The sequence below is a fragment of the Hyperoodon ampullatus genome (assembly GCF_949752795.1).
Source record: "Hyperoodon ampullatus genome assembly, chromosome: 1".
NCBI lineage: Eukaryota > Metazoa > Chordata > Mammalia > Artiodactyla > Ziphiidae > Hyperoodon > Hyperoodon ampullatus.
Window position 1 is genome coordinate 216,765,334 of NC_136914.1, and position 72,089 is coordinate 216,837,422.

The 72,089-nt window shown below is 39.3% G+C and overlaps 1 protein-coding gene across 2 annotated transcripts; it reads right to left on the reverse strand.

The window, feature by feature from the left end:
* Positions 1–19,341: 19,341 nt before the first annotated feature.
* Positions 19,342–51,289, reverse strand: FAM204A (family with sequence similarity 204 member A). Of its 2 annotated transcripts, none has more exons than XM_079698788.1 (8): positions 51,270–51,289; positions 44,977–45,167; positions 44,296–44,383; positions 44,137–44,164; positions 43,848–43,947; positions 33,800–33,889; positions 19,847–19,953; positions 19,342–19,543 (listed from the first exon to the last, which is right to left on the reverse strand). In XM_079698788.1, exons 2-8 carry the CDS (start codon positions 45,157–45,159, stop codon positions 19,492–19,494), a joined length of 648 nt encoding a protein of 215 aa, XP_079554914.1. In that variant the 5' UTR covers positions 45,160–45,167; positions 51,270–51,289; the 3' UTR covers positions 19,342–19,491. The 2 variants fall into 2 exon arrangements, with proteins under 2 accessions (XP_079554914.1, XP_079554913.1); XM_079698787.1 differs by having other exon boundaries at positions 44,926–45,167; positions 51,270–51,288.
* Between the last annotated feature and the right edge of the window lie 20,800 nt (positions 51,290–72,089).

Here is a 72,089-nt window from a genome sequence, read left to right on the forward strand (position 1 = left end):
ATGAAAGCAAAAACAAAACAAGAGATTCTAGAATGAGAGGTGGATTTTTTTCTGTAAGAAAGGGAAAAATATCAATAAAATATTTTAAGAAAGTTTCCCATAATTGACAAACATTAGTTGGTAAAATTGAAAGGGCCCAGGACAATGAATAAAAACGACCTTGCAAAGACATATCAACATGAGCTTCCAGAACACAGGAGAAAGAGAGAAGAGATTACAAGCTTCCAGAGAGAATGAAAAAAGAAGAAAAATAAAAGCAGTTCACCCACAAGGAATCAAGAATCATGATGCCTTCAGATTTCTCAACAGCAATACCAGAAGACAGAAAGTAATGGAATAAGGCCTTCAAAATTCAGAAGGAAAATTAATACCAATTTATAATTTCAAACTCAGTCTATTATTCAACTACAGGGTAGAATAAGGCAATTTCAATCAGGCAAGTTCTCAGAAAAATTTTTCTTCTCTGCACCCTTCCTTAGAAATGTCTCGAAGATGAGTGCCACCAAAACAAGAGATTAAGAAAGAGGAAGATGTGGAGTGCAGGTAATAAGAGCTCAACATGGGAGGGAGATAAGGGAAATTCCTAGGATGACGATGTGGGGAGATTTCAGAATGATACCTCTGGTCTGCAATTCATAGTTGTTTTTCCTATTAGGAGCTTACAGCCCAAATGGTATCTCTTGTTTATTAAAAGATTTTTTAAAAGCCCAAAACCAAAATCCTAACCTCTGAGGCATTTTTTGTGCAAAAAAAAATTACCCAGGAGCTTATTAGAAATGCAGATTCTGTTGCTTCCATTCCACTGGGGCACCAGGAAAATGCAGTTTGACCAGTTAACTTCAGTAAAGTACAGATGGTTCATGACCCAGAACATTTGTCTAAACAATAACACTAACAGCTGAGTAAATGTAAACATGGTTATGGCCTGCCAGTGTATCTACTCTTTTCTAAATTGAGATATAATTCACATAAATGAATTTCACTATTTTAAAGTTTAGATAGAGTTCTGTGGTTTTTAGTGTATCCACAGAGTTGTACAACCATCACCACTGTCTAAATCCAGAACATTGTCATCACCTCCAAAAGAAACCCTGTGTCCCTTAGCAATTACTCCCCATACCCCCTTCCCTCCTTGGCAATTACTAATCTACTCTCTGTCTCCATGGATTTTCCTCTTGTGGATATTTCATATGAATGGAATCATATGTGGCCTTTTGTATCTTGCTCCTTTGACTTAGCATAATGCTTTCAAGGTTCTTCTACGTTGTGGCATGTGTAAGTACTTAGTTGCTTTTTATGGCTGAATAATATTCCATTGTGTGGATCTATGGCCTTTTGCTTATCCATTCATCAGTTGAGGGACATTTGGGTTGTTTCCATCTTTTGGCTATTGTGAATAATGCTGCAATGAACATTAAATATTGATCTTTAGTGCCAAATTCTCAGGCTGCAAGATGTATTTATTGCCATTCTATTGTTTGGGTTATTATCCCCCTAAAATTACCCTGGTCAAAAATGCTTTATCCTTTCCTAACAAAATATTATTTAATGAGATTATTATGACAATGTATCAAAGTTCTAAAAAACCAAAAAATGACAGGGATTCGTGTTTAAATGTTTTTCATATCAATGACTTTTTGATTAGAAGTTGAAACCAGAGGAAAATCTCAGCTCTAATGAAATGGCTTGATAGATACCCATGATCTGGGTGGTTTACTGTAGTGACCAAATTAATAATTTTTATATTTGCTGACAAGTGTAATATTATTCTAAAATAACTTTGCTAATGGATCATTAACTGAACCATGCTTATAAAATACTGGGTTGGTCATAAAGTGCCTTCAGTTTTTTATTTTTTTAAAGTTTACTTATTTATTTATTTATTTATTTATTTATTTATTTTTGGCTGCGTTGGGTCTTCGTTGATGCGTGGAGTCTTCGTTGCTTCTTTGCCTCTCTAGTTGTTGCGAGCAGGGGCTACTCTTCATTGTGATGCGCGGGCTTCTCATTGCGGTGGCTTCGCTTGTTGAAGAGCATGGGCTCTAGGCACGCAGGCTTCAGTAATTGTGGCTCACAGGCTCTAGAGCACAGGCTCAGTAGTTGTGGCACACGGGCTTAGTTGCTCTGCAGCATGTGGGATCTTCCCAGACCAGGGATTGAACCCACGTCCCCTGCACTGGCAGGCGGATTCTGAACCACTGTGCCACCAGGGAAGTCCCAATGCCTTTGGTTTTTTAAATAAAAATAAAAGACACATTTTTCATTTTCACCAAGAACTTTATTGAATAACGTATTCACCATTTTGTTCCACTATCTTCTGCCATTTTTCAGGCAACTTCTTAATTCCATCTTCCTGAAACTTTTTTATCTTTTTGAGCAAAGAACCGTTCCAGGTGCCTTTTACAGTCTTTCAGGGAATTGAAATTTTCTCAATTAAGAGAATTTTGTAAAGACCGAAATAAATGGAAATCTGAAGATGCAATGTCTGGTGAATATGGCAGATGAATCAGAACTTCCCAGGCAAGCTGTAACAGTTTTCGCCTGGTCATCAAAGAAACATGCGATCTTGCGTTATCCTGATGGAAGATATGTGCGTTTTCTGTTGACTAATTCTGGATGCTTTTTGTAGAGTGCTGCCTCCAGTTGGTCTAATTGGGAGCAGTACCTTTTGGAAGTAATTGTTTGGTTTAACGGAAGGAGCTCATAATAGAGGACTCCCTTCCAATCCCACCATATACACAACATCACCTCCTTTCACTGAAGACCGGCCTTTGGTGTGGTTAGTGATGGTTCATTTCGCTTGTCCCACGATCTCTTCTGTTCCACATTATTGTACAGTATCCACTTTTCATTGCTTGTCACCATTTGTTTTAAAAACAGAAAGTTTTCATTATGTTTCAGTAGAGAATCGCATGTAGAAATACGGTCAAGAAGGTTTTTTCCACTTAACTATGTGGAACCCAAACATCAAAGTGATTCACATAACCAAGGTGGTGCAAATGATTTTCAACGCTTGATTTGGATATTTTGAGTATGTCGGCTATCTCCCGCGTGGTATAACATTGATTGTTCTCAATTATTGTTTTGATTTGATCGCTATCAACTTCAACTGTTCTACCCGACCGTGGAGCATCCATCACCCAGCAAGCAATCTCCAGCGCAAAACTTCACAAACCACTTTTGACACGTTCGATCAGTCACAGCACCTTCTCCATACACTGCACAAATCTCTTTTTGCGTTTCGGTTGTGTTTTTACCTTTCTGGAAATAATAAAGTATAATACGCTGAAAATGTTGGTTTTTTTCTTCCGTCTTCAATATTAAAATGGCTACACAAAAATTCACCAATTTTGATTAAGTCTTTTTTTAAACGCACGCTGATATGACAGCTGTCACATACAATCTAACAAAACTGTCTTGAATGAAGTTAGAGACAACTAAGTGCTACTGGAGCCATCTTACAGAAGAAACCGAACGAACCTTTTGGCCCACCCAGTAATCACTCAGGAGGTACCTAGAGTACATCCTTTTAAATAACTGATGATCATAAAAACATGTACGTGATGACAGTGCGGGTTATTTTGTAGCATGGTGTTTCCCGGTGCTCTGTTGATGTTCTCCTAAAGTGTTGTGTGTCTGCATGGCACCAAAGGACAAAGAACAATCATCCTCCCAAAGAGCCCAGGAGGAGGGTGGCGAGGCTGTGAGGAGTCCAGTCGTCCTGAGGTGGGAAGGGCCAGCTCCTCCGGACGGCCGGGGGTCCAGCTGCTGCATTCCTAAGCATGGTTTTCCCACACACTATAGCCTCTTCCAGAACCATTATCCCCTTTGGGACAATGGGGGATCACAGCAGGTGTAAAAGCACCAAGTAAAACTTCTTCAACCATAGAGGGAAAGGCTATGACTAAGTGAAGCTCCTAAGAGTGGATGATGGATGTGCAGAAAGGCAGAGGGCCACCAGCAATGGTCCCAGAGGCTGAGACCATGGTGGAGGGGGCTGCCGTGGGGAGCAGGGGCAGGCTGGGTCCAGGGGTGGCCCCTGCAGCTGGCAGCCCCTGAGATCCCTGGGCCTCCATAGCAAGTGGGCTCGACCAATGTCAGTGATCGCAGGAGTGCTTGGGTCTTCAACACGCTGTGTGGTTGGCCTGGGCTTATTCTACTCCTGACCTGAAGCTTCGCCCCTGACCTCCCCACTCCTGGATTTCTCTTATCCACCCCCAATCCTCTTAAGCCTCTAAGAGTGTCACCTCCCCCTCACCAGAGGACCTTGGGCTGTTTCCCGGTGTGGAGCATGCTTCCACGCTCTCACCTTTTCAGAGCTGAGCTCCACTCTCCTGTCCTCAGGGAAGTCTCCCTGGTCCTCCTGCATCTTGACCCAGTCACGTCCACTTATCGTGGCCTCTCCTGGAATTGAGAACTCCTTTACACCGTTTACCCCAGTTACTTTTATCTATTTGGGTGACTCCGATGACATCTTTCTCCTACATTGGACTTTAAGAGGAAAGTGACTGCAAGAGGGAAACCTACATTCTTTTCTTTTTTTAACGTAAAGACAAATTTTTTAGAGCAGTTTTAGGTTTACAACAAAATTGAGAAGGCACAGAGCTACCTCATATACCCTGTTCCCACACAGGCATAGTCTCCTCCCTTATCAATATCACTCACAGAGTGGTACGTTTGTTACCAAGGATGAACCCATATTGTCACATCATAATCACACAAAGTCCACTGTTTACCTTAGGGTTCACTCTCGGTGTTGTACATTCAAATGTATAATGGCATATATCCGTCATTGTAACATCATACAGAGTATGTTCACTGCCCCCCAAATCCTCTGTGCTCCACCTTTTTGTCTCTCCTCTTCCCCCCAGCCCCAGCCCTGGTAACCCTTAATCTTTTTTACTGTCTCCAAAGTTTGACCTTTTCCAGAAGGTCATATAGTTGGAATTATATGGTGTATATACTCTTTTAGTCCAGATGGAGTTGCATTTAGAACACTAAATGCAGCCTGGAGGAGTAACAGACATCTGAAAGGGGCAGCGTGAAGCCATGTTTCTCTACTGTAGAGGAACAGTGTTGGTAGTGAGGTGGTGTTAGTAGCAACAAAAAGTAATAATGATAATAATGGTGGCTGCCATTTACCATCCATTATATTGTTTAATTCTCATAACAGCCCTGATGAAGTAGATATTATTGCCCTCACTTACAAACAAAGAACACAGGAAAGTTGCCCAAGGTCACACAACTTGTGAGCAAGAGAACCAGGCTTGGAACCTAGTTATTTGCATATTTGACTCTCCCAGGCCCTACACCCATTCTCATCTCCTTATCTTGAGTGTGTATGGAAGTGAGAGAACTAACTTTATATGTGCGGCTTTAAGTGTTTGAGCCCCAGTCCATGGAACCAGCCCATCTTCTTTCCCTGAATCCCTTCCCAGGCAGGTCCCCTGAGCCAGACAGGGAACCCACTGGAATTTAAAAAAAAGACCCTATGTGCGTAGTGCATGGCAGGCTACCAGTAACTCCCCTGATCCTGACTTTATACCCTTTTGCTGGGTACCGCCTCATCCTCTTGTAAAAGTCACAAATGTATCTCTAAAACTTGAAGGCACATGGGTTTCTGAACAAAGACTCATACTGTCTCCTTTCAGGTACTTTTCATTTTTATGTTCCAGAAATTGTTCCTTACATAAACAGGAGGTATTTCCCTGTCTCTGCTCAGATACTGTGAATAATATGCTTTCAGCTGTCTGCAAAGCTGATGAGAGCCAGAACTCCATTTCACCACCTCTAACAACCATTCTTTTCCGGTAGAGAAACTTGCCATAGGACAAGCTCTAGCTTGGGGTAGGTCATAGCAGAGCATTGAGAGGGTTATTCAAACTGGATCAATGTAAAAATGTCTGACCTTAAGTTTTACAACGTTCAGAGATTATTGTTATGTCTCCAGTGTTATTTTTGGCATCGGGAAACATGAGGTCAAGTGACGAAATATTTGGGGGAAGAGGTTTCAGTCAACGGTCACTATTTTTAACATCCCACCCAAGAGTGATCTAACCTTTGCAAAAACCTTTACCTCAAATGCATTTTTATTGTTAGGTCACACTGATAATTCTCTGTTGCATTACCTTTCCTGTTTAAAAAAATAAATTAAAACAATCTAAGAAGGGAGATAATGTTTAATGGAAAAGGGCAGCGATGAGCTAATGGTTGCCTAGCAACTACTAGACATTGTTTTGCTGCTTCACTCTAGAGAAGCCAAAATAGCGGCTATAATCCTTCTCTAGCCCCCTGGACAGTGTAGGTATGAGTGACAGTTCCCTCTGGGCCCAAATCATTTTCTTCTTTGTCTTGGGCAGCAGATCATTCTTTTTTTTAGCTTCCAAAAGGAGAAAACTCGCTGCCTAATTCTTGAGTACGCTAAAGCCTATACTTTCATCTTTGCAGAAAATCTATGCCTGAACTTTTCAGGTTCTTCCTCTGGGCAGTTTTACTTAAGTATTTTCATCCATTCCCCATTTCTCCCTTTGAGTTTCCCTGTCAATCAATTACCAACCCTGGTGAAGTATTTTTTGAGGTCAAACAAGGCACTTGACATGATTTAGTTTTAGAAAGTCTTCTCCTGTCCAGTCCTCCTTTCTGCTTCCAGGAGGGTGTTGACTGCCCAGTTTTCTAGGGCCCAGAGAAGGTGGGTAAATCTTTGACCACTGGGTATCCTCACAACTAGAGAATGGAGGGAGAGCAGAAACATAGTTATAGAAAGTATGTTAAGACTTTTCAGGATGATAAGCATGATCAGTAAGACTGAATGAAACTATTTTTACAATAACATTTCCCTGAGCTTATTCAGAACCCACAAATCTATTTTAAGGAACCCAAAATATCTGAAGTGCTTTAAGGTTTGCTCTTCTAAAACACAAGTAATTGGAAGTAGGTCTTATGTGGCCTTGACTAAAGGGATGAAATAGCCTCTGTGTTATAGGTTGTCCCTACTAGCTTGCTGATTTGGGACAGACAGAGGGGATGGGATTTCTTGGCCTTCTTATCTTAGTGGGCTGGGTACTCTAGAACAGGAGTTTTAAGTACGGTCCTCTAGATAGGAAGTGTTTAGGAGATCCAAGAACCACTGGAATCATATCAGAATACAGTGTATATGTTCACATGTGTGTCTTTTCAGAGAGAGGGTCTGTCTGTGGCCTCCAGAAGTTTAAAAGCCAGTGGCAGAGAGGAAGCTGAGGATCTTTGTCAAAAATCTTTTGGTTTCAGAAAAATATACTGAGGACATTTTAAAGCAAAAATGTCTCCAAGGAAGGGAAAATAAGAATTTATTAATTAGCAGGTACTTCGGTTCATTCAGTCAGTCAAAATTTTTTATTGAACACCTACTATGTGCTAGTCATTGTGAAAAGTCCTAGGGATGCAGTCATGAAAAAGGAATGGTCCATTAAACCATGCTGTTGCAGCCAAGGGGACTGAATAACATTGGTTGAATATATATTATGTGCTAGAGTTTTACGTACAGTAATAAAATCTTTGCAAACAACCATATAAACTTCAAATTATTATCATATTATATATGAACTCAAATTATATATGAACTGAGAGCTTTCTGACTAAAGTCAGTCCTTTATCCACCCCACCTATAGGAGCTTAATTTGGAGAATTTTTGGGGCAGAATCCAGGAATACACTGAGTTGGGGTTTGGGTAGTTGAAAAGCAGCTTCTGCCTGGAGTACAGTATGGTATTGGGTCTGACTCCCCGAAAGATCAAGGGAGAGGATAGAAAATGCTCTGACCATATTTTACACACAAAATTAATACAGTAATATGAGCCAATGGTAATTGAGTGCTCACTGAATGCCAGGTCTCGGGTTAAACTTTCTACGTGCATTATCTTAATGTCCACAGCAAGCTCACAAGGTAAGCGTTATTACTAATGCCACTTGACAAATAAGATATTGAGGCTTAGAGAGTTCCCATAGAGAGTGAGAGTCCAGAGCCTAGATTCAAACCCATTTTACTGTCTTTCTTGTCATCTTTATACGGATATTTAACCTCTTTGGGTCATTAGGAAGCTCTCTGAAGGCTGGAGTCACCAGTTGTATTTTTGCTTCTTCCAGAAATTTGGCACATGTGGGGAGTAATAACAGTAATACTAACACACACCCAAACATTCATACAAGTATCATCAAGAACTATGAAGGGGCTGAGATCTCGCCCTACTTAAAGTCAGCAAGTCAGCCTGCCACTGTTTCATGGATGCTGGTAGGGGATACTAGACTCCTGGATCAGAGACAAAGGACAATTTATTACTCACAAGCAGTAGCCATTGTCTCAGCACATTTTGCACTGATTCCAATAGTGCGATACTAAGAGGGCCAGATGACACCTGCTCCAGATCTTTATAATGGGAACGGGCATGGCTGCCTTAGCTCCAAAGGAAGACGTTCTTTATCATACTGGACAGTAAGCATGGCCTTTGATCCAGAGGGAGACACTATCTCAATCTTCCAAGGCTGTTTATACACAAACATCCTCGCAAAGATAGTTTGCAACAAGAGGGTAGTTCTGCCTTGCTTGCAAGATGTGAGTAATGCAAGAAACCCCAGAGAGGGCTTCCCTGGTGGCGCAGTGGTTGAGAGTCCACCTGCCGATGCAGGGGACACGGGTTCGTGCCCCGGTCCGGGAAGATCCCACATGCCGCGGAGCAGCTGGGTCCGTGAGCCATGGCCGCTGAGCCTGTGCGTCCGGAACCTGTGCTCCGCAGCGGGGGAGGCCACGACAGTGAGAGGCCCGCGTACAGCAAAAAAAAAAAAAAAAAAAGAAACCCCAGAGAACTGTCTCCCCATGAGGATATTATTTGCTATGTATCAGGATCTGAGCACTTTCATATTCATCAATTCCTTTCATCCTCACAGCCCTGTCGCATAGGTACTATTAGTAGCTCCATTGTTCAGTAGGAGAACCAAGGTACAGAGAGGTTAAGCGACCTGCTTGAGGTGACACAGTTCATAGTGGTAGTGCTGGCATTTGAATCTGGGCTGCTCCAGAGTCCAGGGTGTAACTGCTTCACTATTTTAACATCTGCTGGTATCAGCAACACCCGCTCTGGACACTGTCTTTTTCTCCATGGCTTCTCCCCACACAAGAGCACAGTGGTTCTCAAACTGTGTGTACATGAGAGTCACCTGCAGGGTTTGTTATACCAATTCTGATTCGGGTCTGGCCTAGAACTTGAAAACATGCATTTCTCCATCTCCCAGGTGCTGCTGGTCCAGGATCTCACCTTGGGAACCACGGTGATGTTGTCTAGTTTATTTATGATCTGTCTTTCCCACTAAAATATGGGCTCCATGAAGCCCAGGATTTTTCTGTTTTGCTCACTGCCGTATCCTCAGTGCTTACAACTGTACCTGGAGCATAACAAGCCCTCAACACATATTTACTGAAAAGACTCAGGAAAGAAAATGCAGGGAAGGCCATTTCTTCCGGATTCTGTCATTTGACCGTAACTGTGGAAAACACTCTAGTGCCATCCTGGAGCAGTCAGTGCTTCCCACCACGAGACTCGAGGGAAAGGAGCCAGGACAGGAATCCTGAAGAGGGCGGCGTGCTCCTGATGCAGCGAGGCCATTTACAAAGCTTTTGACCTCGAGAATTGTTGGAGCCACTTCTAGTAATATGTGAATTTCATAAAAATGTCTTCCAAGCTGCAGAGAAACATCTGAGAACTTTAATTAAGCCTTCCGCCATGGGGAATGGAACTTTTATGCACACAGACTTTGGATTTTCTCCTTTTCTTTTCTTTTTGAGCACTGCTGGTATGGAAGCGAGTCCCAAGTGAGGATTCCAATCGAGTTCTTTGACACGGAACTTTTCTTTTTCTGTTCCTTTTTTTTTTTGTTAATGAACATGGTTTATGAGTAGAGCCAGGCTTTTTGGGAATATGAGCATTTATATTAATGGAATTAGACTCAGTATGTATACTGAGGTATCCCTCCCTCCCTATGGTTTGTGATAAGACGTGCAAGTTTCACTGGCTTGTTTTTGTCTTTCCCATCCCAGCTTACCTGTGTAGGAAGGAGGTGCTACTCCAAGACAACAATCCTTCAGAATTAATGTGCATTAATCACAGAGGAGCTTATTAAAATGCAGAATCCCAGGCCCCACCCCCAGAGAGGGACCCTGGAGTTCACATTTTTACCAAGTGATTCTTCTGCTTGCTGGTAGTGCATGGATCACACCTTAAGAATCACTGGAAGAGGGGTAAAGAGCAAAGGCCTGGCCTGGGCCCTAACCCCAGCTCTTGTAGGCTAGAGAGAGGGACAGGCTTGGAGTTCTCTCTTAACCTCCGGCATCTCAGTTTCCTCATCTATAAAAACGTATAATATGTACTGGCTTCCTTAGAGGGATGCTTCCAAGAGTATGGAATGTGTAAGGAAGACATTTTCGCTTCTCAACCGGCAAGACTTTTATATGATGTATGTAGAATTAAGGTGTTTTTTTGAGGCAGGAGCATATACAATACTGATTCTCAGCATGTTTAAAAGTTTTTTTCAGTAGAACAATACCATAGTTCCAAGGCTTATATTCTCAATGAGTCATGAATATTTAATACGGACATCAAGATAAGACTTCACATGGTTCAACTGGAAGGACCAGGTATGTATATATTCACCCATCCACCCATCCATCCATCCACCATCCTTCCATTCACATAAAATGTTGGCCTGTAATCCTGTGCCAGTCTAGCTGCATTAGAATCACTGGAGACCTTGAAAATCAAACAAAACAGTTCCAAACCACATGCTCAGAGATCCAGTAGGTCTGGGTTGAACTCAGAAATCTATATAAGCGTTCAGAGGATGTGATTTCCACACCCTGGGGGGAGATACCAAGGAAAACTTGAGAGAATGAGGATATAAGATGAGCCTCAAATAAAGGATGGATTTGGCTAGACAGGGGGAAGGGAGGGGAGGGGCTCCGCACAAACGCAGAGGGGGAAAGCACAGAGGCCCTTCCCAGACAGGGTTCCCAGAAGCAAAAGCAGTGTTAGATAGTCTAAAATGTCACCATTCTAGATGTTGTACAGTTCGGTTTGTGTTTCCCAGAGCGTTTAAATACGTGGATTCATTCACGTGGATTGTTAATAAGTGGTAGGTGAAAAAGAAAAAAGATCACGTTGTTAAACAAACTTGAGAAGCATTGTGATCAACAACAGCAGGAGGTTACTGACTTCTCAGAGGCCTTAATGTGCTGATGATATGCACTGTCAAGGTCACAGTGGTGTTAACATGCAGTGTTTCCCAAATGTATTTAACCACAGAAACCTGTTTTTCTTAATGGGCCAAGATGCCACGGAACTTACTATGGGAGCTCCTCCTCTATAGCTATATGTATCAATATATGTACATACATGTATCTATATACTGATATTTAAGCACATATCTTATAGTAGTAGATGGTTTCAATTTCTACCGTGTACTCACGGTTGCAGGAGCTCACGAGTTTTTTAAATCTTTAAGCAGCTCAGTTTTCATACTATCTCAGGGAGGGTTATTAAGGGGTTTCAGTTATTATTGGAATCAATAATCACAACACCTATGATTTCAAATCCAGCAGGCTTGTTTCTACCCAGCACTATCAGGCATCTCTATTTCTCATGTAATCAAGACATCAGGCAAGGTGGGGATTACTTAAACCCTTCTGACCTCAAGTTTACCACCGCCCCCGCCCCCCGTTTTTCCAAATAATCTCCCCCGATAGAGCTGGGCCCAACTGCCACGATGAGGACTGTGTGTCCTGTCCCGCACACACATCCACACTCCCCGCATCTCCCTTTACTGGGTGGGCCTAGCCATCCCCCAGCTGCTGCTTCAGCTGCTAACAGTGGCCGGCTGTCCCTCTTTGAGAGAATTGCCCTCCACTGAGGGAGGCCACTTTGCCCAGGGAAGTGACGCCCCAGGGAAGGCCCACAGCCACTGGCCGACTGGGATAAGGGCAGGAGAGGCTGTCTCCTTTGCCATAAGGGGCCAAGGCTTAACCAGCTCTTTCCCTTCCTCATCGGCTTCACTCTCTCCCTTACAGGTTTTTCCAGACATGCACACCTTTATACGTCACTTTCAGAAGACATCTGAGACACTGCTTCTCAGAAACCTGATCTGAGGTGCCACTTATTGTGATCCAGATTTAAATCTTTGATTTGGCCAAGATGACCAGGGCCTTCTGAAGCCGCTGTCATCTTACTCGACAGCTCAGCAGTGTTTGCTGCTGTTGACACTCCACCTTTTAAATAAGCCTCCTTCCTTTTAAATAAGTCTTTCCTGTCTTCCGCAACAACCTTCTCTTCTGACCTTCCAGAAGGAAATTCCACATGAACCTTGCCACAGTGAGTCTAAGTATCACCAGCATTGCTAAATGTCTGATTTTACACAACGAAATACGACTAAATTACTAAATACGACCTACATTTCCTGCTCTCTGCTACCTGCCTCCCTCATCCCACATCACCGTCCATAGGCACCCAACCCTCCCGCACCCCTGTGCAAACAGTCAGCAAGTCTCGTCAAGGATCCCCCCGAACACCCCCGACATTCATGCTCTCCCCTCCATTCCCACAGCCTTGGTTTAGGTTCTCATCAGTTCTTCCCTGGGCTATTGAAATACCCTAACTGACCTACGTTCAGGTTTGCCTCCCAACCCATTTCTCATTATGCGAACATGCATTTCTTGCTTGCTTAATATGAGTTGATGTGTCCTCACTCCCTAGAGACACAAGTCCAAACTCCCCCACGCGTCTCACTGTCTGCGCGCAAGGGGGCTCCGGCCACCCTCTCCAGCACCATCGTTCTCCGGCTGGGCCTCCAAACTCCCACACGACCCCACTGCTAAACTCCTGGCTGTGCCTCCAACATGTCAGGCTGCTCCTCCTGCCTGGGATGATCTTGCTTCAACTGGTCTCCTGTATGAAGTTCCAGTTCTAACCTTTTCGACTTAAACTAAGCATCGCCTCTGCCGTGACCTTGACTGACTTTCCACGGGTGGCAACTACATTCTCATTTGAGTCTTATTGAAATGTGATTCTACTTCAGCACTTACCATACGTTGTGGGAGATGCTCGGGACCTCTACCATGCGCATTACCTGGCAATCTGAGCGGCTATTTTGATCAGCTCTGCCAACACATCAGGTAAAATGCTTACATCAAACCACAAATAGCAGTTTGTGGTATTCAACATCATGCCTCAGTAACACCTGGCTACTACAAGTCAAGGTCACATGCGATGGTCACACATGGCAGACACTGCTAGCTCTTTACTAAATGTATTTCCTCCCCTTCCTGGGAAACAGTCTACATTTCCCAGCCTCCCTTGCAGTTAGGTGAAGTAATGAGGTTCTAGCTGGTACAAAGTGAGAAGTAAAGTATTCCCCTTCCAGGCCAGGCCCATCACCTCCCCTGAGTGCTATTCTATGGTTACTTCCCTACCAGTTGACTGGGATGCTGACCCCCCAGGGCTGCTAGGAAGAGAAAGTCAGAGAGCTGCTGTCAGCCTGAATCTCTGAATGAGTGCACAGAGCAGAGCCCTCCGGTGACAGGAACATCCTCCTTCATCCCATGAGCAGGAAATAAAGTTCTATAGTGTTTGAGTCATTGTAGTTTGGGGACATATTTCTTATAGTAGTTAACAGTTCCCTAACATGGGCAGGCACTGTGACACAGCCATTGTAGTATAAAGGACGTGTTGGTACAGCCTAAGAAAAACTTTAAGCTTAAAATTAGGGAGTATTGTGCAAAACAGTTGCATTCACCCCCTAGTCTCACCCCATCGGTGACCCTCACCTCTGCATGAGTCTAAGAAATAAGGTGAAAGTCAGGGTGTCAATCCCACTCACTGTGAGGTGAGTGCTAAGCTAGTGAGTGACCGTAAGCAGCTGCCCAGCGAGACTTCACACCCTGGAGAGAACGTATACCCACAGAACTAAAAAGTTTACGTCTAAGTTATTTAAGTTATTACATGTAGATTATTCCTTTGTGTTACCTAAAAATCAAGTTGTCCAAAACATGCTTTATATATGTTTCCCATATGCTTCCCAATCACACTGTGCTTATTCATTTTTGCATCAGCACGAGTTAGTGTCTAACACTGAGTAGGTATTCAGTGAATGTCTCTCAGATATCAAGTAGGGAGGAATTCAAAGAAACGCAAGGCTTCATTGTTTCACTACTCCTTGTGACATTCATAATTACTTCTAGTATCACTCACATTACAAATGCAAACACTTTTTATTCTGGGCAGTCATAACTGGATACTATCCATCAAAAAATAAAACGTTTATAGCTGAGGCATATGCAGCCTGAAGATGAAGTGATATATTAACTTCTTGATCAAATGTCAGAACTTACAGATGAATATGAAACAGATATCAATAATTACAGCTTGTACCACAGGTGTTGGTTTCTAAACGTTTCAGTTCAAAGAACAAGTAATAACTGGACAGACACACCTTTCAGAAATTAGAAGTGGGAAAAGATTACCTCATTCCATACCCGTCACATAGCTGGCCCCCTGCAGCAATTCAGCAAGAGGCAGCCCATGGGCCCTGGAGGAGATGTGGGCTGGGCCTTCTAGAATGACATTCAGTAAGGACACAGGAGGAGCCCCAGGCAGGAGCACCCAGGAGCCGAGGCTTCTCTTGGACACTACCCTCCGTTCCCATCTCAGTCCCTTTTATTCTGTGTTTCCTTAAGAAACCTGGTCTGGATATAAAAGGCATGTACCGAAATTCAATTTTTTTCTCAATTTCCTCCTACTTGGAAAATTCTTATGTTTTACTTGAATCTAAAAAGGGAGTTACTAATATTAATAAAAAGATAATTATCCCTCAGCTAATTCTTGATTTTACAAGCATATCTAAAAACTCAGCGTATTACACGGCATTTAATAGATAGTCCTACCAAAGGCCTGTAGTCGTGTTCCAGGGATCATGGTCACAAGAGCTAGTGGGGCACCACTGCTGTATCTGAAGAAATTCTAGCAAAATGAACACATATCTCCAGAATACTCACAGGAGAGTAGGAGGAGATGCTGTCGAAGAAACTGCACACTTCATTTTAACACGAGAGCACAACAGTTTGACTCCTTTCTAAGTTTCTTCATGACATCTAGATCTTTTACAGGCTGCCATGTTCTCGACTGGAGTTGAGAATCCCTTTCCCAGTATGTCTTTGTGCTGATTACAGCTACAACGCTGAATGTGTGTGCACGCGCGCGTTTGTGTCTTTTAAGGTGAGTAGAGTGGAGGGAGGATAAAATAATAAAAACTAAAGAATGGGGCTTCCCTGGTGGCACAGTGGTTGAGAGTCCACCTGCCGATGCAGGGGACATGGTTCGTGCCCCGGTCCGGGAAGATCTCACATGCCGTGGAGCGGCTGGGCCCGTGCGCCATGGCCGCTGAGCCTGCGCGTCCGGAGCCTGTGCTCCGCAACGGGAGAGGCCACAACAGTGAGAGGCTCGCGTACCGCAAAAAAAAAAAAAAAAAAATGCAGCTCTACTCATTTTAACAAAATCTACAGAGCATCCCAACCTCAAAAATGGAAAAATGGATCTCATTGTCTCAGTATGCTACTAAGGTCAAGAATAAACAAATTGATAAAAGAATCTTTTGATAGTTCATTGAAATTTACTCCATATAGATTCTACTTTCTAGCAGAAGGTCTCTCACTAATTTAAATCTGAAAACCTAGAAAGATGCTCTGATTATTTCATAATAAAAATCAATTCCTTGAAATACATGCCCTGGGTTTATAACGACTTAGACTTTTCAAAGCATTTTCAGATCCATTACCACGTCAGAAAGCACTGATGCCACAAACACCAATCTACATTTGGTCTTGGAAAAAGATTTTCGTGTACATATTTTGTCCAAATATTACTATTTGTTTCATGAAAGTCAAGGCTAAGACTTTACTAGAGTGTAAATTTTAAGCCAATGAATAAACAGTTGGCTTCAAAAAACATTAAACTGACATGCAAAGCATTTGTTGCTCTGCCAGATACTAAAAATAAAAGCGACTTCTGCCAACATGGAAAAACTTGAATTATTTTGGTTGGTTCTGAATTTGACTACCAGGTTTCACTAAGTTAATTTTCCAAAATGGGGCCTGATGTTAATATTATACTCTTGTTTCCTCAAACATTACCTCTTAAAACAAACTACTGACAATTGGCATCTTATTTAAATATTAACCTCATATATTTTTTATAGTTTAGCAGGACATACCTTTCTAAAAATGTGATATCTTTACCTGACAAATCAAAATTTGAACATTTGAAAATCAACCTTCACATTTTAAAAATTAAGTCCAAACCTGTCTTACCAAAGAATAAGCTAAGTTATTAAAATATTTAGATAACATTTTAGACAATAGGTATCAGGGAAATCAGATTTTAAAGGTGAGGTTTTAAGCTGTTAGTCAAGTTCAGGTAACATTTTATTCCTGTCCTTGGTCTGCTCCTCCCTTAGCTGTCTCTCTAAAAAACAATAAGCACGTTTAAAATATGGAGTTTTGAGATTTATGATCAGTTGCAAAAACCTGCTTAACTACTGATTTACAGTTTTGGGCAAGGTATTTAAGTCTGTCATCAGAACTAATTACAGCAAACCTGAGATTATATATTCAAACTCTTCTTTTGGTGAAAGAATAGAATGTTCTGCTGAAAATCAGAAACATCCTGAGGGCTCCCAAAGAAGAACGCACTATCAACTTTACTTCTCAGAACCAGTGCTGCAAAGCTCAAAATTACTGTTCTTTAGTAAAGTGTTTTAGCCTGAAGTACTCAAACAGTAAACTGTAGTTACATTAATGCCATACCCATGGCCTGAAACACATTAATCTCGGTTAACAATACCTGACGTTTACATTACTAATCTAATTCAGTCATTCTGGTGGTAGTAAATGCACATGTTAAAGCTTCAGGAACTGAAGTTATTACTGATCCAAAAAGAATCTTTATTTCACTGTGACCAGACGGAGAGGACAAATGACTACACTTTGCGGGCAACCTGGGTTTTCTAAGAATAATGTCCCCATTTTAATGCTTTCATGAGTAAAATGTCTAATTCAAATGAAAACAGATTAAAAGTAAAGTGTTCCCAAATGACATGCCGGCAGGGTTAACCCAAGAAAACCAGTCCCTTCCTCTCCCTCAAATCCTCTTCCCCTCCCACCCCCTCCTCGGCTGCACTGTTTTAGAGCCTTTCAAAACCCAGGCCCCGAAGAGTGGGGCCTTAGGCGTCATGGCTCCTCTTATCAAATGAATCCCCTGCTACCTAATTCCACCATAATGCCATCTACTCAGGGAAAAAGCTCCCATCCACGTGGGACCTCTGAGTGGGGGCCCTGGGCAACCGCTGGCCCCGGAGCAGGCGGAAGAAGAGTCAGGGGAACTCTGGGTTCAGGGGCTCCCAAATCAGACCCTAACGGAGGCCACTCTGGCAAGGCCTCAGCACGAGCAGAGTGGGGATGTGCCTGCAGGGGTCACTCACTGCTCTAAGGAAGTGGATCCAGGGGGAAAGTGGGGAAGGGACTGCAGGGAGATGCCTGTGCTGGGGCCCTAGGCATGAGAATACTCATACTACCTGCCTGCTCAAAGTGAACATTTTCCATGTTTCAGACAAAACCACTGGATTGTGTAGTGGATACTTCCCCCATGAAGGATTTTTTTTAGAGGAAAATTTCCTATACTCTAAGTCTGTATTCACCTATAAGGAGTTTGAAATAAGATGCTGTAGCTAAGCAGGGTATGATTATATCCACAGAACCCAACAGGGAATATTATATCATAAAATATTAGATTTTCCAATATTTAGTCTATCTCTCCATTATGAATTCTATAAGAAGGTACACAATCTCCTAAAATCTTGCTTTCTCTATTATACTGACTTTTGTCACCTAAGTGGAAGCAAGATATTATTTTTGTTCTCGTAAATAGCAATTAGTTGCTCACTTATTCCAGAACACAGGAAAAAAAATGCCACCATAAATAAGTAAAATTTGATTACTGTTTGTAAGTCTAAAAATAACAAAATAGGGCTTCCCTGGTGGCGCAGTGGTTCAGAGTCCGCCTGCGGATGCAGGGGACGCGGGTCTGTGCCCTGGTCCGATCCCACATGCCGCGGAGTGGCTAGGCCCATGAGCCATGGCCGCTGAGCCTGTGTGTCTGGAGCCTGTGCTCCGCAACAGGACAGGCCACAACAGTGATAGGCCCGCGTACTGCAAAATAAATAAATAAAATTTAAAAAAATAATAATAATACTAATAATAATATCATCATGACTCATTTTCTATGTTCCTGAATTTATGTTATCAGCCTAGAGAAAGTTTGTATCGGACAGCTAGAAACCTCTGATGAAGGCTGAAGAAGGGAAGAGACCTGATGAAAACCACAATTAGCAGTTCTTTACCTCCACTGAGCACCAAGAGGAGGTGCCAAAATACCTAGGCCTACCCAGAAAATCACAACATCCAGCTGTGGTCTTGTCCACCAGCTTGTGACAATTTCTCAAAGCCCCTTCTAGTTAGGACTACGAAACACACTTTCAGTGAAAACCACTTCCCAGGGCACCAATCCCCTTTATCCTCATTCATTCACTCAGTCTCTCCAGGAGTAACGGGGAAGAGGAATAAAAATAATCAAACCATGTTTGTTCTTAGAAGGTTCAGAGTTACACTGTCTTGAGTTATAACTGTCTAATACTATTAAACCAATTTCTCTCCTAAGAACTATCTCATAATTTAAGGAATGACATGGCTGAGAGAGAGATTTAGGAAGACACTTCCAGGCAGAACACTTGAATTTAAATCATCCTCTAAATACTACATTCTGTCCTTTTTAAAAACTGTGATATTTAATCTGAAGGTACACAAAAATTAATCAATTCCTTTTATTATGTGACTGTGAAATATCAACTCTACTGTCTCCAATAAAGAACCAATAATTACTTTTATAACATTAAGATAAAGTCATTTATAAAGACAGTATCTTTCTTGCACTTATGACTAATCCATTATAAACAAATGCCAATCTTAAAAACACAGCTCCAGAGTAAGTGCAGTTACACTGAGTACAGATAAGAAAGTACAAGGAGCTCATTGGCTATGCTACACCAAGTGGATGAAAAGTAAAATTGATTTTATACTGGAGGTCTATATAAATAAATAAATAAAATCCTATCTTTTTTTTTCCTGTATGTATGCTTAGATTTCTTGTACAAATAACAGAATGCTCCATTTCATTCACTTCAGCAGGATGAGCTCTTTAGAAAAAGACTGAAAAAAAGATTTGATAATCAACTTCCAAATTTTATGCTTATTTTTTTCTATTTCCATCAATTCCCCGACATAGTTAACATGAACAGGAAAATCTTTTCAGTAAATTAAGCAACTGAAGACTCAAGTGAAGTCTCAAAGGTCTTGAAGAACTCTGGCAAGTCACATATATCCCATGTTGCTTTTGGTTTCCCACCTCTTCTTTGCTTCAAACCTAAAATGAAGAATATGAAAATCCCAATTTATTTCTAAATACTTTCCTGAAGTAACATGTTTACTAAGCGCCAAAGTAAAATAAATTTTAAAAAGTTTTCACATACTCCATCAATTACAAAATAAACATCAAACAGGAGGAAGAAATGCCTCCGTATTTATAATCTGATAAACATTCAGCAAAGATACAAAGAATAAAATGAATAACAATTACACACAAACTGGATTCAACAAATACATCACAGGATTTCTGTAATTCCTATGAATTTAGTAGAATTACTAATTTAAAAAATATTGAACTCACCCCCAGGCAAGTTTCTTCTTTTTTCGAGCAACCTGTGAATTTTCAGCATCCTTTTTGGCTTTTACAAAGTTGTGGCAGGCAATCGCTTTGGCAATTTTTACACCAAGCTAAGGGTTACACAGGAGGAAAAGTGAAAATAAATATTCTAGCTGATACAAGAATTACAGTGATACAAATACTCGAGAATTTGTGGGTATGAAACCCATGTCAGCGTTGCTTTAGACATGCTAAGAATAGAAATTCTTATGCTCGGCCCCCAAAACCACCGAATTACAACAAATGCAAAGATGTAGCTAGCCCCTATTCTCCTAACCTCCCACAGACCTTTATCCCAGCTGTACCAGCCTCCCAGTCTCCCAGATGGAACTCCTTCCCACACTAAGGCCCGTCGAGGGTCCACGAGGGCTGTGGATGAAGATCTTGAAGCGCTTTCAGCATTTCAGTAGGCCAGACAGGAATTTACCCCGATAAGGCTGCACAGGCTGACAGAGACATCCAGTTTCTTTGCTCTGGGCTAGAATTACAGAAACTCAGTATGGGTGTACCCATTATCTCACGCTGATCAGAAGCTCAGATTGGCAGTCATAGATGTGATTAATAAAACACAGGAAAGCTAATTACTACTTCATAAACACAGTTTGTGTGATGGGCAATTGCTTGTCACTCACTGATAGAAAAAGGAATACAAGAGGTGCCAAGAGGCAAAAAGGCGGGGCACCAGGACCACAGTACCGAAGTGTTCCCTCTGCCAGTCGCCCGTGCGCGCATGCTCCCCCCTTACACCCATCTGCGCCAGTGCTAGAAGGCTGAAGCAGAACAAAGCCTCCTCTCAGCCCCACCCCCGGAAGACTTCTCTAACTCAACCCAACAAAGTCTTTATTTCTGTATTTCTCTAGCCCTTCAGCTTCTGTGCCATAACCTATGGTGCAGCTCTCTGGCCACAGAGCTGTTCCTCGGCGAGCGTCTCCAGGACAGGCATGGTAATCCCCTAGTTTTGGTGGGCTCTGATTTTAAAAACGCCCACCTATACGGATGGCTCAAAAGTATCTGTTAAGAACCCAGGTTAAACAACAAAGGCTAAAAATCTCTTCCTGGTATTTCCTTCCTTTTCTCTCTCTGTACACAGCCTACTGCATTTCAGTAGCCAGCAGACTTGTGGACGAGAGGCAAGGTCCCAGAAGCTACTCTCAAGTCAAAGTATTACAGCCCAAGGTTTAGGGACCTGCTGGCCAACAGTGAGGCACGGCAGGCAGTCAGGGGCTCGTGTCTAAGGAGAGAAGCCGACTTAGGAAAGTGAGGTTTGACATGCCCGACACTCCTTTCAGCTCATCTTGCAGAACAGTTTCCTTTAGAATGAAACAAACAAGCAGTCATCAAGCACTGACTGGGGTTTATAAATGAGAACAAAAATAGATCTGATTTTTCAGTCTAGGAAAGAATACACATAAACAAGGTAAGTAAATGGAAGCAATATGACAAAATGGAAGCAATATGACAATCAAGCCAGCGTGCTGAGGTAGTCGACACCAAAAGGAAAGCCACTGAAGGAAGGAGGGTCGATTGTGGCTGTGAGCCCACCTGGGAAAGCAGACCAACTCGGAGCCTTCCTGACACTCAAGCCAACACTAGCAGCAGCATCTTTTTTCACAAGGACGACATTCATTCAACCAATATCACGAGGGCACAAATGCATTATTTCGCCAGGCACTGTTGCAGGCGCTGCAGATACAGCTGTTAAAAAGAGGGCTTCGGGGGCAGGCGGGGGGGTGGGGGGTGGGCAGCTGGGGAGAAGGGGTTGTCAGTTACATCTGACCGCTTCAATCCCGGACCTGTTCTTTTGGCTCTCTTTTCATTTCCAGTTCTTTATTACAGAAAAGTTCATATAAGTCAACTAAAAAAAAAGGTTAAGAATCAAAGGGCTGTAGCATCATCATCTAAGGAGAAAACGAAGCTCTGGAAGAATGCTCTGGAATCATGTATCATGAAGATGGATTTCCTATCGACTGAAACACCATTCATTCGTCATAAATGTAAAAACGTCAAGTTACGCCTGTCCGGTTAGGCCAGTCAAAACTGCAGTAACAAACAAACCCCCACATCTCAGGGGCTGAACTTTTATTTCATGTTTCACTTCATGTCAGCTGTGGACTGGCAGGTCTCTCCATCTTGTGGTGCCAACATCTCAACACGTGGCTTTCAAGGTGCTGTGGCAGAGGAAGAGACGGCCAGAGGGTCTCACACTGGCTCTTTTTTTTTTTTTTTTTTATGGTTCACGGGCCTCTCACTGTTGTGGCCTCTCCCGTGGCGGAGCCCAGGCTCCGGACGCGCAGGCCCAGCGGCCATGGCTCACGGGCCCAGCCGCTCTGCGGTATGTGGGATCTTCCCGGACCGGGGCACGAACCGTGTCCCCTGCATTGGCAGGCGGACGCTCAACCACTGCGCCACCAGGGAAGCCCCCTTACACTGGCTCTTTAATGCTTTAGTCCAGAAGCGACACACAGCGCTTCTGCTCAAAGCCGTCTGGTCAGAACTACTCACAATTCCACCTGGCTGCGAGGTGCTGGGGGACATCAGGGGAACACTAAATGCACCTAATGAACTGTCTACTGTCATAACATGCAACTTGCCGCCTGGGTTTAAGATGTACGCTGGGTCTCTCCACATTCGTGTAGGATATTTAGTCACTTCTCTGTCCCCCACCTCCAAAAGATAAAACACAGAACTCAGTATTTGACTGTCTAATTATATTCCTATGTTTTAGATAGCATATGCAAATTTGAAATATGATATAGTTTTGCCAGGACCACCCCCTAACAAAAGTTCCACTCAGCTAGTTTATCTTATATGTAAATTGAGCCTATACTTTTGAGCATGAAACAAAAATGACCTGAACTATATTTGCCATGTACCATTAACCCCGTGACAAAATTATTTCCTAAAACTGTTGTAAATTAAGATGCAGCTTACATTTTTAGCTTATTGAAATTTCCCAGTATGGATTTTCTGGTTTGGGGACAGACAAACCAAAGAGCGTCTCAGTGTGTCTGGGCACTGACCGTGGTCATGTGATTTAAATGGGGACTCTTCAACATGGTCATATACCCTTACAATGTAAAAGATTTTAGTTTTCTAGCAACACGAAGGACAAACCCAGCACAATCAGCATCACAGTGAAGAATGAGAGCACATATGCCACATAAGACATAGTATAAACTTGTTAAAAAGAATTCATTACAATGTAAGAAACGTGTATTTACATGAGAGGGCTCCATCGCTTTGTAGACTAATTAAATATGGTAAACGATTAGGTACGTAGGCAATACCTTCAAGCAGACCTGTTTGTAGGAAAGGTATATTTTCTAACTGTATTTTGCCTGGGGTTAGGTTCAATGAAATGTTCTTTAACTGATAAACATTAAACAAGCCTGGTCTATGCATTTTACAGAAAGAATCTTTTAGCTTGTAATGATGATGAAAAGTCTTATCAACGTTGTGTCCTCCCCATGCTTAAAATGAATGTTTCACTTATTCCTGTGGAGAAAGTAAAAAGAATGGAAATATTTGGAAATATGAAAGGATCATGAGATCTTCTATAGAAGAGACAGTTGAGAAGAAACATGTTTTCTCAGGCAAGATGACCAGCCCAAGTTCCAGAAGATAAAAGAATACCGTGCTACGTTTCCGTATTACAAACAAACAATATAGGCCCACAAGAATCCCCCTTTTGCTTCTCTAAAAAGAAAAATGCATCTTCGTTCCCAATGTAAACATCATAAAAGCTTGGTCAATGGTTTTTATATTAAAAAACGGTTTCAGGTCATCAGATAACTATAGCAACACAATGTGGGAAGAAATTTTTTTAACCGAACAAAAATATATACAGAATTTCTTGTATGTGTAGCCAAAGTATCAGCATTTTCCATATAGAACATCCAATATTTTGCTGCATTTTAATTAAGGTGTCTAAACATTATCACAAAGAACTGCAAATTGGTCAGAGCAAACGGTAAGGAAAATTAAGCTCTAAAGGCTTTTTATCACCATATTTCAGGAACCAAGGGTGTAAAATGTTCTAATTTGGGATATATTAAAAGCCATAAAAGGTCTTTCAAAAAGATTAATGGTACTTTGCTTGGATTTAAGATAAGGGCTTTAGCTGGTTGGAAAAGCAGGGCCCTGGCTGGACCCTTGAGGCATTCATCTTTACAGCCACTTGGAAGATTTGTAAAAGCGTCTGCATAACCTCAAGCAAATGCACCCAGCGACATTTTTTTAATTCCTTTCAATTTTACAGGTTTAGCATGCGTAAATCATATTGGGTTGTAAAATAGATATAATGGCACATCTTGTAACACAGTAGAGATTTTTAAAAGACAAACTTGCAAAATAAAGTTCATTTTTCTCACTAAACCTTGCCCTACTAAAGTATGCCGATAATCACTTGAAGCATCTGATTCAAACAGCTTAATCTAACATCCCTGTAAACTTCTTATCCATTTCATAAAATACTTTACTCGTCTTTGAATTACTAGCTTGTAACAGATTTATGAAGTTTTCCTCCCTTCTGAACACTTTCAAGGCACTTATTTAAAAATACCAATTATCATACTTTAACTTTTGATGGAATAATAGGTCTCTATGAAAAAATATTTATGCCATTCTCTTTTGTTCTTTAATTAAATGAAAACAGATGTTTTCTGAAGTAAAGCGGAACCATTACTGGAGCACTTAAAGTGTTAAGGTCTTTAATTTCTATATCAGTTTGGTCGACAATTCATGATTGTCTTTACTCGAGCTCAACATTAATGTCAAGCAAGTTACCTAGGAGACGAAAGAGATCAAAGAGACAAAAACCCCTCCAATGTCTGATTAATCAAGCCTGCAAACAGCTTATTTCTTTTCGCCTGCATGCAAGTATGAAAATGAGATTCTGGGAGCCGAACATTGTGCAGATTTGTTCATTCTTATCAGAACAAAGCCAGCGGCAGCTTATTTCATGGATCATTGGCACTGTCATCAGTGCTACACAGAACGGGTGACAGCTCCTCATTTTGAGGCTTGAACAAAATTAGCAAAAAGTCGGCACAAATTAGCCTCTCATCTTTTTGGTAATATGACATTATTCATTTACTTTTTATCCAATTTTTAATTTTTTCCTTGTCAGCTATCCCTTTCTAGTGTCTCCTGCATGGCATCACAAAATGCCTTCTTAAAAACAAGCAGAGAAATAGTCAAAGTTGAAATAACATGCAAAGTCCAAAAAGCAAAGAAGAAAAAGCACTTCCAAGGACTGATGATGCTTTATTTTTTTTTTAGTAACTTTCAAAACTTTGCAAAAATATTAACAGCTCAGAACACCATGCAGTTAAGGAGTTTTATGAAATCGCTAGTATATTTCAATAAAGAAGATGATGTGGCTAATGTATTTCACTCAAATCACAATTTAACATGGCAGGTGCTATAGTAAATTCAGGATGTCTCCACTCGGATTGGTACCTTTCTCTCCACAGTCATACCTGAGATGCCAAAGCTCTGAGGACAGCAAATAAGCTCTGCCATATCCAGTCATTTAAACACTGACTGTAAATCAAGTCTTTTTCTCTCTGTTAGAGGAAACAGCCCAATTTCACTGTCATCTTAAAATGTGCACACACAGGTTTGCATGTTTGTGTACTACTTACATCTATGTTGTGTGCACAACTGTACAAACACCTATTATTTATTTTTATACCTACAACTTCATTATCAGTTAAATCCAAATGGTTTTTATTTCAAAGCATAACCCAACAAATCCTGTTTTTAAAATACATTATAAGATATATTTGTATAGACATATTACATATGTGTGTGTGTGTGTGTGTGTGTGTGTGTGTATGATTCACCTTGCAATTTATAAAAAAATTTTGTATTTGGTCCATGAGGTTGAGAAGATAGACTTTGATTCATATCCTCAACTCTGATTTCATAGTGGAATAGTTTATATAACACCTGGTTTAATGATGACTGTTAAGGCTTCCAATTATACGTAGATTACAGTATTCCAAAGGGGGGAGAAAAGATGTTATACTGTTGAAATCACTCCTGGATAGAGACATTTATATTCAAGCAACTTATTCCATTCATAAGCGAAAAAAGCATTAAAAAATTAACCATAAGCTGTTAGATGCTTTACACAGTCCCCATCAGAAAGACAGTTTTTTTAAAGAACTGTAGTACTGTTTTCAGCAATTTCTTTATCTCTGTTCTTCTAAGTAAGAAAGCTTATTAACAAGCTTTGAACTTAAAATCACATTTACAATAATGTGCCATCAACAGTTTTATAAGCTAATTAGAAAAAGATTAATTAATGACTGGCTGCTAATAAAATGGCAATCATGAAGAAAGAAACCATGGGTGCTAAGCTTCAACTACCACCAATTAAGAGCTAATTACAAACAAATTATATATGTGTTTTGCTGTGGGCTTTAATTTACTAAAATGGTTTTAATTAAAAGAGAAAACATGCTGATTAATTGAACTGCAGAAAAAATCTACAGTATAAACTGTGCTTTGTCTGTCTCTTTAATTAGACTTGTAACATCTGAATTTTTTTTTAAGGTTTGTTAAAAGCACAGATAAACATAATTAAAAGAGAGCATAAGGAACACCATTCTAGGTGATCACCCAATCATACCCCAGAGGTTAAAAGAAAGTGTCCTCAGTGCAATGAGATCTAAAAAGCACACCTAGAAGCCTGAGAGGAAAACCCATCCCTCGGTACCATTTTTATTTTTCTCTTGAAGTTGGAGCATTTCTAAAATGCTCCAACTTCAAGGCTGTACACCATTTTTTATAGGAAAGAACATATCTTTAGGTTCCACGTAAAGGAATTCAACTAGGCCTTCCCTCACCTGGATAGGCATAGCTTATTTTCCATACGATGTGCTAATTGTTCATCTATATGAAATAACTGAATTACTTTTAAGAACTAAGGAGAACAAAGCTTCAAAGAATTAAAATCACCATTTAAAGGTCCCGCATACTATGCACAGACTACAAAATGACACACAGAGGAACATCTAAATTAAAAAACCACTGAGAAATGACCAAAGTTAATGAAAGTGAGTCAGTTCTAGATGATCCTAAATGGAAGCACACACCCCTCCCTCCGCGGCAGGCAGAGCGCAGCCGCTTCCCCAGGTGGCTGGTCACTGCCAACTAGCAAGAGCCTGTTCAGTGAGGGCTTTCTCTCCCTAGTGTCCTAGATTCTCTCCCAATGCTAATCAGTGAAATATACCACAAAGAAACTGGTCCTACACTCTGCTAACTGGAAAGAGAAAAAGAAAGAAAGAAAGAAAAAGTAAGGGATGGAAGTCAGCGTAGGAAAATTTCAAATAGGGGCATAAAACAAATTTTGCCAGAGTTTGCAGGCATTAGATGACTTTGTATGAAATAATATATTCTTCATATACACCCCTGGTACTAGCAAAAAAGGAAATCTCCTTTCTGTAAAAATAAAATGTTGAAATGGAGATATTTAATTTTAAATTCTTAATATGTACAAATGAGTATTATTTAATGTATTTTTACTTTGTTTACCTTACCTTCAGTGGCTAGAAAACACAATAATTAAGAAAATAGAAAGTACCTGCCAGCCTTCTTAGAGTCATGGGTTCTAATGATAAATTCTTACAATAGCTAATTGGAATATATGTTCAGCTTCATACCTGAACAAATCGTTTTACCTTTGCAATCATGGCTGTTAAGATAGTTCTAAAAGTAGTCACAAAAACAGGAAGAAAATAATTTTGCTCTCCAGAATACAGAATAAAGAGTTTAGAACCACAAGACTTGCTTCACTATAATATCTTTCAATTTAGCCTTTTTTTTTGTATGTGATGCAAACACCTTTCCTAAAATATCGAAGCTCTGAAAACAGCACTGATGAGAAGTAACTTCAAACTGATCAAGTTTGGCAGCATCTCTATCTCAAAAATGTAAACAAATGTTTCAATTCTGAACTCTAGATATGAGAATGCTCCAGGTACTTTGATGGATAAATCTGTCAAAATTGTACTATTTGGGGCAGGGTTTTTTTGTAGCGGGGGGGCAGTGAATTCAAGCTCTTATTCCATCAGACAACACAGCATGTACATCGACATAAAATAAATAACCAAAATGAAAAGGGTGAATTGTAGCCGGAATCTTCCCAGGGAAGCTAAAGCCTAACAACGAACGGTACTGGGAAAGTTCTGAATGCTAGGGCCAAGTGCTGTAGCATCTGAAATATTTCTGAGAAAGGACCACTTCTCACATGTTAACATAAAATACAGACGCTATCTCCTCAAATGTGTGTGTGTGTGTGTGTGTGTGTGTGTGTGTGTGTGTGTGTATATATCCCTCTCCAATGAGAATGCCTTCAGATTTTCTAGGAAATGGCTCTAAAAATAGAACTTAGGCAACAAATTAATAATCTGCCCAAATTTAGAGAGTATTTAATGTATTGAACTAGGAAAGAATACAACTCAATAAATTGAAACATTAGTTTCTAAAAAGGCCATTCCTACCTTTGTTATTTAAATATTAACAAACTATTACTATTTCAACATTATTAAGTTTACCTATGTTTGGAATCCAAAAATCTAGGTACTCTATTTAATAAATTTAATAAAGTTAAAATTAAATTCTCAGTTTAATTCATACTGCCAATGTAATATTTATCTATATCTATAAAAAGAATACTATCAAAGTGAGATACTTTTTAAAAATCATTTTATACTTGTGATACCTTGGTTAGGTTCTAAATAAATACTATACTTAACAGCACTAAAGGCTGAAGTCATTGCCTTGGGCCTCCATTCAGAAGTTGGAGCAAAAGAGCTTTAAAATGTATCATTTTGTATCATTACTCCAAACTGAAAGGTTTTGGCCTTAGCAAAGATGGTAGCAGGTTATAACCAAAATATCTCAGATGTGAATATTAAAACCTTGCAAATTATTTTTTTAAATGACTATTCTAAGTTATACAAAATGGTTATAACATTACAACATGAAGTATGTACTGATGTTTTCAAGGAATTAAGTTTAGCTGGTGCTGCCGAAGTCCGTCCTATTTGAGTCACTTACAGAAAAGGCAACCTTTAAGGGCATGAGGTATACAAAGCGCAAACCAAATTCACAGGCCACCTCCCTTCCCCGCTCATTTCTGCCCTGACATTGTACAGCTATAATTGAAAGCAATATATCTAGCTCACGTAGGTGTGACTCATTCGATGGGAGAAACTCACTGTCTGCTGCCAAACCAAGCTGGTTTTTATCTACAGCAGGCTAACACGAAGACGCCTAGAGAAAAATTCTCTTTCCAAAATGTGAGATTCAGCTGAAGTGCAGCTTACTTTATTAAATCTAGGCTTTAGCACTTAATTTTGAAATACTTGTTTCTCCTGGTTTCTACAAATTGGTATGATCTGAATTGTAACAAAGATGGTGTGCCAGAAAAGGCAAGTACCAAAGGATGGCATTTTCGGGGATCACTATCAATGAATGGAATGTCCTTCCAATTCAGGCCTGAGGTTAACAAGCTACAAATGTGCTCAAACACCTGTGTGCATGTGCGTGTGTGAATGTACTCGTATGATATATATATACATAAATAGTATTGTTTAAAAAAAAGAACTTTGGTTTTCAAATTAGAACAGTTTCATCAGTAGGACACAAACCCAAGTGTACTTTTCCACTTTAGCTCTCCTCCAAGACTGTTAACAACAAAGAAGGATTTCATCAGCAGGAGGGACAGTCCCAGAGCAACCACATTACTACACGGCAAAACCGAACTTGATAGCACAATCTAGGTTCCACCATGTGAACTTGAGCCATCCCCCAAACCAGATTAAGTACGTCTTTAATGTCATCATTAATTTAAGGGAATATGATTCTGGAAAAATATGTGCTTGCAGTGCACATAATGCTAGTGCACTGACAGCTTTGTTCTGGCATGCCAGTTTGTTCTGTTTTGTTTTGCCCTGTTCTGAGGAACTGTTTTCAAGGCCCATTCTCAGACATGGCTCTTCTTTTGGCTTCATTTTTCTCAATACTGATGCTGCCCTATTGGTTTCACAGGCTTATAAATGTTAAATATCAAAAATTAGTTTCACTTATTATGGTTGGAGAAGGCTTTAAGAACTCTGGGGTCTGTGCCTCTGAGCAAAGGCTTTATCAGCAAGTCCCAGTCACTGCTTCTTAAAAAAAACAAAACGGTACTGATTAAAAACCCATATACCTGATTTCCAAAAGGACACCTACCATGCACATATACATTTAATTCATAAAGGGTTTCTGCCCCAAACTCACAATTACTTACTTCGCAAAATCCCATCTTTCATATCCACAGTGATTCGCACCAAGGAGATAAACATGAGAATTTAAACCTCAAACTAAACTATTTATTCAAGAATTCCATCTTGATTACTTTAGTTATTCTTCGCGGGTGTTTAATTAACACGGCATCTGTATCTCTCCAATGTCTGTGTCTGACCAGCAAAAACTTTCCAGATGTTTTTCCACTTATACAAGTAAAATAGGGCCCAAATTATTGTTTTTCCTCTTAATCAGAATTCTTTAACCCCACACTACATAAATTTCTTTTACTAGAACAAAGCATTATACTTGTATGGAAGTAAAAAGAACACTTGGGAAAAATGTTTACTATCCTTACAAGTGCTAAAAATAGTATAAATTTCTAAAGCAATCTCATTCATATGTCATGAAGTGTGACAGGAAATAACTCTTAAAATGGAAAATACCTAGCCAGTATTATGCAATTCCCATTTCTAAAATAGCAGTCTGACAAAACAAAACACAGAAACTTAATATTCTCAAAGGAAACACAGGGCTTCCCTGGTGGCGCAATGGTTGAGAGTCCGCCTGCCGATGCAGGGGACGCGGGTTCGTGCCCCGGTCCGGGAGGATCCCGCATGCCGCGGAGCGGCTGGGCCTGTGAGCCATGGCCGCTGAGCCTGCGCATCCGGAGCCTGTGCTCCGCAGCGGGAGAGGCCACAACAGTGAGAGGCCCACATACAGCAAAATAAATAAAAATAAAAAATAATTAAAAAAAAAAAAGGAAACACAGATTTCTGAGGCCTTGGAGGCACTACTTCTGTTTCCTCTGACAAGCAGCTTCCTGCAGCAGGGAAAGGAGAGCTCACGCGTGGCCAACTGATGAGGCAGACAAAGAGGGAGTGAACATGCAACCCTGGTGGACACAAGGCCACTGCAACCCCAGCCCTCCCAGCGCATCACTTAGGGAAACTATATCCAATTCCCAATTGACCAGGTTACTGAGAGATTTAATATAGATACATAAAAGATTCTAGAATCTGGTATCTCACTGAAGGCACATTTTAGATCTGATTTGCCAGGTAAAGATGAAAAGTACAATCAAATAATGTTTTCAAGATCTTACTGTAATAATAATTGTCTTGAGCAGGAAAACAATCAGCAGTGAATACTAAAACTAGCAAGTAAAGAACAGTAAGGAAAAGCATATTAACAGAGTCTCAAATCATCTCCCACCTCTCCATGCGATACTCATTAATTATATAGGGAAGAACCGTAACGTTATAGAGGGGAAACCTGGAGACACCACCTTACCCAAATAATCAAAGGAACATAAGCAATAAATTGGACAAATAGATAACACATGCCTCCTGATATCTTGCACTGAGAAGGACACAGTATCATTTCTGTGATCTTCCTGCCAAAAAATGCATAACCTGAATCTAATCATGAGGAAGCATCAGACAAACAAAAACTGAGGGGCATCCTACAACATAAGTGGCCCCTACTCTCCAAAAATACTAAGGTCCTGAGAAACAAAGACAGACTGAGGAAACATTCCAGATTAAAGAAGACGAAAAAGACATGACCAGAAAAAAGAAAATTTTCTTTTGCTATAAAGGAAATCAGTGACATATTTGGTAAATCTAATAAGGTACATAAATTAGAAAGAATGGTAAAGCAAATGTTAACTGTTAACATTTTGCAAATTTTGCAACTTTCTGAAAGTTTGAAATTATTTCAAGATAAAAGATTTTTTTTAAAAAAAATCAAAGTGTTCAACTCTTAAAATTTTAGCATTACTAACTTTACCTAAAAGGAACACAGTGCCTGCAGTAAAGTAAATGCTTCTCTCTAAATTCCCCTGGCCTCTGGTATGGGTGCTAAAAAACAGAAAAAAGACAAAAAGAAAAATAGCCAGCCATGGATGGATCACGGGGAGCCCACATTCTAACGTTATAGACCAGGGCTTGCATTACTCTTTCTTCCTTTAGCAAGGCAAAGATCTGAGGAAACTTGGTGACTGAAGAAGCCACTACAATAACCAACAGCTAACACTGAAATCCTACTGAGTTTGTGGTACTATTCAACACACCATCAAATTCATTGCATTCAAATGTAATACCTGAATCTTTCTACTTGGAAAGAGAATAATAAAATGCTATTATACTCAATGAATGCTATAATCAATGAAATCAAAATATGGTTACTTTAAAGGTGAAAAGAGCAATTTTCAAACTGAAAGCACAAGAATATCATAGGCTAGGAGGGATGAATGAATCTTACTAAAAAAAAAAAAACCCTTTTTTAAAATCTCACATTTTTGAAAGGCCACATAACTGCCATTTATTCTGCTTCTTACCTAGGTCCCAAACTCAAGCTCACAGCTTCCTAATTTTCTTTAGATTAGCCATTAATAAATGCATATACATATACATAAACATTATAAATGGAAGTATCAATATCTAATGTGACAACTGATTTTAAGGCTTAGGGGGGAAAAAAAGACAACCTGTGAATCCCTAAGCCTTGCTTCTGAACTGGTTTTCTCCCCTACATGAAAGTATAAATCCCATAAGATACTTGTGGCCAGCAACCAAAAAGAGAAAACAAACAAGCCAACAAACAGCCACCAATGGTAAATGGTTTTTTTTTTTTTTTTTTACGGGCTCATGGTAAATGTTTTGACATCAGAGGATGTAAGAGTGGAATAAATTCTTCCATAGAAGAATTTACTGAAATAGTAATTTCACCACTAGTCTCAGTTTAGAAAAAATGTTCACCAGCAGGTGAATAAGAAAGATCAGTGCACGTGCCAAGAGTTTACACAGGTGACCGATGATGTTCTCTATGTAATTAAACACCATGGAGTAGTTATAGTTTAAGAATGAGGCGAAGAAGGTAGGGATATATTAAAAAAGAAAGCTTTGATAGAGCTTCCTTCCTAGAAACTAGGACAAAAAAGACTTACAAAACAACGACAAAAAAACATATGCCAATTATGAGCTCTTTATGTGTGACTTTACCTAGCGATACCTGGCAGTCATTCCCAGTTGGAGGAATATTCCTCCCAGAGGGTGCAAGTGAGAACCTTCTGATGCCTTGGTACTTGGAAAAAGAATATTCAATATACCTATTAGTTTTATACTATAGACTATAGGTTTAAAAAAAAAAAGGCTGAAAATTCTTTAGGGTTGAGGCAACTACTTAGAATATGCAGTAAGAAAGCATTCTGGGGAGCAAGGGTTAGGAACATGTTGAGAGATGTGACATTAGAACACACGGCTGCCCTCAGGGAGAGTTAAACTGAGTTAAAGATGCAAATGGAAAAATAAAGCTAGCCTTTTAATCATAACTGGCAAAAAGCTCTCTGAACTAGATGAAATCTAGGGGTTGAATATTAATCATGGATTATTTCCAGCATAAGATTTAGATCAGAATAATTTAATAACTTTAAAGACAAAAATAAAACCCAGCATTTCGAAATAAAAGGTGGATTTAAGAGAGAAGAAAACGGACAGAAAGGAAAATCTTAGGTCAAATATTTGAATACTGAACTTTCATGATCACAGAAAGAACATACGCTCATTTTAGAAGATCTGGAAGCACAAAAGAGTGCCACCAGTTGGGCTGACTTACCTCTCGAGTAGCTAGGTGATTGCTGAGTTCCTCAGCCTTCTCAATGTTCCACTCTTCCACAGCCTGGTCTATGCTCTTTTCAAGGCCTGACTAGAAAGAAAAGAAACCTAAAAGTTAGAGGCAAGAAAGAAAGGCAAACATTTGCTAATAAAGACTATGTCACAGGACCACACCAAACACATTACATACTTAGACTATTTAATTTTCACGATGATCGTATATGGTAGTTGGTACCACTCCCATTTACTGATGAGAAGGTGGTTCAGAGGTATTAAACGACTTAGCCAAGGTCAGATCACTTCTTGAACTAAGAAAAAGGAGATGCAAATCCAAACTTCTGTGACCCTAAGGACTACGCTTTCCCTTAATAACAATATAATGCTAATGATAATAAGTTAGAAGTTATGGCATGCTTATTATGTGGTACACCCTGTGCTCAGTACTATAAGAAAGCTCATTTAATCCACATAACAACTCAATGAAATTATACCGTTACCCTGTTTTGAACATGAGGAAACAGAAGCTTAGACTCACTAATTTGGCCAAGGTCACAGCATCTGTAAATGTTAAAGCCACCATCACATGAATCTAGGTTTGCCCAGAGCCTGTATTCTAAACCACCATTTTCCTCTGCCTCTTTTCACTATGGCCTATTCTTGTAACTTGAGACTTTCATTCAACAGGCCCTCCTAGTCTCTGACGATGGGATGGGTATTCAGTTGGATATTAAACATGGGAAGAAAGTTATATATAAGAATGACTGTACTTTCCTATGGAAATGTTATTTACTAGTTGAAGATACTTCAGGAAATCACAATTAAAATTTTCATGGGATCACCAAACAGACTGTGTAGGATACATCATACTTTATGGAAAGATGCTTCTTAGAGTTAAATAACTGAGTTTTAGCTTATGGAAATAGTTACTAAAGAAGATATAACTTTCTTAAAATAGTCTAATATATGTTTCTTAGAAGAAAATTTTATCCCAACAATGGCTTATCTAGTGTATCTTCCACATTTTCAGTTAATGGACTTCTCCCTCCTTAGCCTAATAAAGGAGTCCAGGGAATGTCTCTTCCAGCAGTGTACTGCTTGATTAGACCAGTCAACTGAGAGAAACTTTGCTCCCATGTAGCCTTTACTGAAACAAGATTTTTTAAATGCCCACACAGGGCTTCCCTGGTGGTGCAGTGGTTGAAAGTCCGCCTGCTGATGCAGGGGACATGGGTTCGTGCCCCGGTCTGGGAGGATCCCACATGCCGCGGAGCGGCTGGGCCCGTGAGCCATGGCCGCTGAGCCTGCACGTCCGGAGCCTGTGCTCCACCAACAGGAGAGGCCACAACAGTGAGAGGCCCGCGTAGTGCAAAAAAAAAAAAAAAAATGCCCACACAAAATCTGCCTAAAACGATTACGGAAACAAAGACCAGCAAGGCTGTCACTGATGTCTGTGTTAAAGTGAAGACTGTTCCTTCTCACGAACCCTCATTCGACAACCCAAGGGGCTGGAGGATGATTAGGCTTCTTTTACTTGCTCCCGACTGGAGCCTGAGACTGGCATTCAATAGCCTCTCAGAGCCTCAGAGCCCAGGCCATGCTGCTCTACTGTCCTTTTCCCATTCTGGTCCTGTGATCACCCACCAGTCTTCAGAAATTTCTCTTTTTTGTATTTCTGCAAAATTCTTCTCCTGATAGTCCAAACAACATCCTGGACTCACTCTTCCAACATCCTTCATTTTCAGGGCCTGCTAAATAACACCCCACCCCAGATTCTATACTCAAGGCCAGGGATTCTCCAAGTGTGGTCTGTGTACCAGGTCAGGTCTGCGAGTGATACCAGTCTAGGAACTGACCTTGTGCCAGTATGCAAATAAATTACATGACTACACACAGGTTTGTGCGTAGTTTTCTTAGAGGAGGAAGGGTATGGGATGGGGACAACAAGACTTTCTCAAAGAAGCAAGTAGTTCACTGAGTTACACTCAGGCACAAGTTCTTTATTTCCTGGAAGCCCAATACTCTGAATACGCTTGCTCTAGGCCATGTAAGAGCTTTACGATCTAGGATTCTCTCTAAACACAAGATTCTGTCCTTCCACTGACCCCAAGTCCTCGGAGCCAGTGAACCGGCCTTGTCTTCGTTTGGAACCTCATGCTCTGTCACCATCGTATTGGTTCTCACAGTCCTTCAGCCCTTCCTGGAGTCTCCTATCCTGCCTCTCTGGCCTGCAACCCATGAGTGACCTTTCCAAACTAGACTCTAGGCCAAAAGTTCTCAAAGCCTGAGTCTGGACCAGCAGCATCAGCACTACTTGAGAACTTGTTAAAAATGCAAATTTGAATCAGAAACGCTGGGGTTGGGGCCCAGAAATTCATTGATTCTAGCCAGGCTCAAGTTTGAGAGCCACTGACCTAAGCAATACCTTAGGCAACTAAGCAACTTTCTCCAACATCACATCTTGTTTTGGTTGCTCCCAACCACTTGTTTCCACTACTTTAACATCTAGGTGTCCCAGCAATGTCAGAGAAACTCAAAGGACTCAATTCACTGGCTTTACTAAATGCTCTTTTTCCAAACTCAGCTGGATGGGCTCTCAGCTCTGCCCTTGAAAGTTCCCACACTCCTTCAAGAAGTTGTTGCATGTCTTTTTCATTTTTTCAAATACCCTCAACCCTACCTCCTTCCTTTTCAGCAGATTATAACCCTACCCCTACTTCATGAGAGGCTGAGGCGGTGCGAGAGAGGGGAGACGATAACCAAGGGCACGTACGTACTTCCTATAACTTCCTCTCACCCGCTTCTCACTTACTCTGTTCTTCCATCCTTACTGCCTCCAAGAAAGAATCGTCTCTCTTCCCAAGACTTATCCCACCTCCTGTGCTCAGCATAATTCCACCTGCTTACATGTTATCCAGAACCCTTCTCTTTCAATGTTCTCCTCTCTCTCTCTTTTCTCCATCTTTCTCACATCCTATAAATAAGCCTGTCCTCCCCAATCTGGACCAGGGGCTGGAGGAGACGACACAGCTCACCTCCCTCCAACTGATTTCTTCTCATGTCGGTACTCCATCTCTCTCGAAAGCAGTGTATCAGTCGTCCTGTGTCATCTCCCATCTCCTCCATTCCTCCTGTCCTCATCATTCCTCTGAAACTGCTCCCTCCACAGTCATAAATGATACCATTTGTCCTCCCATCACCTCTTATGTCAACTACATCCTCAGTCTTAAAACTCTCTCCCCAAATGTCTAACTTAATTCTCCTTTGATGCCCCTTATCTCCTCCTGTTGTCCCCCAATTATAGCCGTCCTCAAGGTTCTGTGATTGGCCCCCTTTTCTTCTTACTCTTCCCTCTCCTCAGTATTATACTCGATCCTAGGGCTTCAATTATTTCTTATAAGCTGCTTTATATCTCTAAATAATTCAAAACATCTGACCTCTCCCCTGTACGAAGACCTGTGTCTCCAGCTACTTGCTAGTTACCTTCATATGGAAGGCCTTGCAGAGGCAGGGTCTTCAATGTTTATCATGTGGAAAAGCAAGCTCATCAGTTCCTGCCCTGACTCTCCTTCAGAGGTGACCACCCCTAGTCACCCCGGAGAGAATCCTCCGTTATATTCAATGCCTCCGATTGGCTCTTATTTTCGCTCTGTTTTTGTAGTGTTTCTCATGTCTCCCTTCGGTGCTTCCTCAGGGCCTCATCATCTCTTGTTTGCAAGATTTAAACCCTCATCAAACTAGTCTTCTGTTTTCCTAAAGCAGATCCTGTGTCATTACCCAGCTCCAAACACGATCACTTCTTTCCTCGTTTTGAATAGCACCCAAATCCCTTCACAACAGGGTCCCCAAATGCTTTCTCAGCCCCATCTTGGGCAAGGCTGTACTTCCTATTCTCTGGCCACATTTACCAGTCTCTTCATACTCCCTGTGCCTCTGGATGTGTTTCTCTTTGAAAAATCTTAACCACCCTTGTAAGTCTCATGTCGAATGTCACCTTCTCTATCTCTGCAGGTTCCCTCATGCCTATACACCCGCTGACCCCACTGCACCCTCCCCGATGCCCAGTACCTAACCACTCCCTGCATGCTGCCGGGCCTGCACGCCACGTCTCTCTCCAGCACTTTCAGCTCAGCAACCTAACAGCATCCATTATCAAGCCTGTCCTGCTTATTCCACATAATAGCTCTGTTTGTTTCCCTCTAATTATTTAGGCTTCCTGAGATTATTTAGGACCTGGGCGCTGTACGCCTTTACTCCAGGCCCTACGATAATCCAGATCTCTTTTTACCACTAATGCCCAGGAACTAAACCAGCGGTCTGCTTATTTAGCGAGGCATTTCGCTGCAGCAACTGGCTAACTTAACTCCCTGTGGTTGCCACACAGCCACAGCTTACAGTTAATGTCACAAAGTGGAAAACAAGAACGTTCCCCTTTTCTGGAAACTTATATGAACTGCTGGGCTGATAGGTATAATTTTCACTTAAAAATAAATTAGCTAAAATTACAAATCTCTCTCTCCACCATCAACTAACTCCCATTCCCCCAGCCATTCCAAGCGGCATCTAATATAGCGGAAAGAGTGCTGGACCAGGAGTCAAGAGGACACGGTCACAGCGCCAGGTAAAGGAGGTACTTAACTCATAAGCCTCAGTTTCTTTAAAGAAAATGAGAGAATCAGCTTGGATGACCAAAATTCTCTCCTAGAAATAAAATCCGAGAATTCCACTTACATGATCAACTTTGTTTTTAGCTCTTTTAAAAGTTTTTTTTTTTTATTTCAACAAAGTTTCGCTACGCATGACTGTTTCTTTTTTTTTCCTCCTTTTTCTTTTTTCTTTCTTTCCTTTTTCTTTTTTTTAAAGCAATTTATTTAAGTAAAATATAATAGTTCTTTTTGGCTCTGAAAAATTTCTGGTTCCATAGGCACACCCAAACTCTCTGCTTCTATAAGAAGATACTAACATTCCAAATATTTTCAAAATGCTCACGTTAAAAAAAAAAAAAAAAACCCTGAGGTATAACATTTCTATCACCTTAAGACCAAAAGTTAATAATAGTTTACAAAGAACATGGTTGTTGAGGTCAGACCTGGGTTCAAATTATAGCTCCTCTACTTACTGGCCAAGAAACCCTGGGCTTTGTCCCTAAACCTCTATAATGCTGCAGTTATCTCACCTGTAAAATGAGAATAATGCCACATTCTATGCAAAGTTATGGTAAAGGTAAAAAAAAAAAAAAAAAAAGTAAAATACCTAGCAAAGTTTTTAGATCATAGAAGTCATTCGATAAATAAGCTATTTACATTATGTCTATCAGGATACCATTAAAACAAAAAGAAGGTTCAGCTCTATATTACTACAGACCTCATTATAGTTTGTCAAGGGCTCAGACCCAAGTATAAGACCCAAGATTTCAACTTTGAGTCAGTAAGTAGTCTCATGAAATAAGATTTGAGTATTAAAGCTTTCTAAAAGTCTTAAGTTGGACCCCAGAATAACCTTTATTGGAATTATCTAGGGCATCTTTCATACCACAGGAGTGGCAGGGGGCACAGAAGCACTGCTGATACTCTACAGGTCCTCAGCATGCTCCTGAGACGCCTTCTGACAGGAATCAAAATTTAGCTTAAGATATACCTCAATACAGACAAACTTAGGGATGGCAATTTGGTCCCAGGTGGAAAATCATCTAAGGCCAGTATCTGACAGGTTCCCATGAGGCAATAAGTAAGCCCTAATTAACAGTTTTGTTGCAGATGTCAAGGCAGTACTATAAATATCTAAGAAACTTACAGGTATTAGGTTTAACTTTAAGGACTAACCATCCATATGTGTGTAGTAAAATCCCTTTGAACATACCGATTAAAGCTCTTTAAGTCAAACTGGAACAATATATTTCTAGAGAAATTTTGCTACTAAATATTTAGTCAGATAATATATTCAATTTTCAAACCTTAATACAAATGAAGTGTCCACTCAAGTTTGTTGTTCTATGATTAGACCTAAATACCTAGGGGAAAAAATTAGGTAATCTCTCCATAAAGGAGGAACTAAAAAAAAGAACTGAGAATTAAGTGCTACTACTTTTACATAAAAATCACACCTACCTAAATTATTTGAATCAGGTAAGTAAAAAACTAAGTTGGACTGTTACTTCAGAAAAATCTAGATTTGGGACTATTTTACTTTTCAACCTGCTCCGTTTTCTTAGACAAATCATGCTAGGCTTCAGTTTCTTCATCTGTATTGTGAGAATAATGCTGGCCATAAAACCCACCCGACGGGGATCACATAAGGATGACGAGAGAATGGTCTGTACCTGATCTCAGGGGAACAACATGGTACCTCTACACTCCACCATCCACCCTACCCATCTGACACCCGCCCACTCAAGGCAACCAGCCTGTGATCTTTGTATTGGCACTCCATGTAAGATTCTAGTAAGAAAGAGTATTCTGCTAAAAAAATAAGTTTGAAAAAAGCCGTACTATATAATAGCAGCTTCCTCTCATAAACAACTAAAAATTATCAAAGACATTGTGCAGTTACTCTCAAAATTATTAAAAGTACCTCTGGTTTTTCTTGCCAAAAAGAATCCATTAAGTATTCATAAAACTACTTTCAAAAATGACTGCTGACTAATCAAATTGCTTCAACTGAAGAATACTTGAGACATTTATAATGAAATTAATGAGTAAAATTTATTCTAAAGAAATTCCCACATAAACACAAAATAATTGTTATGATTACAGAATTATTGATAAGTGCCAGAACTGCTGCCAGAAACACAATTATAGCTGTATTTACTACAAAGAACACTTTAAAACAGCTTTGGATATTAGGAAGATTACATTTTAAAAATATAAGTCTCTCTGCACTGTCAGGGAAGCAGGTGACAGCAGTGTTGTAAATACACATCCTTGGTTGAGCAACGGCTTTGGCTTGGCAGTGAAGAAAGAAAGAAAGAGAGAGAGACGGTGGGGGGAGAGAGAGAGAAGGAAGGAAGGAAGGAAGAAAGAGAGAGAGAGAGAGAGAAAGAAAGAGAAAAAGAAAAGAAGGAAAAGAATAAAAAAGAAAAAGGACTACACGACAGATGTAAGAAGTTTGTTTTGTTTTACCATTCTTGAGAGTTGAGTGATTGAGTGAAAAGAGACTAAAAAGGGTCTCTGAGATATAGTAACAGATCAGCCTCTGCCCCAGAGAAGTAAAATAATGGACTAGAAATCCATGCTAGTTTTGTCCATACTGCATCATGGATTTTCATGATCCTCTCTAGATTTCTCGGGCAGTGCTATTATCTGCTGAACTTACATTTATTCTTAACATTTATCTTGGTGCCCCCAGTGTGGACATTCTTTAATGTCTATTTACTCTGTTGGATTCACAGTAGAGACTTTAGCATGACAGCAAAAGGGGTGCATGTGAAACAGTGATCCCAAACCAAAGAATGAGTGTGAACCTGCTGGCATGCAATTAAGCTGAACTACCAAGAGAATATGAGATAATCTGGCTTCACCAAATCCTTCCTTTCCTCTTATGCTTGCACTTATTTATAGAATATTAAGTGCTGGCAACATCCTGGGCAGATACAAGCCTGGCCAGCAACAGTTTCCTTGTTGAGGTGATGCCATGACTTTCTTGGGCAGATGTCATTCATACAGAGGAATGCCTACCGTTAGGAAAAGCCAAACTTATAAAACAGATCAACAGGTGATTATAAAAGGATTTAGAGCGGTCTTCTCTTAAACAGAAATTCCTTTTTAAAATGGTGTTTGACTTATAATTCTTTCTAGAATTCGTCTCATGTACAATGCGAAACAGAACACTAGTTCCTAAAACTGAGTTGTTTAAAAGATTTTGCACATGGAATCCTAGTATCCTTGATTAAAGTTACTCTTCACAAATTCCAAATTTTAGACAAAGAATATAAGTTGCCCTTATCTTGCCAGTATCAAGAAGGTACAATTTCATATATGTAGGGAAATAAAAATATTCTAATACAGATAGGTTGTAAAAAAATGCCTTCAAACTTTCTACTTTTTAGAAAGGCTAAAATCTGAATTTCATAGCTTTAACTTCACTAAGAAACAATTCAGACATTCTAAAGCCAATACAGTTATGAGAAAACACAACAAATACTGTAAACAGTTGAAGATCAAAGACCACCTAATTCACAAATAAAACTTTAAAAAATATTTCCTATGAGAACCAACATTTAACCATTTCTTCCCTCAAAAGAACAATCCAGTCAGAGGTTGGGACTCTAAAGCAGGTGGGCCAGAGATGGCCCGTGGACCACTGCCATCAGCATAAGCCTCCTCCCTCATGCTTTGGAACAGGTCTGGTACAGTCAAGAGCATCCTCCTCACAAGATCCCTCCTCCCAGCCCACCAGAATCACAGGAGTCAAGAGCACAGCAATCACACTTTAAAATGTTTACCAGCCCCTTGGGCAGTGAAGCTGGAGAACTGAGAATGGTGCAATAAAGCCTGGGTTTTAGTTTCACCTCTACCAGTGCTCTTTCTTTGTAAGAAATTTAGCATTTCTGCACCTGCTTGAACATTTGGAAAAAGGAGATTGCTCAACAGCTCTAATTATTTGCAGCAGAAGGTGATCCTGGTTCCAATTCCGCAGTGTTCTAGGGATTAGGTGACAGGAATTCTTGGCAAACTTGGAATCAGAAGGTTCCCATGTAAAACTCTGTTGTCAGTTTCTTACTGCATGTACCCTCAATGAGGCAATTCCACCCAATCGCGGGTTTAAAAATCAGAGGTTTTTCATAAGAAATATTGATTAACCAGAAAATGGTAATCATCTCTATACACAGTAGTATACAGCAATGATCCTGTCTATACATGCAGGATACAATATCCTTGGGCTTCAACCAGCAGGCCTCTATGCCTCTATCCCTATGGCCCAGAGCTCAATTTTCATGCTCCTGGAGTCTGTCAACACTCCCCTAAGTGAATGTATAAGTTATTCACTCATTCAAGCCTCTACTAAATATTAACGCCATCTACAGACTGACAACTCCCAAGCATGCATCTCAAGCTTAGACTCTCCTCGAAGCTCCTGCCTCGTTTTACCAAGTCTACTCTATTCCTGTTTGCTGATATTACCCATGCCCCAAAATTAGCTTTGGATAGGCCCCACTCTAAATCTTCTCCCTTCCAAAGCTTTCCGATCTTTGTAATTCACATGACTATTCACACCATTGTTTAAGTAAAACCCTGAATGGTTCTCTCCCTGTCCTCATAATCCTAAATCTCCCCACCACCTCATAAGCAATCAGGAGGCAAATACTGTTGACCCTACTTCTACAGTGTACCTCAACTCTACCCACTTTTCTATCTTCAGCAGTGCCATTCTTGTTCAAGCCGCCATCATCTCATGCCTAGAAGAGTCTCTTAACTGTCCTCTTCTCATCTGCTTTTGTTGCCCCAAGGTCCATCTTCCACATAAGATGCAATCTTTTCAAACATAACTTAGATCACATCACTCCCTTAACTTAAAACCCTTGAATGGCTCTCAATTGCACTGTGACTAAAACCCAATTCCTTACCTTGTCCTCTAAGGTCCTACAGAGTTTGGTCCCTGCCTGCCTGCCTCTCCAATCTTACCTTGGGTCACCCACCCTCCTCCTCACTGACCCCATCCAGCCAGGCTGAGCTTCTTACGGCTGCTCAAATGTTCTATGATGACTCTTCCACCCCTAGGATCTTTACCCAGGTTATCACCTCTACACTAGCATTCCTTATACAGATGGTTCCTTCCCATCCCACCGTCTTAGTGAGACGGCACCCTCTAAGAAAGGCCTTCCCTGACCACTCAGCTAAAGTGGGGCTTCCATTTTAATTTCTTCACTATACCCTGTTCGTTTCTTTCTTAACAGCTTTTTAAATGATTTGTAACTATATATTTACTTGTTTATCTAGCATCTTGCACACATTAACTTCTTCACTGAACGAATTAATGAGGAGAAACACCTTAGGCAAGGTTAATTACAAACATTTCCCACTGGCTAATATAAGATGCAATAAAAAAGATCTTACCTTTTCAATTTTTTTCCTTTTAACAGGGGGGTCAAATCTATCGTTGACTCCAAAATACTGAGTAAGCTCCTTCCACTGGGTTTCTCTTGAGGACTGTTCACTGTAAGAAGAGAGACAATAACTTATGTTTTACACAAAATGTACTCATTTTTACATTTACTGTTTTTAACTGGTTACTACAATTATATTACATCTACTAGTTCCTACGTTTCAGAGGTAAGTAGTTCAACTATTTGTACAAGTTCTACAATACTATCTAGGACAGACAGATATTTTAAATTCCACCTACCTTTGAGATTCTTCATTCTTCAATTTACCTGAAAAAGAATTCACAGTGTCAATACCTAAGTATTCGGTTATTTCAAAATTATGGTTATTAAAAATTGTTGAGCTCAATTGGTCACAATTTAATATTAGCACTATTGACAATTAACCTAAATTAAAACACCTTTTCTGGAGCGTTTTCTTTTTTTCTTCCTGGATCTTGAAGTTGAGGTTTTCTGTTCAGAATGTTTTGTATGCAGTTCTTGAAATTTCTACATAAAAGTAAAAAGAAAGAAAGAGAAGCAAATATGCTTTGAAGCAAAGCATACATCTGAAAAATAACATTTTAAGTAATAAAAAACTATAACATTTATAAAAATACAAATTTAATGAAACTAGTTCAGTTCTTCTTGAGATACTCTATTGTCTGAGACTTTCACAACCTGAGTTTTTATCTTCATTTATTTCCAAATAAGTCAATCTGATAACCTGAGGGTAAAAGTCAATGGCTCATAGACAGCAAAGAGATTAAGACTGAAACTCCTCGTGTATTTTGTTAGACCAAGTAGCTAATCCTACTGTTTTTTTTTCCTTCCTCTTTTTATGAAAAACAAAACAAAAATGAACATAAGTATCTGAGTGGCCGGTGAATTGGCCACAGACCCACAGAGTAATAAAATTATTCTGAGTCAATCTTCCCTACCTATTTACCTCCCAAGAACATATACATTCTGACCACAGCAGAGACACACACAGGACCATGCACAAACACACAGGTACAGGCTCTAATAAGAACACATCAGAGAAAACCTACATTCCACATATTTAAGGGAATTCCAGAGGGACACTCTTCATACGCATTTACATTTGCCTCTGCTTCAGTTTTTGGTCCATCTGTAGGGATATCTGAGACCTCTGTGTTTGTAATGGTCCCATCTTCTTTACCTTCTTGTAAGTTAAGTTCAGAGCTCTCTACTGTGGCTTCATCATCAGAATTCAACTCAACATCACTTTCATTTAGGCCAGGAGGTAGTAGCCCACTCCACATCTTTTCTGCTAAAGTGAAAAAAATGAATTAAGACATATAAAGTAGACATGGAAAGAATTTTAAAACCATTAAAAGATACCCCAGGAACCTAATAATTATACCAATGGTTTGGGAACAGTCTATCTAAACTTTTTTTAAATTGGTATAAAGTGGGATGTACCCTCCATATTAAGATAATTTAAATATTTTGCTTGTATAAATTTTTTAAAAGTGTATTTTCAGCAAGTTTGTAACAAGACACACCTACAGATGAATGACTTAATGACAGTAGAACCTCGATTCTCTAATATATGGATAATCTTGTCCAAAGAAAAGAGGAAATTCAGTAAAAGCATTCACTGCTCAAGAATGTTAAGAGCCTAACAATATACACTGCAGGCAACTTAAGAATTATAATACTATATTTCAAGCTGTAACAGTTAGAGAAGAAAATAAAATTGGATGTTTCGCCTGTATTTGAACGTAGGAAACTTCAGGGGACTTATTACCTACAGAGTAGGAAAAGTATTACTCAAAGGAAAATTTTTAAGCTGTGCAGGTAGTTTGAGAAAAGTATGGTGGTAAAAAGGATGTCCTAGTTTTACATTTTATACTGCCTGCTAAAGTAATACTAAATGGAGTATAATCCTAACAATTTAACAAAAACATACAGCTTTTTAAAATAATACTGTATTTGGGAAACAAGTTAAAGTTCAGGGTAATTCTTATCATTAGTTATACAGCCCATTGGTAGAGAGAACCATTAACTATTGTTAAGTCTAATTAAAATGATTTTTAAAAATTGAGGTTGTAATCATTTGCTAAAATTATAATTGAGTACATTTTCACTATTAATCTCCATGACACAGTCTATTTTAGCATACGTAATGAACCAAAACCAGTTCATTCAAAAGAGGCCTAGAATTCAGAAGTTGGCTGTACTGCTCAAGATTTACTATCAACTTAAAGGAATAAAATAGAAAGATGGAAATCTTTTTGCTAAACTTTCTGTCCCCTACTGCGTTAACCTAGTAAGAAAACCACCAGCATTGTCTCTGAGACAAAGTATCACGGGATTTTGCATTACTCTGAATAATGGATGCCTGATAACTTTTAAGGACCTCCTCCCAAGTCCAAAGAATCAGCTCTCACTTTTCACAGTTTGCATCCAGACTCATAGTGCCTGGCTCTCTGAAACATCCTCACCAAAACATTCTCTTGGCTTTTTAAGAGGAAGGGTTCTAACATCTAATTAATCCAACTGTAATCCTGACTCAACCATATATTAGTGGTATGAGGAAATCATTTTTAACACCTCTGACCCTCAGTTTTTTCATCTGTTTTACAGGAATAACTATATTGCACACAGGGTTATTCTGAGGATGAAACGAGGTACGCTATTGAAACACTCAACACAGTGTTTAGGAAGTTCTGGGGACTTGATCAATGCTAAGTCCTTTTTGCCATCATTATTATTACTTCTGTGGCCATGTACTACATTTTTATCATGTCAATCATGGGTGGCAGCATCCATAAGGTAGCTTTGAAGTTTCTAATGTTTAAGGTGTATTCACTTAGCAATTGATGCAAGTCATTTACTTCCTTGATTTCCACAGCCTGACTGAAGTTTCAATTAAAAATGTTGATGGGGGGCTTCCCTGGTGGCGCAGTGGTTGGGAGTCCGCCTGCCGATGCGGGGGACGCGAGTTCGTGCCCCAGTCTGGGAGGATCCCACATGCCACGGAGTGGCTGGGCCCGTGAGCCATGGCCGCTGAGCCTGCGCGTCCGGAGCCTGTGCTCCGTGGCAGGAGAGGCCGCAGCAGTGAGAGGCCCGCGTACCGCAAAAAAAAAAAAAAAAAATGTTGATGTCTTTTTCTGAATGGAGCAATAAAACCAGAAACAAATTACCAGGAAGATATGGAACCTAAGCTTCAAGGCTCTTCTTTTTCACAGGGCCTCCCAAAGCACTATACCTGATTTTCTATATTTTTAATCTGTATTCCTTTTTTTTAAAGAGGAGACCTCAAATTACATAAGCTCCCTATAAACCCTGGATCCATCCCTAAATCTGGCCTGAGGATTTTAAAAGTTGGAATGGAGGTTATGTTGAGATATTCTGTTAGCATAAAGGACATAGTGTAAAACATGCCAATATTGAAAAACAGGTGTTGTGCTATTAATAAAAATATTTCTAGTGCTCTGAGAAGCAGGGGGAGGGGAGTGATAATAAGCTCCATCATGACTTTGCCACTGGCATATAATATACCTTCAGGCTCACTATCCCATTTCAGGACTTAAGGACAGTAACAAGTTTCAGAGCTAGCTTTCTTAGCACCAATTGGGGTTCTCCGTTTGAAGCCACTGTTTCTCTTCCTTGTCCATAGCATCTTTCGCATGCCCACTGTGTGCCAGGCACACTTCAAGACATAGGAACAGCAGTATACAAAACAGGCAAAAATGCCTAACCTCATGGAACCAACATTCTATACAAATGGCAAGCTTCTGTCCATCAGCAGCCAAGTACCACTCAGCCCAGACTTCAGTTGTGACGCTCAGATGGGCACAGTTCCTCCACTGGGCCACTGCTTCAGTATCTCCACAGGGTGAGTCTGTGCTCTGGGCACCCAAATGGGTTTCTCCTTGGGAAGCAGTGCCAGTTGCCGTGGACAGGGCATGCCTTTCCTCATCAGCCCTTAATCATTTTTTATCACTTTTGGACTTTCTCAAAATCAACTATTTTTAATAAGTTCTTGCTGATGTGGCATTAAGAACTGTCCTCAGGATGCCACTGACGGGTATGATAGTTTCTTGTGTGTGCCCACAGGGGAAAAAAAATTAAAATAACTTTTAAAAAGTGGACTCTATGTCCAAATCCATAAAACAAGGCAAAGTTCAAATAAGGTGTGTTTCTGAACTTAATTCCTAAATATCTGTAAAGTGATGTGCCATTCTCCTCTGACCATAAAACACATACACACACACAAATACCAGGGCAACTTGGTGGCCACGGACAAACACAAATTATTCACTGAGGAGCCTGCAAAGTGAAACTGCCCACCTGAACAGCAGCTTGGCTGCAAATCAGCCAATATGGAGTGGCTGCTTCGTGACTTGTTTTAGGCTTACGTTCCAAAACACTGTCTTTCTACTCAAAGCACGTACATGTTATTTATTCATTTGTAATTGTACTATGGTACCAACTGGTCCTATTAGGCCCCCTGTTACTTCTGTTGGGTTCCTCTGGATTGTGATGCTCTAGTTCTTTGAAGTGTTGCTCACCTCATACCTTTCAGAGTGCATTCCTTCATTTTAAAGCAGATCACGCCAAATTACCCTTCACACGTGGAAATTACTCAGCCATTCTCAAGAGACGTGGCATACCAGAGAACAAGAAACAAGTTTTTTAGTGTAGATTATAGCCAGATCTATATAACAGTCCGTATATCAATACATAAATTTTCACGTTTTTAGCCTGCACGTCAAATATTTTAGTTTTATCATTTAGCCCCAAAGAAGATGTAAATCATTCAGAATCCCTTTTTTCTCTACGGTTTTGAGTATCAGCCTCTCCGTTTCATATTGGAGGGATTTTTCCAATTCCACAATTATTCTACAAAAAAAATTCTGTGTATGCTATGCAGAACACAGCTTTAGTCCAGGGCTGACATGATTTATGATGAACACAAAATATTTACGTATCATCCTCGTCTCAATGGCTTGGGCTTTCTTTTGCCTGTGGAAACCAAACACAGTCACTACACTTAGCACACCTGGGCAGATGGCAATGCACCTAGAAGAACACGACACAGCTCAGCAGCTCCTCAGCTTAGGTTTCCCAAAGTTTTATGAAGACCATAATGGAGGTCTCTAAGCTAATTTCAATATTCAAAAAGCCCAATATATTTTATTATCCCTCAAACAATATCATCCACCTTTAGATCAGGAGACTTAAATTCAATGAAACATTATTCTTCACCACACATTCATTCATCAGAGACTCTGATTGGTAGCTACAGACCTGATTTTTATTAAAAAAAAAAACAAGAACAAAAATTAATGAATATAGTTTAGTGGACACAATCTTTCAAAATATAGCATCCATGGAGATATCAAATTATAATAAAAGGGGTTCTAGGTTGTGAAAGGATTGGGAACCAGTGGTAGAGCAGAGGAAAAAACACTGTTTTGAAAGTCAGAAGATGGGTTCCTGGTCCTGAACAACAAAATTGTGAGGAAGCCACTTCATCTGTCTGGATCTTCATTCTTAAGCTATAACATGACGGGTGTGATCAGATCTCTGGGATGTCCTGCTGCTCTAAAATGTTTCTTTATGGATCTCAGTATTATACGTGCCCAGATGCCCAGAATCACCTCATTCTTTGCTGTAACATTCCATCCTCTCACAGTCAGAACAATACTAATTAAACCTCAGCACCCCAGAAGATAAGGGTTCTCTCCTAACCCAGCCACCACAGGCAAGCCTGCTAGTTTTCAGTAAGACTCTGCACTTCAGAGAGAACACCTAAAAGATGCTCTGCAGAAAGGGAAAGAAACCCCAATTGTGACAGAAGAAACAGAAACAAAACGAAAAACAAAGCAGGTCACCGCTATACAGGGCATACAAACAATGTGACAGGCACTGTTTTACCCTTAATCCTCACCAATGACCCTTCCACTAGGAATTATTATCTAAACCCCTTTTACAGATGAGGTAACAGACTCACCTAATGCACTGTAATCCACTTACCTTAGGAAAATAGAACTCTATAGCTTGAAAACTCTATAGAGAACAGACTTAAGTAGTAATATATTCTTGGTGACACAGATTAGAAAATGGGTCTGAAGAATGTCTCCAGCCTGTAATTCTGTTAACATTTGATTAAGAAGAATTTTCGTCTCACTTTCTAAGGGCAGAAAGCTATGTAAAATGCTAGGCTAAATCGCATACATCGAAGTCACATTCAGAGGTCTGGGTAATAATGTCACATTTTCTGGAAGTCCAGGCAACTGTGTATAACCAAAACTCAATCTGAGCAGTTTACTGGGTAAATGTCTCCTGCCTCTAATATTCCAGAATTTCAATTCCATTTTTACCAAATGAAGCTGTCCTATTTCCCAGATTTTATATTCAATTAGAAATGAAGAAATCTGAATCTTGTCTGATCTGAATTTAATCTTACTTGTATGACAGTCACAAGCCACCACCCACCAATCTGAAGATTGTGTTAAATAATTTACACAATAATCAGTTTCTGTGACTGGGAATTAGTTACTTGCCTGAAATACTTTTAAGCATGCTGTCATCAACATTAATGTAAATGTCCTATTCATGTTTATGAAATAAATACGCTCCCTTTTCTCAAAAAGGTAGAAAAAGTACAACTGAATCACAGGCCTGACTTCGGATTTAAGTTACCAATCTGATTACCCAGATAAACTATTTAGCAGGATTTTGCATGTATGCATATGTTTTCATCAAAGTGAGTGTTTTGTTTAGCCAACACTTCCCCAGACTCAAAACCCTACACGGAAGGATTTACAAGTAACCAATAACACTTCGAGGCTCATTTCAAATTGGATGCAGCTGTGAGAATACTTACAAGGTGCAAGACAGCAATAGGGTGGCTCTAGAAAGGTACATATTTTCCTGTTTGGCTGCACAACCCGTAACTCTGCAGGCTCTCCGGCAGCAGGGTCACACTCCGATCCCCGAGCGGGAAGAATCCCCTCCCAGCACAGAACTAAGCGCTGCAGATTCTGGTGTAGGACGTCTAGCTTGCTGACACTCCCATTGACTGCAGCTCTCTTCCGGGTACAGCAATTGTAAACCAGAGACTGTTTCCCGGATCGAAAGTCTGTCTCCTCATCCCCTCTCACTCTGGCTGGGGTGGGACGAAGAACCCCTCTCCCACCAACAGGACGGGGAAGGCGCTGCGACGTCGGGTCCAAGCAAAGCGGAGGCCTGCTCCGCCGACTCTCCCGCGGGCCCGGCCAAAGGGTTTGAAGACTCCGCGGAGAGGCTGTGAGGCCACCCACGCTGGCTCCCTCGCTCCCCGCACCCGGCCTTCCCAGGTCCGTCACACCGGAGCCCGGGCCGCCTGGAAGTTAGCCCAGCCACCAGCTCTACTCACCGGTCCGTAGCCTGCCGTCCAACAGCCATCTTAAGACCCGTCAACATCGCGCCTTCTCATTGGCTCCGGCATCTCAGCCAATAGGCTAAGGCCGTTCTTGCCTGGGGGTCGCCATGGAAACCGGCCGCGCTCAGCTGTGCTTTTAAATAGGCAGGAAGGGGTTTATTCCTTTCTTTCTACTTCTTTTCTCCCAGCTTTTCTCTCGCCGTTTTCTTCTTTTTTCTGGACGTTTTTAAAGACTGTTCTTTCTCCATTCCTTCCCGTACTCCGTGGTGAGGAAAGTGCTGGCTTAGACTTTGAACTGAGTTCATTCCCCAATGACGGAAAGTCACTGCAGAAGCTCTCTAGACCCTTCTGTGAACATTTCCATTCATACACCCTTTTCCCCTCGCTCCCTTCCTTACTTTTTTTTCTTTCTGTACATATTTATTGAGCAGGCACCCTGCCAGCCTATGTTTAGAGCAAAATGATCCCTACTTCTGCTCTAGTGGCGCTTACCGTTTGGTGATCGTGGCAGCTGCTTCACTGACCAGCTGTGTGGCCTTGGCCAAAAGCTCATTGAGCTCCTTTTCCGTGGCAGCCACTGTCTTAAGCTCTGAGAAGGGGCTTAGGGAAGCATAGAAAATAAGCAAGGGGGGAAAAAACAGGGGGAAAAAAAAAGCTCTATGAGGAAAATTAAACAGCATAATGTGACCGTGATGGGAGTGGGGCTATTTTAGAAATGCTTCCATTTTCTGAAATAACGTTCTGTAATAATAATAATAAGAATACATTCCTATTTTCTAGTGTTGTAACGATTATGTAACAAAATACACATAAACCCCTTAAGGCATTACCTTGCCCACAGTAATTTTCAGTTGGTATTGGCATTAGCCTTATTAATAATGCCTTTCTTTGAAGCATTCTAAAAATGTGAAAGAATTTTGTACTGCACTCAATAACATATCACAATTTAGTATAAACCGATGTTTAAGTGTAATACTTAACTATCAACTACCTCACCCCCATTGTTTTCCAGAACATGTGCCAGGTGTATGGAGTAGTTTTCTATGACCCCAGAATCATAGCAAAACCTGAAATGACAAGTTTGGGTTACTAAAGTCCTTTCTCACATTCACATTCTCTGATGCTCGATTAGAAGCAGGGCTGAGTGGTGTGAGGATCTGTATGAAACTCTCCTGGCCAAATGTGTCCAGCCCCTCAATAGTGTTTTTCCCTGAATCCAATCCATAAAAAGTGGTTAAAGAGAGGATGTGTAGGAAAATGCTGTTGTGACTGTTACATTGTGCCTCTTAATTGCTATCTTACTCTGCTGGGGCTGCCATAACAAAATGCCACAGACTAAGTAGCTTACGCAACAAAAATTTATTTCTCACAGCTCTGGAGGTTGGGATGCCTAAGATCAAGGTGTCAGCAAAGTAGGTTTCATTCTGAGGCTTCTTCCCTTGGTTTGTAGGCAGCATCCATCTTGCTGTGTGCTCATAAAATCTTTTTTGTGCAGTTGTGTAAGGAGAGAGAGAAGGAGAGAGAGAATGGGGTGGGTGGGGGCAGGAAGGGCTCTCTGGTGTTTGTTTCTTCTTAAGAGGACACTAATCCTATTGCATCAGGGCCCTACCCTTATGGCCTCTTTTAACCTTAATTCCTTAAAGGCCCCATTTCCAAATACAGCCACCTTGGGGTTAGGATTTCAACGTATGAATTTTAAGGGTACACGAACATTCAGTCCATAACAAATGCTGATGGTGGAGGTGTAACCAAAATGGGGAAAGAGAGCACAGAGGGGAAGAACTGAGACATGGGGTAGGAAGGAAATATTGTTGGCCTGTTTCAGAACTATCTGGATTGTTTCTACATATGTTCCATCAAAGAATACTCATTGTTTAGTGCATATAAATGTGCAAGGGATAGAGGGGGAATATAATTATAAGTACTCCAAAGACTTACAGCCACCAGATTTCACATCAAAGGTTTCTGGAAAGTCCTACTCCAAAAATATGTAGTTTAAAATGTTCTCAATGTTAACTTGAGAATTCTCAAATATCTGATTGTTTACTCGTATGACATTATTGGATTCCTATAATAAACGTAAATAGCTCAGACCTTTCTTCCAGTTTTGCTTGTAAGACTTTCAGTCTCTGAATATTATTATTTTGCCATTTTCCTGGAGGAAATGTCAGTCATTTGATTTATTTTAATCAATAAATTTACCTTCCCTCCAGCAAATTCCTGTCCTGGAACTCTGCCAAACCATGCATTTTGTGAATGAAATACTTGTATTTGTGAGATTTCTATGAAACATAGAATTATTGAATATCTTTTACTAAATCATAGTGAATGTGATGCAGCTAGTGAATTGTGCTTGAATTGTGTTGCATCTGGCACTAATTTCAAACATGTAAGTTTCACTTAAATTTTCAAACATCTTAAAAAGCATAAAGCAGTTTTTCTTTGCCAAGAAATATTATAGTTTATGAATCATTTTTCCTTATATTTAGTAATTTTTATCCTTAGTGTAGAGATTACAAGTCACACTCATATTATAAAAGATTAATTGTGGAGGTCTTTTTTGACAGCTGCTAAATCTCTGATTGTTGAAAATTTCCCCAAATATAATGAAATCCCTTAAATATTTCTCAGTTGTAAAAAGTGAATATGACTTTGTTGAACAAATGATAAATGTGCTTCTTGCTGAAACTGAGATAGAGAATAGTTATTTCCATCTGTTCAAAATGCCTCATTGAAGAAAAAGTAGTCTAGTGACTTATGCGAAATAGAAACAAGAGAGTTCTGAACTTTAGGAATTGTGTGACAATTTCTCTATCTGAATTTTTTTTTAATTTGAAAATTGAAGCAGCGATAACAATGTTAATCTTCCAAGAATATGTTGAATAACTAACACTATGACATCAGCAACTGTTGATATTGGAGGAGACAAAATTTCTGTAATATAGGATGTTGCCAAAGAAAAGTACTTTTTCTTTATTCATCATGTCTGGTACTTTCAAATTCTTCAGGTCCAATAGGTTGTACATAGGAAGATAGGAGAGGAAGCATTTCTGGGTGCTAGGTATTTTGCAACGAATGTCATATAAACCTATGGTGTACTTATTATTGTATCCATTTGACAGACAAGGAAATTAAGGCTTCAAGAGTTTTAAGAAACTTGCCTAATGTCACACAGCTAGTAACATGCAAAACTAAGGTGGGGACATTTCACTGCACTCTGAAGCTCCTGCTCTTTCTGCTGTCACACACTACTCCTTTTACAGTGAAGCTCCTGATAAATCCCAGCATAGTGCAGTCAATAAAGTGTAGACATCATTAATACCCAGTGAGATGTGTACCGGGTGGGAGCTCGTGAAAAGAGAGGCTTCAGGAGCAAAATGTGTCTTCTCTCTCTATCTCTCTTAGTACCTAGTGAGTGATCACATCCCATCAGAGGCATCCTCTTCAATCATTGCTGGATTGCTGCATTGAAATCTATCTTACTCTCCCTTTTCCTAACACCTTCATCCTCTGAAACAGCCCATTGCCTGATTAATCTCTCTAAATGAAGGAATACGTGTAAAGCTTTTGACACTCATCCTAGCATGTAGTCAATAGTCAATAAACATTAGTTCCCTTCCCTTACACATAAAAACTGTGTGTGTGTGTGTGTGTGTGTGTGTGTGTGTGTGTGTGTGTTGGGACAAGGGGAATTGAACAGGCAGAACACAGAGGATTTTTAGGGCAGTGAAAATACTCTGTCTGATACCATGATGATAGATACATTTGTCCAAACTCATAGAGTGTACAACACCAAGAACAAACAGTAATGCAGACTGTGGACTTTGGGTGATTACGATGTGTCAGTATAGGTTCATCAGTTGTAACAAATGTACCATTCTGGTGGGGGATATCAGTCGTGGGGGAGGGGCAATTCATATAGGAAAGAATCTCTATACCTTGCCTTCAGTTTTGCTGTGAACTTAAAACTGCTCTAAAGATAATGTTTTAAAAAATCATAAGATGAATAACACTTCATTACTTGTGAAAATTAAATGAAATCCAAATTTTAATGTCCAAAAAGTTCTATGGGAACACATACACACAAAAAAAACTGAGTAAATAAATGTTGACAGATTATCAGATTACTCTGTCAACATCTTCGTGGTCTTTACTATGTGCCCAATGCTTAGCACTTTGCTAAGGTTTGAGGAGAATACAAATGAAGTATATGAACTGACATGTCAATAAGTTTGTAGTCCAAGACATATAATGAGGTTATAAATGATATATTTTACACTATAATTACCAAAATTATGATGTCCATGATGTAAGTAGAAACTACAGAAGTCTCAGAATGGAATTCAGAATGTGCTATTTCCTTTGCCTGGAATACCTTTCTCTTTCCTAGCTGTTGAACTTCTCTTCATTCTTTAAAACCTAGATCAAATATTACCTTCTAAGTTAAACCTTTCCTGACTCATACTGTTCATGCCTTTCTTCTCTGTGTGTTCATAACAGTTGATACACAGCAGAACTAGGGCTTCATCACACTGAAATATAATTATTTGTCATAGGTGAGTCTTCCCTGATGGATTGTGAACTCCTTTGAAGGCACAGTACTTGTCCTGCAGTACGTGCTCAGTAAATGTTTGTGGAGAGGATGGATGGATGATGGAAGTGGAGATGTCAAGGCATGAGTTGAAGAGAAATGGGGACAGAAGAAGAACTAAAATCCTGCAGCCTGTGGAACAAAAACCACATTCACAGAAAGACAGACAAGATGAAAAGGCAGAGGGCTATGTACCAGATGAAGGAACAAGATAAAACCCCAGAAAAACAACTAAATGAAGTGGAGATAGGCAACCTTCCAGAAAAAGAATTCAGAATAATGATAGTGAAGATGATCCAGGACCTCAGAAAAAGAATGGAGGCAAAGATCGAGAAGATGCAAGAAATGTTTAACAAAGACCTAGAAGAATTAAAAAACAAACAAACAGAGTTGAACAATACAAAAACTGAAATGAAAAATACACTAGAAGGAATCAATAGCAGAATAACTGAGGCAGAAGAAGGGATAAGTGACCTGGAAGACAGAATGGTGGAATTCACTGCTGTGGAACAGAATAAAGAAAAAAGAATGAAAAGAAATGAAGACAGCCTAAGAGACCTCTGGGACAACATTAAATCCACCAACATTCGCATTATAGGGGTCCCAGAAGGAGAAGAGAGAGAGAAAGGACCCGAGAAAATATTTGAAGAGATTATAGTCGAAAACTTCCTTAACATGGGAAAGGAAATAGCCACCCAAGTCCAGGAAGCACAGAGAGTCCAATACAGGATAAACCCAAGGAGAAACACACCAAGACACAGAGTAATCAAATTGGCAAAAATTAAAGACAAAGAAACACTGTTGAAAGCAGCAAGGGAAAAATGACAAATAACATACAAGGGAACTCCCATAAGGTTAACACTTGATTTCTCAGCAGAAACTCTACAAACCAGAAAGGAGTGGCATGATATACTTAAAGTGATGAAAGGGAAGAACCTACAACCAAGATTATTCTACCCAGCAGGGATCTCATTCAGATTCGATGGAGAAATCAAAAGCTTTACAGGCAAGCAAAAGCTAAGAGAATTCAGCACCACCAAACCAGCTCTACAACAAATGCTAAAGGAATTTCTCTAAGTGGGAAACACAAGAAAAGAAGAGGACCTACAAAAACAAACCCAAAACAATTAAGAAAATGGTCATAGGAGCATACATATCGATAATTACCTTAAACGTGAATGGATTAAATGCTCCAACCAAAAGACGCAGGCTTGCTGAATGGATACAAAAACAAGACCCATATATATGCTGCCTACAAGAGACCCACATCAGACCTAGGGACACATACAGACTGAAAGTGAGGGGATGGAAAAAGCTATTCCATGCAAATGGAAATCAAAAGAAAGCTGGAGTAGCAATACTCATATCAGATAAAATAGACTTTAAAATAAAGAATGTTACAAGAGACAAGGAAGGACACTACATAATGATCAAGGGATCAATCCAAGAAGAACATATAACAATTATAAATATATATGCATCCAACATAGGAGCACCTCAATACATAAGGCAACTGCTAACAGCTATAAAAGAGGAAATTGACAGTAATACAATAACAGTAGGGGACTTTAACACCTCACTGACACCAATGGACAGATCATCCAAAATGAAAATAAATAAGGAAACAGAAGCTTTAAATGACACAATAGACCAGATAGATTTAATTGATATTTATAGGACATTCCATCCAAAAATAGCAGATTACACTTTCTTCTCAAGTGCGCATGGAACATTCTCCAGGAAAGATCACATCTTGGGTCACAAATCAAGCCTCAGTAAATTTAAGAAACTTGAAATCATATCAAGCATCTTTTCTGACCACAACGCTATGAGATTAGAAATGAATTACAGGGAAAAAAACGTAAAAAACACAAAACACATGGAGGTTAAACAATATGTTACTAAATAACCAATAGATCACTGAAGAAATCAAAAAGAAAATAAAAAAATACCTAGGGACAAATGACAATGAAAACACGATGATCCAAAACCTATGGGATGCAGCAAAAGCAGTTCTAAGAGGGAATTTTATAGCTATACAAACCTACTTCAAGAAACAAGAAAAATCTCAAACAATCTAACCTTACACTTAAAGGAACTAGAGAAAGAAGAACAAACAAAACCCAAAGTTAGCAGAAGGAAAGAAATCATAAAGATGAGAGCAGAAATAAATGAAATAGAAACAAAGAAAACAATAGCAAAGAGCAATAAAACTAAAAGCTGGTTCTTTGAGAAGATAAACAAAATTGATAAACCATTAGTCAGACTCATCAAGAAAAAGAGGGAGGGCTTCCCTGGTGGCACATTTGTTGAGAGTCCACCTGCCGATGCAGGGGACATGGGTTAATGCCCTGGTCTGGGAGAATCCCACATGCCGCAGAGCGGCTGGGCCCATGAGCCATGGCCACTGAGCCTGTGCGTCCAGAGTCTGTGCTCCACAATGGGAGAGGCCACAAGAGTGAGAGGCCCACGTATGGCAAAAAAAAAAAAGAAAAAGAAAAAGAGGGAGAGGACTCAAATCAATAAAATTAGAAATGAAAAAGGAGAAGTTACAACAGACACCACAGAAATACAAAGCATCCTAAGAGACTACTACAAGCAACTCTATGCCAATTAAATGGACAACCTGGAAGAATTGGACAAATTCTTAGAAAAGTGTAACCTTCCAAGACTGAACCAGGAAGAAATAGAAAATATGAACAGACAAATCACAAGTAATGAAATTGAAACTGTGATTAAAAATCTTCCAACAAAGAAAAGTCCAGGACCAGATGGCTTCACAGGTGATTTCTATTAAACATTTAGAGAAGAGCTAACACCCATCCTTCTCAAACTCTTCCAAAAACTTGCAGAAGAAGGAACACTCCCAAACTCATTCTATGAGGCCACCATCACCCTGATACCAAAACCAGACAAAGAGACTACAAAAAAAGAAAATTACAGACCAATATCACTGATGAATATAGATGCAAAAATCCTCAACAAAATACTAGCAAACAGAATCCAACAACACATTAAAAGGATCATACACCATGATCAAGTGGGATTTATCCCAGGGATGCAAGGATTCTTCAATATATCAATCAGTGTGATACACCATATTAAAAAATTGAAGAATAAAAACCATATGATCATCTCAATCGAGGCAGAAAAACCTTTTGACAAAATTCAACACCCATTTATGATAAAAACTCTCCAGGAAGTAGGTATAGATATAGAAGGAACCTACCTCAACATAATAAAGGCCATATATGACAAAACAACAGCAAACATCATTCTCAATGGTGAAAAACTGAAAGCATTTCCTCTAAGGTCAGGAATAAGACAAGGATGTTCACTCTCACCACTATTATTCAACATAGTTTTGGAAGTCCTAGCCACAGCAATCAGAGAAGAAAAAGAAATAAAAGGAATACAAATTGGAAAAGAAGAAGTAAAACTGTCACTGTTTGCAGATGACATGATATTATATGTAGAGAATCCTAAAGATGCCAGCAGAAAACTACTAGAGCTAATCAATGAATTTGGTAAAGTTGCAGGGTATGAAATTAATGCACAGAAATCTCTTGCATTGCTATATACTAATGATGAAAAATCTGAAAGAGAAATTAAGGAAACACTCCCATTTACCACTGCAGCCAAAAGAATAAAATACCTAGGAATAAACCTACCTAGGGAGACAAAAGACCTGTATGCAGAAAACTATAAGACACTGATGAAAGAAATTAAAGATGATACCAACAGATGGAGAGATATTCAATGTTCTTGGATTGGAAGGATCAATGCTGTGAAAATGACTATACTACCCAAAGCAATCTACAGATTCAATGCAATCCCCATCAAATTACCAATGGCATTTTTTACGGAACTAGAACAAAAAATCTTAAAATTTCTATGGAGACACAAAAGACCCCAAATAGCCAAAGCAGTCTTGAGGGAAAAAAAATGGAGCTGGAGGAATCAGACTCCCTGACTTCAGACTATACTACAAAACTACAGCAATCAAGATAGTATGGTACTGGCACAAAAACAGAAACATAGATCAATGGAACAGGATAGAAAGCCCAGAGATAAACCCACACACCTATGGTCAACTAATCTATGACAAAGAGGCAAGGATATACAATGGAGAAAAGATAGTCTCTTCAATAAGTGGTGCTGGGAAAACTGGACAGCTACATGTAAAAGAATGAAATTAGAACACTCCCTAACACTATACACAAAAATAAACTCAAAATGGATTAGAGACCTAAATATAAGACCGGACACTATAAAACTCTTAGAGGAAAACATAGGAAGAACACTCTGACATAAATCACAGCAAGATCTTTTTTGATCCACCTCCTAGAATAATGGAGATAAAAACAAAAATAAATAAATGGGACCTAATGAAACTCAAAGCTTTTGCACAGCAAAGGAAACCATAAACAAGACAAAAAGACAACCCTCAGAATTGGTGAAAATACTTGCAAATGAATCAACGGACAAAGGATTAATCTCCAAAATATATAAACAGCTCATGCAAGAGGGAAGAGATATGGGAATATATGTATATGTATAACTGATTCATTTTGTTATAAAGCAGAAACTAACACACCATTTGTAAGGCAATTATACTCCAATAAATTGTTAAAATATATATATATATATAAACAGCTCATGCAGCTCAATATTAAAAAATAAACAACCCAATCCAAAAATGGGCAGAAGACCTACATAGACATTTCTCCAAAGAAGACATACAGATGGCCAAGAGGCACATGAAAAGCTGCTCAACATCACTAATTATTAGAGAAATGCAAATCAAAACTACAATGAGGTATCACCTCACACCAGTTAGAATGGTCATCATCAGAAAATCTACAAACAATAAATGCTGGAGAGGGTGTGGAGAAAAGGGAACCCTCTTGCACTGTTGGTGGGAATGTAAATTGATACAGCCACTATGGAGAACAGTATGGAGGTTCCTTAAAAAAACTAAAAATAAAATTACCATATGATCCAGCAATCTCACTACTGGGCATATACCCAGAGAAAACCATAATTCAAAAAGACACATTTACCCCAATGTTCATTGCAGTGCTATTTACAATAGCCAGGTCATGGAAGCAATCTAAATGCCCACCGACAGACGAATGGATGAAGAAGATGTGGTACATATATACAATGGAATATTACTCAGCCATGAAAAGGAACGAAACTGGGTCATTTGTTGAGATGTGGATGGATCTAGAGACTGTCATACAGAGTGAAGTAAGTCAGAAAAAGAAAAACAAATATCGTATATTAACGCATATATGTGGAACCTAGAAAAATGGTACAGGAACCGGTTTGCAGGGCAGAAATTGAGACATAGATGGAGAGAACAAACGTATGGACACCAGGGGGGAAAGCCGTGGGGGGGGTGGGGCTGGTGGTGTGATGAATTGGGCGATTGGGATTGACATGTATACACTGATGTGTATAAAATTGATGACTAATAAAAACCTGCTGTATAAAAAAATAAATGAAATGAAATTTAAAATTTTTTTTAAAAAAAGAAAGTATTTACAAAATGCCAAGATTGTCTTGGTACTATAAGTAAATTCAGTATATAACACTATTGTTATATATGAGAAAGTAGATATAAAACATTGTATAATGTGGCAATCATAATTAATATCAACTTTATTAAGAACATAGAAAATATTTAAAACATGCCCATAATTGTCTATTATCTATGTAAAGGAGTCCAAGCTGGACAAATTCTGTTTGCTTGGAATTGATGTTTTGTAATGATTTTATGGCCCTGGCAACAATGGTTATTCATCCATTCAATAAAAAGTTGTTGAAAACCTACTGCCAAATGCAGATCTGAATGCCACCCTCACGGTATGAGAAAACACATAGTTGGGCAACTTCAGTCCAGTGTGATGAGGACTGTATTAGAGGTAAGCAGGAGTGCTGTGTGAGTATGAGGAAGGAGGATCTCATGTGTGGAGAAGACAAGGCCTTGCTGAAGAGAGAGTGCCATCTCCCATCCTGACATTTGTGTTTATGTGCTTTTGTGAATTCAGGTGGTCATTATGACTGGATTCCTTCTCTGTAATGACAGGCATAGTTTCTTTATGTGGTAGATTTGTGGAACTACAAGTTATTTTCAATGATGTTTTATGAGGAGATAATTATCTGTTGAAAACATTTATAATATAAGATTAAAACAGATTTTTTTTTAAAAAGAGAGAAATGAGGATGGTGGTTTAGGAGTATCACGTCAACAAATGCAGAATGGCAGGAATGCTGTGCTTTAGGTAAGACATAAGAAACCAGCTTGGGTCAGACTCTGGGGGACTTCCCTAAGCCAAACACACAATTTCTACCTTGATACAGTGGAAGGAATGAAAGGATTCTAATCAGGGAGTAATTTGAAAAAGCAGGTGCTTCAGGGAGAGTAATGTTATAGCCTTGTGAATATGAACGATGTATTTGGAAGTAGTTGAGCCAACATGAAAGACACCTAGTTAGAAGACCATTATGGAATAAATGATTAGCATCTGGATAAAAGCAGTGGTAATGGAGGATAAGAGAGAAATCTGATCGTCAAGTCTAATATTTTCTCCATTCATTCATTCATTCATTTATTCCCTTTCATTCTTGCTTTCATGCCTTTGCTCTTTTATTGCTCCCTGCTTTCTACCCATTCATATTCTGCATTCAGTTTTATGAATTCAACCCAGCCTTTGAGGATACCCTTCACTAGGAACTCCCTTAATCAAATCTGACTTTCAAATAACCCCCTCAAACAACCTGTTGTATGCCACCTCTCACCTCCCTTCTACCTTCAGCACAACATCCTCAATTTATTCTAAAAAATAGCAAAGTTGTTCCAGATGAGCAGTGGTCATGTAGGTGGCCTCCTGGTGGTCTGCTTGGAGGCTGACTTGACACATTGTCCTCTGGTGCAGAGAACAGAAGAAGTGTGCTCTGCCTCCCCTTTGATTCTTGCAGTTCACAGGATGGAAATTCCATGTCAGCTAATCTCTTCCTCATAGATACAGGTACCCCATCTGGAAACCTCTTTTCCAGTTTTAGCCCAATAACTTTGATGTCTTATTCCTCATCATCTTTTGTGTGTGTGTGTGACACATAAAACACCGCTACGCACCACGCTCATCCTGATTGCCAAGCACAAGGTGATGATGTGCTGGCGAAGAAAAAGGAAGCTGGAAGTTTAAAGTGATGGAACTAATTAAAGAACTAGCATCTCACCTTGAATGTGTCCAAAAGAACCCTTCAGAACGTTTTCCAAAGTTTCCACTATTCAAAGTAAGGGAGAATCATTTCTTCTTCAGTATTATTTTTTTATTTTGTTTGGTTTTTTTATTACCATGTGAAATTATCTTCTATGACCTGGGAATCTAATTGGCATTTAGGATATTGTCTGTCTCTAATGAAATGACTATTCTGAATTTCCTGTAACTATTTGGAAATAAACACTTGAAACCATGTACTTGCTAAATTGAGGTTATCCTGAATGATCTGCCATACCATCTTACCCTTGCTAGGTTGTGTCTTGGGATATTTTTCGAATTGCTTTCTATATAAACTTTGGGTAAATTTACTTATTTAATTCCAGTTACGAAAAGCACATTTTCAACCTACTATATAGCACAGGGAACTTACTCAATATTTTGCAATAACCTATAAGGGAAAATAATCTGAGAAAGAATATACATATATGTGTGTGTGTGTATATATATAAATGTACAACTGAATCACTGTGCTGTACACCTGAAGCTAACACGACATTGTAAATCAACTATACTTCAATAAAAAAAAAAGAAAGAAAAGTACATTTTACTCTGTGGTTATGTTCTCAGTCCAGCCAACCAAATCAGAAACTCAGCCACACAGACCCTGCCATCTTGCCCTCCCAGCTCTGAGCCTTGCCCATTCCTAGAGCAATGTCTTCCCTCTTCCCAAGCACACTTCCTAGGTCCTTTCTGGAATTTCATTTTAATTTATATACTGGCTTTTTCTTTTTACCTCTTTATCTTATATTTTAGTGGTCACTCTAGGGATTACAATGTTCATCTTTAATTTTTCACAGACGACTTAAAGTTAGTATTTTAACAGTTCATGAAAAATGTAGAAACCTTGCAACTATACAGGTCCATTTACTGTTCTGGACACAACCTTGATATCGTCACATACACTACAGCCACATACATTGTGAATCCCACAATCCGGTATTTGTTTGCTTTGAACCATATATGTATATTAAAGGAATAAAGAGGTGGAATTAGTTTTTGACATCTACTTACATATTTAGTATTTCTGATGCTCTTCATTCCATCCTGTGGATCTGAGTTTATATCTGCTTTCATTGACCTGTGTTCTAAAGAATTTCCTTTAGCATGTCTTGTTAGAGAAGTTTTGCTGGCAATGGATTTTCTTAGTTTTCTTTTATCTGAAAACATCTTTATTTCACCTTCATTCTTTTTTTTCAGTCAAGTTTATTGACGTAGAATTTAAGTACAATAAAATTTACCCCTTATAATGTAAATTCTATGAGACTTGACAAATGAATATAGTCATGTAACCACTACCACAATCAGTACACTGAATTTTGCCATCAGCTCAAGTTCCCTCATGCCTCTTTAAAGTAAACCATTTCTCACCCTCAGCTCCTGGGAACTACTGAGGTTTTTTCTGTCCTCATGGTTTTGCCTTGTCCAGAATGAAGTCCTATAAGTGAAACCCAGTTGTGTGTAGTCTTTTGAGTCTGGCCTATTTCACGTAGCATAATGCATTTGAGGATCATTCATGTTGAATGTATCAGCAGTTTGTTCCTTTTTATTGTTGGGTAGTATTTAACTATGTAGCTATAACAGTTTGTTTATCCATTCACCAGTTGAAGGATATTTGAAATGTTTTTATCTTTACCAATTATGAATTATGAACAAAGAATGCTAAAAACACTCTCATGTAGGTTTTTGTGTGAATAAAGTTTTCACTTCTCTTGAGTCAATACCTAGGAGTAGGATTGCTGGGTTGTATGGTAAGTTTGAGTTTAACTATATAAGTAGCTGCCAGTTGTTTTCCAAAGTGGCTGTACCACTTTCCTATCAGCCATGTGCGAAAGTTCCAGTTGCTCCAAACTCTTGGCAAAGACATTAAAAAGAAATTTACCCACTCAAATAAGTGCTTAGTGGTTTGTGCATTGTGGTATTAATTTTAATTTCCCTAATGACTAATGAGGTCTGTGACGTGTCTTTTGATTTGCTTAAGTGTCTTTCAAAGCACAGAAATTTTCAGTTTTAATAAAGTTCAATTTAGTGACATTTTCTTTTATGGTTTGTGCTTTTTGTGTTATGTCTCAGAAATCTTTGTCTTGCCCAAGGTCGCAAAGATAGTTTTCCTCTGATTTATTGTAGACATTTTCACAGTTTTAGATTTTAGAGCTATGATCCACTTTGAGTTAATTTTGTATATGGTACAAAGTATAAGTCAAGGTTTATTTTTTGGCAATTTATTGAAATGCCATCATCCATTGAATTGCCTGAGGCTCTGATCATTTATTACAAATGTTTTTTTTCTGTTCTTTAGATTATATGATTTATAATGATGTATCTTCAAGTTCTCTGAATCTCTTTTTTTGTCATATCCATGCTGCTGTTAAGCCATGAAGTAAATTTTTCACTTTATGTATTTTATTTTTCAGTTCTATAATTTCTGTTTAGTTATTTTTTATAGTTTATATCTCTTGACTGAGATTTCCTATGTTCTCATTCATTATAGTATAGTATTCTCCTTTCAGTCCTTAACATAACTATTTTTTAACTTCTTATTTTTTGATTCCAACATTGGGGTCATCTCAGAGTTAGTCTCCATTGACTTTCTTTTCTCTTGAAAATGTTTCATATTTTCCTGTCTCTTTATATAATGAAAAATTTGGATTTCATCTTTGAAATTGTGGATGACATGTTGTAGAAACTCTAGATTCTGTTATGTTCCTCCAAAGAACATTTTTCTATTTGTTTGTTTGTTTGTTTGTTTTTTAAAGCAGGCAGTTAATTGGCTAAGCCCAAGGTACAAGCTCTGTCTCCCTGTTATAGGTGGCAGTTCAAATCTAAGTTCGGTTATTTTAGTGTTAGCTGTGCTGCTGGCAGTCTGTCTTTCACTTGCATAGTTCAAGGCTCATCCAAAGATTAGGGCATAGTTTATAAGTAGAATTTAGGCTAACCCTCTCTACCTCTCTTCTTTTCAAGACGCCTCTTCACTTTTTAGCAGTTGTGATTGACCCAAACTCTTTCCCCAGTTAGACTGTATTTCCATTCAATTTCTAGCCTTCCTACATAATGCTAGTTGTGAACTTCCCTGAGGCTAAGAGCTGGAAAGCAATGATAAAGTCACCCCTTGCAGTCTGCTTCTTCGAAGTATCTGAACTCTCCAGTATCTGACTGCTTTTGTTCACTCTCCAGTGCCTTCAAGAAATTATTTTGCTTCTTCCAGAGTCTAGAGTTGTCATCAGTAGAAACGTTGGTCAGACAGGAGCTTACTTGGCCATGACTGGAAATGAAAGCATTTCTAATTCAGATAGGTGCGATCTTCTTAAACATCCTTGTGTTTTTCATGGAATCTTATTGTTGTTTGTTGTTGCTGAGTTTATTCATATTTAGGTTATAGTTTTTAAGATCAAGGCTGATCATTTTTATATTCGGCACCACCCAATATCTGCATACTCTATTGTCCTATATGTTAGGCACTCAGTCAATAATTACATGATGAATAATGAGTTAATGTAGCATAAACTTTTCCTTCCCTATACAGAATACATTCTTGTTGAAAATAATTATTCTATACAAGAACACTTAGTTAATAACAGCTATTTTTCATAAAAATTGCTATTAGAACAAAAAAACCCTTAAATTTATTTCAGAAACACAGGAACCTACTTTCTTACATTTTAAGATGAAGCTGTTATGCAATTTATTCAATATTGATTTGATACCTACTAGATACAAGGCACCGTGGGAAACACTGACTATTTTAGGATGAAAGGGAAGGATGATTAAATGAGACAGATAAGACATGGTCCCTGCCACCCAAGAATCCAAAATCTTGTTGGGGAGACAGACAGATATAAATAATCCTGATATAAAGCAGACAATGCTAAATGCTATTTCAAGAAGAGAACAAAGTGTTATGATTGCAGTAAGTAGGAAGCAATGAAATCAGGTTGGAATTCCAGGACAGTTTCTTGGTAAGGGTAGCCTATATATATACTGGCATTAGGAGATGCGAAGAACTTAATAGGTGTATCTGATAGGGAAATTCATTTTAGGAAAATTTGAGACATTATAGGTCATGTTTAGGGAAGAGTAGCATGGCTTAGTGATAAGACCTTGGACTTTGAAGTCACAAGGATACGTATGACTCTGTTCAACTCCTTAAACTTCCCTGAACCTGTTTCATCATCAGAAAAAAAAAGGGGGGAAAATAAAGTGGAAATCAAATTGTGGAGAGGCTAAAGGACAGGTTGATAGAGGCGTGTAGATCGTAGTTGGGGAAGCCCGTTAGGAAGCTATAGCAATAATGTAGGTGAAAAGTACTTGCAAGTAGACTGTACCTGAAAAAAAAAGACTGTGTTTTCTGTTTCAACCATAGACTTTGGAAAAAGGCTATGGTTGAAACAGAAAGTGAAAATGAGGGTACAAGTATAAACAATCTGGCAACAGAGTCTATGGAGGAATAAAAGAAGTGAAAACTCAGGGAAATTAATGGAAACTGGTAGAACCAGATTGTAGATTACAGTTAGTATGGTATATACCTAGGGTTCCTTTTTGCTGATATAAAGGCAATTATCTGATGTATATATTAATAAAATCATAAACTACCTTTAAATGGTAATGGAACTTTAATGATATTGAGAGAAAGAATAATTTTCAAAGTTTTCTAATTTTTTAATTAAAAAGAAACTCAAGGAACTTTCTCCACAGTTTTGCTTAATAATAGAATTTCTATATTTTCTCTTCTCTACTTTTTTGTTCATTGAAGTCTTATTAACATAATTACTTAACATAATTAACATTCATACTTTCACAGATACAAATTTTTTCTTTTTAGTAACAACCCGCTTGCTAGCACCTCCTTAGCACTTCATTAGAATGTTCTCCAAATAATATTATTGTGGTTTTTTGTTATTGTTTATTTGTTTTGAATCGTGGAAAAATATTTACATAAAGAAATCATATTTATGATTCATAAACCTGGAAACTCCCACTATTTAAATGAAAACAAGCTGACATTCATATTTAGCTAAGTGACTATGAGGCAATTTAATATTTAGAAAACTGTGCTGTTGACCTCAAATACATGTATGTCTTTTGCCTTTATTAGCATCAAAAATAATTCATTAATGTGCACCTGCCAGGTGCAAAACACCTTGCTAAGCATAGCATATGCATTCTCTCACTTAATTTTCATGACAACAAGATAAAGTACTTTTATTATCCTTATTTTATAGCAAAGGAAATTACAGCTTAGAAAGGCTATGTACCCACAGTCACATAGCTAGCAAGTGGCAGAATCTAGATCTGAGCCCAGCATCACCTGATTCCCAGTCCCATGCGCTTTCTTGCCTACCCCAGGAAGAAGAGAGGAGGAAGAGGAAGAGGAAGAATATCTACAAAATGCACTGAGTACTTTCTAAATGCCAGCACAATTCCAATTGCTTTTACACATATTAACTAATTAAATCATTACAGCAATCATATGAGAGAGACTTCTTTTTTATCCTCATTTTGTATGTGAGTAAACCATTCCATAAAAGAGAGAATAAGTTGTCACAGACCAGGAAAGGAACCCGGATCTTCCACATGGCATTCAACAATTCTACACCTAAAATATCCCTAATCCCCAAGAACCTGGTTCGAAGTCACATCATTTGATGGTCACTGGGAACATTTACCTGGTGCCTAAATATTTTTTCTCCAGGGTTCGTCCCAATCAAAATGAAGATGATCCTTGGGAGTGAAAACATAGCCAACTGCACAGCATTGTGACTAAATGACCAGCTGATTTCAGGACAGGAGGATTTAACAAAGAGGAAAGAGGACTGGGGACCACAGGGTGCACAGGGAGAAGGGCACGGCCAGGAGAGACGGAGGAAGGGAGGAGACACTTCTGGGGATGGCTGAGGCATAGAATCCCATCCTTGCACACTCCACACTTTTCTGGGCTTGGTCACCATAGAATCAAATCTGCATTTGAGGTTCATAAATGGAGACGAGACAATGAGGTGAATGTACTGTGTTCCAGAGAAGATGCTGAACTAAAGTACATTTGGTTTTTATTAACTAAAGAACACTTTCTGTGAGATTAGATGTTAAGAGCTGTACATCTGGCTCTGCCAAATATTAACTCAGGTTAATTGCAGGCTGCCCAATCTATCATCCACATGACAGTTTCAAACTTTCAAATGATTAAATTGTTCCTCTAGGTTGATGTTCCTCCCATCGTGTATATCATGTGTGACATGACATCCTAACTACTCAGGTGTTTACCACTGTGAGTGACCCTGTGGCCAAAAGAAAAGCACAAACAGTGGGGAAGGGCTCAACTGAGTCTCAATCATACTACTTCCAGGCGTGATATTGAATTAAGTTAATCTGTGAGTATTTTCTTAACTGTGGACTGAAAAATCTCATTCCCAAGAAGTTGTTTTGACTTTCAAGCAGAGGATACTGTAAAAGATAGACTATTATAAACTTTCCTGAAGCAAAATATTTGCTTTACATAAATAGCCTTCTTAAGGTACTAAATAATTAAGGAAATTCAAAATAAAATAATGTGTGAAGATCTGAATTTCTAACCAAAAAGGTTTCCAAAGATTTACCTTTGGAAATGATCTGTCCTTAAGGAGAAATACTGAAAACACACCGAATGCCCTGAATTCCAAAGTCATACGAGACAATCAGGGACAAGAATTAAAATGGAGAGCACTTTGTTCTAGAAGTCACAAAGACCTGGGGACTAACTCTTTTCTCCCAGACAGGCGGCTTAAACTCCGGGACCTTAGATGTTTTCATCTGTGAAACAGGAACAATAACACCTGCTTTGCATGTTTTCACGGTGGGTGTGAGGATCAAGGGCAGAGGCAACAATGAATATGAAGCAGCACCTAAACAAATAGGATACCACGTGTATAAGGTCCGGTGAAGTCTAGTACAGGGACCCAGCCTTCAGACCGTGCCTGACACTCTTGTGCCTTGCTGTGCTGTTTGTGAAAGTTTATTTGGGAAGGTGGTAATTACTGATAGTATGTTAGAGCTGAAGCAGGATGAGAACTTGCTTGAATGTTCTGTTGAGGAAAGAGGGATGGAAGGAGTGAAGGGCTCATCCCTTGAAACTCTGGGACTCACTCAACTTTAGAGGAAGACAGCAAATATCTTAAAATGGGTTAAGTTGGAGACTTAGGGGCAAATGGGACAGGCGCTGCTCTGTCCTAGAACATCTGGTCAGAATGGGTTGAAGAGGGACATGATAAGACTAGTGATTTTGCTGCCATCTTAAAAGTGTATGTAAGTAGAAAACTAGCCTGTAAAAAAAAGATATCAGACACTAGAAGTGGCTATCACTGGATGATGGAACTCTTTGTGAGAACATGTGTGATTTTTAATCTTTTTGTTTATCTATATTTTCTAGTTCTTCCGTAATGACAATGTATTCTTTCTACAATAAAAAAATGTTGTTTATATAAAAAGCACATATATATTTGAATTTCATATTACACACAAAAACTCTAATTTTTTTTTTGTTTGTTTAGTAATTAGGCATAGTACCTTCTATATAACTTCTTTTAAAATGGAAAATGTGCTTCCTGATCATCAGCAATTGTTTATGGTAACCAGTCCTACACTCCTCATCTGGGAGTTACACTGCCCTCCTATTGCACCTGGGACCCGTTTTCTGCCGAGAAGAGATTGGTGGTATGACGGGGTGTGGCACAAATAACCCTTAGGAATACAGGCCACAGAGCTAATGAAGTGCTCCAAGGAAAGAAAGTCTTACCTATCAGCTATGAATTCTCTCCCCACCCACAACAGAGACCTGAGGGCACGTGACCTAGGAATGTGCATCCCAAGATAATACTACCTTCAGAGAACTCTACTTATAGGTAAGTAACTCTCCTTTATAGGAGGTATCTTTGTGTGGCAGACTGTTTATGGGAGCAATTTGACTTGAACTTTAAATGAAAAAGGCATATCTCTGTAAGTGGTAATAATTTTAGTCATCTCGCTGTGGCTAGGGGTTGTGGAATTCATTAGCACAGATTAACATATAAAGTGGGTTAGATATCTAATAGCAAACGGAGAGGTTTAGGGGCCTTAATTCATCACTGAATGAACAGCGTGTACAGTATTAGGGACTATGAAATTTTTAATTTACACAAAGTGTCCAAGAATATAGGGAATAAATTTAAACCCAAAACAGATAATGGAGCTATGCCCTGCCTGGCTGGCAAGTTGAATTGTTTTTACACTGAGTGAAGAAAGCTAATTATCCCAAGCACAAGGAGACTGCTAAAAATAATAAGATTATAAGGAATAATTTGCTGATATAATTACAACAAAATTGGGTACACACAATCGTCAGATACATGTATTGCTTGACCTGGGTGAGAAAGTGAAATAAATCCTTCCTCTATAGCCTTCGTAAATCTGTTTTTATCTTCTCCAAGTGGTGTTTGCACACGCAGCACAATTTGCATGTGTAATGTGGCTGTACAAATTGACAACAAGTAAATTATTCAAGGAAATAGGCTGGTCGCGGGTCTGAACTATCTCTCAAAGCCTATTCATTTTGAAGAATCACTGAGACGTGAAGCTCATACATCAACCATTTTCTGACAATCCTCAGACTTATTGTCTCCTAAAATGTCATTATGGCTATTATTTATGAAGCTAATTCATTTATTAATATATATTTAACTCTGACTTGTCATGCACCTTAGCAGACATTCTGTGCACTGCATATTTTTGAATAGATGAAAGACTTTTGCATGCTTTAATGATTACTGTAAGCTGCTATAGATTTATAGAATGCAGCTTTATTATCTACTTGCATTAATACCTCTTATAACTCTTTTTTTGCTTAAGGCCATCAAATATAAATGGCAAATGACATATTCAAAAGATTGTATGGAATAAGATTTTCCAAGAGTTTGTTGAATTTTAGAA

Bases quoted from the DNA above. Each gene is read 5' to 3' on its own strand.
- FAM204A (XM_079698787.1), bottom strand. From the start codon at position 45,159: ATGTGGAGTGGGCTACTACCTCCTGGCCTAAATGAAAGTGATGTTGAG. The intron at 44,165-44,295 runs GTGTTTTAATTT...ATTCTTTTTCAG, and splicing joins AAGAAAACGCTCCAGAAAAG to GTAAATTGAAGAATGAAGAA. The intron at 43,948-44,136 runs GTAGGTGGAATT...CTCTTCTTACAG, and splicing joins AAGAATGAAGAATCTCAAAG to TGAACAGTCCTCAAGAGAAA.